The following is a 72,089-nucleotide window of genomic DNA, read 5'->3' as shown; positions in this document are numbered from 1 at the left end:
AGAGGAGACACATGTATGTTTCCTTATCTCCTCTTAATTTTTATAAAATGGTATGATATTATATGTACTCTTTAACAGTATGTCCTAGAAATTCCACCACATCAGTTTATAGAATTTCCTCATTCTTCTCAGTAATCCAGTGTGTGGATGTTTTACAGTTTATTCCATCATACTCCTATGTATGAATGGTTAGGTTGCTTTTGAGTCAAAGTTATTTAGGTTTTCCTTTGGATTTTAAATTTTGTAGTGGATTTCAACATAACAGAAAAATAGATCCTGCCCTTCAAACAAATGTCACAAGCAATTTCATTTTTGTTCTAATCTTACTTTGCTAAAAGTTCCATCATAGAAGAATTGTTATATTTCTCTCATTTTTTATGAGCTGCTCTGACTTCTCTGGCTGTTAATTTGCTACTATCTGCAGACTGAAGAAGAAGGAGCCAGAGAAGGAGAAGAAGAAGAAGGAGGTCTTGCTGATTGACATGAAAATCTATACAGCCTAAATTTATTCGATATTATGTTTATAAAACAACATCCAATTGGTTACCTGGAGTTTTAATGGACTGTTTTCATTTAAGGTACTTTTCACTTATGAGAAATGTAACTTTCTTTTAGTCTGAAAAAATGTTAGGCTTTCGTATGGGACTATTTCTAGCAAATTATTTGAGAACCTTTAGGGATGAACCAGAATGGAGTAGATATTTCACTGTAACTCACCTTATGAAATAGTTAACTTACTAGAAGGGCCATCATTAAGTGCAGCTACCAATTGTAATATGGCCCTACTCATTAATTGAGTCTTCAGATAAAATGGTGGTGCTATATTAATTAAAATTTTCATGAAAATATCTAAAATAGAAAAATGTGCATTAATATTTAAGTATAATTAAGTCATGCCACAGAAGGAAACCAATATACAATATAGGCAATGAAAAAGAAATTGTAAATTTGAGAATTTTAATGCATTAGAAAGTATGTTCAACAAGAGTGCTGTCAAGATGAATGCAAATAGCAGGGAAGAAATCCGAATGAGGTATAGACAATGCATCAGGGATTCTTCATTGTTGACCTAGCAGACTGACTATGTGTGGGCTGTGAAGGTCTGTTTTCTACAAACACTGACTAGGGAGAAGAAACAATTCATGAGGATTACAGTACATATGACTTATTATGAAAAGTTTTGCTGTAATATGCATTCTAATTTTACCAGTTAGCTTCCATGAAGCCTGAAATCCAGTAAAAAGGGGATCCTTGATTGCATTTTTGAGTATTTAGTCCCTGGAAAAGTATAAACATTGCTATATTTTGGTGAGCTGGTGAGGCAGAGTTCTTGACTTGGAAACTGAGGGCCAGTTCCTGATGACACTATAATTACAACTACCTCCCTCCCAGCCCCCCTCCCACAAAGCCAAGCTAGTTTGCATATTTTTGTTACCAATGCATAATACATTGAAGTTCAAATCTGAAGCCCTCCAATGAGTTTAAGTCACCAACTTATTTTCTTTAGACTTCAGTTTTTTTGGTCTCTCCAAACAAAGTGCTTTTCATTTATTTTTATTATTTTTAATTTTTATTATAAAAATTTTCAACCACATATAAAAGTAGAATTGTATGATGAAATGGATCTCAATGGCCCATTCATTATTTAGTTTCAATAATTATACAATATTTTGCAATCTTTTTTCACCTATTTCCCCAAGCCCCGTGGCCCACACGTTATGTTTGGTTGTGGTATTTTAAAACAAATTCCAGATACTATATTATTCAATGTGTAAACACTTCAGTGTCACTTATAGGTAAGACTCCCTCCTTACAAAATAGCCATTATCTAATACCAAACCTGTATTTAACTTTTACCAGTTGTCTCAAAAAGTTCGTTATTGTTGCTTTGTTTGAATTAAGATCCAAAAAATGGCTCACACATTGCATTTGGTCAATAAGTCTTTTAAGTCTCTATTCTATACTCCAGAAACCCCACCTTAAATGTCATTTATTTGCTGATGAAACTGGGTTTTTCAGTTGTTTTGAAAAAATACTTGAATGCTGTGTGTTTTATTTTTCATCATATCGAGAGGCCCCATTGTAGATAATGAGATTGATTAGTGGGTTCCAGTAGTGTTAGCCTAATATAGCCATTTTAAAATTTTTCATCAACTATACACCTAAATAGTGAATGAAGAACACAGCCTAGTTCCATTGACTGTAAAATGTTTCATTTAAAAATTCTATCATTTCTTTTGTTTTTACTATTCAGCATTCTTTTATAATAAAGAGTATAAATAATATATCCTTATTAACTGTTTGGTTATCTTTTATACATTGATGTGTTCTAATCTACTGTAGTTCTTGTTCTTTTAGGTTCTCAAAATTTCTCATCCTTGGCCAATGGTATTCCCTTCAAATTGGTTCCTGTGTCCTTTTGCTATGACCCCAAGATTCCGTGATAACTTCCTTGCTTCCTAGATCAAAATGTTCCAAGATCATTTGTACATTTTCTCTCCCAGAACTGGAATCGGCCATCTTTCCAAGAAGTCCTGGTTCCTTTTAGATGAAAGTGGTATTTAGAGACCACAAGCTGGAGATTAGGGATGCTTATCACTTCTAGGTTGTCACTGCTTCTGGGCCCTCTCAGTACACAAGAATAAGTATTCTTTTTAGAAATAAAAATTTGAAGATGACTGTATTTCTGCTCATTTATTTTGATTTTATGTTGCTATTTATTTCATTTCATTTTTTATTTCTTTATTTGATTTCTATTTAATATGCTTTCTTATTTTAAAACATTTTTTGCTATTCTTTTGTTCTTATGATATATCCCTTTAGCAAGATATAGTAAAAACAGTGATTTTTGTTTTAAAATTACTTGAAGTAATTATTCTCTGTGAGCTTATGATACTAGCTTAATTAAAAGTTAGCTTCAATTCCAGCAATTCCACTCCTGGATATATACTTAAAAAAAATTGAAAACAGAGATTAAATAGATATTTGTATACTCATATTCATAGATTATTGTTCTAACCACCAAAAGGGAGAAACAACCCAAGAGTCCATTGATGGATGAATAGAGAAAAACAAAATGTGGCATACACGTATAGTGGAATGTTATTTAATCTTGAAAGGAAGGGAATTCGGACAGAGGCTATAACATGAACAAACCTTGAGGACATTATGCTAATTGAAATAAGTTAGCTACAAAAGGAAAATAGTATATGATTCCATTTACAGGAGGTACCTAGAATAGTCAAATTCACAGAGACAGAAAATAGAATGGTTACCAGTGGCTGGGGGACGTGGAATGGGGAGTTATTGTTTAGTGAGTAGGAGTTTCACTTTGGATAATGAAAAAAAAGTTCTAGAGATAGATAATGGTGATAGTTGCAAAACAGCATGGATGTCTTAAAGCCACTAAAATGTACACTTAGAAATGATAAAAATGAAAAAAAAAAGAAATGATAAAAATGATTATGTTTATGTCATATATTTTATCACAATAAAAATTTAGCTTTATTATTTTTCAGTTTCCAGTGTTAGAGATTTCATTTTCTCCTTTTTGATTAATTTTTTAAAAAATTTATTTATTTTTAAATTTACATCTAAGTTAGTTAGCATATAGTGCAACAATGATTTCAGGAGTACATTCCTGACTGCCCTTTACCCATTTAGACCATCTCCCCTCCCACAACCCCTCCAGCATATATTTGTTCTCCATATTTAAGAGTCTCTTATGTTTTGTCCTCCTCCCTGTTTTTATATTATTTTTGCTTCCCTTATGTTCATCTGTTTAGTAGTTGATTATTTTTTATTGTATAACAATTGCATATTACAAAGTAAAAGTTATCACGTAAATTTCTTTCATATACACACGTCTTGCTTTCATGCCTATCTCCACCCTGTTCCTGAGGTTCCTATAGAAATAATAATTACATTAATATTACTAGTTTTTGATTTATTTTACTATTGTTTCTTTTTGAAAATATGTAGAAATATTTACCTATATGGATGTTTACAACTTTTTTATTATAAAAATAACAATACTCTGCAAACACTGCTCTGTATTTTGTGTTTTTCACTTGACCATGTATCTTTGAGATCCTATCTATGGCAATTTATACAGATTTTAATCAGTCTTTTTTTATTGTTTCATAGTATCCCATTGTACAGAGACAGAAAATGAGGGGAAAGCAAGGGAAGTTATGTATAGAGTGCTAACTGTAAGTTAGCTGTTGTTCTGTATGTATTCACATGTTCATTTTGTGTAACTCTTAGAATATGCCTTTGATGTAGTATTATTCCCATTTCAGAGATGAAGAAACAGACTTGGAGAGATTAAGAAACTTGCTGAAATTCCCATAGTAAGAAAATAGAGTGGGAACCTGAACTTGGGTCTGAATTAACTTCATAATCTATTCTCTACCCCTTCTATAACTAGAGCCAGGCAATTCCATGATTAGAATGGAAGCAAGTTGAAGTCCAGCAACTCAGTTGGCATCCATGGAGACCTGCACAGGGAAAGAATACAGCAACCAGGAAATCACAGCAATAGGAAGCTACACTCCAGGATCTTGGAGGATTTTGTCAACAGAGAAGTCTGTCAACAGGTAGCAGAGACTATTGTTCTGTGCTTAGACTCGTGGCATTGTTTACGGTGCTGGGAAGGAGATTGGTAAGAACAAGAGGGTCCAGACTGGAGCTCAGTCTGGGTACTTTTGTTAGAACCAAGATCATCTCAGAATGCAGTGGCCATGAAGACAGAAAGTTGAATCCTACCCACTGGACTGGATTTGAGTTGCCCACATCACTTCTATGTTGGGTCAGTGCCAGTCTGGGAGACTGGTGGACAGAGGAGAAATGGATAGGCTGACACCTGGCAACCCCCTTAGTAAAGTTCCTGCTGAACTCTGACAGGTACCCAGCACCAGTTTTCTGCAGGTCTTCAAATCTGGAGCCTGAATCTATTCTCCTGGGTTTAAAGTAGAACTATATTGTTCTCCAGGGCTACTGTGAATATACTAGGGTTCTTCAGAGAAACAGAACCAATAGAATGTGTTGATAGATAGGTAGGTAGATAGATGATAGATACTTATTATAAGGAATTGGCTTACACAATTATGGAGGCTGTCAAGTCCAGAATTTGCAGGATGGGCTGCCAGGCTGGAGACCCAGGAGATCTGATGTTTCAGTTTGAATCTGAAGGCAGTCTACTATAAAATCAGGAAAAGATGATTTTGCAGATGAAGTCTAAAGGGAGTCTTCTGGGGAATTCTTTCTTGCTTGAGATTGGCTGGTCTTTTTTGTTTTATTCATCCTTGGTCTGAAAGCAGCCCACCTACATTATGGAGGGCAGTTTGCTTTACTCAGAGTCCACCAGTTTAAATGTTGATTTCATCCAAAACATGCTCAACAGAAACAGCTAGAATAGTGTTTGACCAAATATCTGGGCACCTTGTGGTCTAGCCCAGTTGACACATAAAATTTATCCAACACAAGGGCACCTGGGTGGCTCAGTCAGTTAAGTGTCCAATTCTGGTATCGGCTTAGGTTGTGATCTCTTGGCCATGAGATCCAGTTCTATGTCAGGCTCTGTGCTCAACGTGGAGCCTCTCTCCCTCCCTCTCTATGCCCCTCCCCCGCTCATGCTCTCTCTCAAAATAAAGAAATAAACATTTAAAAAATTAATCATCACAGTGATCTTGGTAGTTAAATGCATTCTATCAGGCAGAATAAAATGAAAAAAGGCTTTAAAATCCATGAGAGGATGTTGATCCCCAAATCGTAAACCCAGAATGTTAGTACTGAAGGGACATTGGAGATGATTTATTTTAGCTGTTTATTTTGCAAACGAGAAAACCAAGGCAAATGAGAAAATGATTAGGTGAATTACCCAAGATCCTATTCATTAAATTAAATAAAGAAATATTAATTGAGTTTTTTCTATATGTCAGGTGCTGTGCTAGGCATTGGCATTACAGTGGTGACCAAGACAGACGTTGTCCTGCCTTTACCAAGCTTTCTTGAGGAAGGGACACTTAAGCTGAGAGATCAAGATAAGTAGGAGTTAATCAGGAGTTGTGGGTCAGGGACAAGCTGAGGGAATCATTTTTCATGCATAAGGATCTAAGCGTGGGCAGGCGCTGAGGTGGGAAGGAGTTGAATAACTTTGAAGAGCTGAGAGAAGTTCAGAATAAATTGAAAGAGGCAGTTAAAAGACTTGAAGATGCTGTTTACATTGCACCTTCCCCTAAAGATGAAAATTTTTTTCCCACAGCTATTTCCTTTTCAAAGTGCTTAGCAGTCTTTGAGCAATCAGTCTCACAGCCCAAGGAGAGCAGGTATCATTATCACTATCTAGTGACTAGAAGAATTAAGGCATTGAACACGCCAATGCCTTGCCCAAGGCCACTGAAAAATTAAGATTAGAGAAACTAGAATTAACAGTCACAAGGGAAGGCTTGGCTTCTCTGAGACAATCGTGGGAAAGGAACTTATTTCTTCTGGAAATTTAAATAGCCATCTTAAAGGCTTCAGTGAAATCAGAGTGCAAAAATAGGCCTTCTCCCTGTCCCTCAGCACAACAATAATTTAGCAGTAATTATGATAATGATCGCTAAATGATTTGTGTGCTCATCAGACTAAGGTTCCCAGGGCCGGGTTCCTAGGTCACCTTCCTCAGCTCCCCCTCTGTGATTTGCTCAGGGCCAGACCATGCCTGCATTTCTGTGGCTCTGCAGCCAGGAACTCTGACTGTCCTGGGCCAACCAGCCTCACGCGATGTCGGTGTGAACAGACCGGAAGTGACCTGATGAAACTACCTCATTGGGAAATGTCTGAAAATGGCGTCCTTGGTGATTTATTGTTGGATGGAAGTTTCCATTAACCAACTGTCCCTTTCCCTGCCTATCTCTCTGATTTACGTTTACCTGTGGTTTCTCTGAATGTATTGAAAACATTTAACTTTTATCATTCTTTAATTTTTAATAGTCTTATGATTGTCACTTAATTAAGCTTTAATAGAGTCTATTGAAAAAGAGAAACCAATGCTTACTGGTAAGCTGTTCTGCTTTCATTATGTCTAACAAGTCAGAGAAATAAAGAAGCAGGAAAATGTTAATGTCTTTTGGAAGATGTATGACATGTAATGGGCTTGGACTTTGCTCGTCCTGGGAAAAGGGATAATTTTTCAAAACCACAAGATGTTCAGATGTCATTCAAATGTGCCTGTTGCAGCTAATGTATGTCAGTGATTACTCTGAGTCACTTTTCAGTTTTCACCCATTCATTTTCAGATGGGATGGGTACTTCTGCCTACCCGGGTGGGTATAAATAGAAAGAGGGTGGGCCTTGGTGAAGGAGAGACCTGGATTCAAGTCTTGGTGTCTTGGAGTCTCCTGGTCATAGGATTGTTCACATGTCACTTGACCTTTGATCTCCATTCCTTTATAAGTTAAATGGGGATAATATTATCCTCCCTGGGGTTTTCTTGTGGATTAAATGTAATGCGAAAGCCCCTGACACTACCATGGCTCTCCTCGCCAATTCTTCTAACACTTTCCCTGGAAGTTTGCCACTCAAGTCTCAAGCCTGAAAGTAGGTAAAATTTATAAAAATGTGGTGATTTGTTCACTCATTATAATTATATTTAAACATCACATTTTATTTTTTTAGGACTTAGAAAAGTACACAAGAGTTATTAAGCAAGGCATCTATATAACCTTTTCAGTGTTTTGAAATGATTTCATTTTTCGTATGAAAGGCAATTTGGAGAGCAGCAGATGTGCCACAATTAAAGAAAATTGAAATGGATCATAACTTATTTAATATTTCTTTTTAGGCTAAGAGTCAAGTACAAGTGAGTTCTCTTGTATTTTTATCCAAACCACATTCAGAACTTGATTCATATCTCTCTGTTGACTTCTATTATCTGTCTGTACTTGATATTCACATCCATAAACCCTTCTCTTGCTCTTTTTCCAAGTGAAACTAATTCAGAATCTTAAAGGTTGTCCTTGTTGAAACTGCATAGAAATTATTTTCAATGTGAAGTGAATAGTTCAGATGGCTTACTGACATATGTAAGAGAAGAACTGAAATGCAATGGTAATGATGAGAGAATGATTCCTTATATGCTTCAGAACTTCGTGTTACTCAAGATGTACTCATATATTATTTAATTGCTCCTTACAATGACTCTGTGAGATTCTTCCACAGCACAAAAAGCATTTGAAGGGTGAAAGCCACCAAGCTTGTTTTCTGAGGCTTGTATAATTGTGATGTCAAAACAAAGCAAGATAACGCAAGAAAAGAAAATCATAGCCCCTTTTACCTATGAACAGAGATGCAAAGATTTTACCTTCTTATCGAAGCATAACTTATAGAGAAGTACACAATCTTAGATGCACAGCTCAATGAATTTATGTGTGTATAGATAGATAGATAGATAGATAGATATAGACATAGATATAGATATATATCACTGTAACCCCAGATCAGGATATGAAACAGTTTTAGAACTACCAGCAGCTTTCCTTGTACTATCTCCCAGTTAATATAAATGGAACCAGGGGCACCTGAGTGGCTCAGTTGGTTAAGCATCCGACTTGGGCTCAGGTCATGATCTCATGGTTTGTGAGTTCAAGCCCTGCATTGGGCTCTGTGCTGACAGCTCAGAGCCTAAAACCTGCCTTGGATTCTGTGTCTCCTTCTCTCTCTCCTTCTCCCACTTGTGTTCTGTCTCTCTCTTTCAAAAATAAATAAACATTATAAAAAAACTAAATGGAACCATATAATTTTTTGGTGTGTTTCTGGCTTTTTTTGCTTAACACCATCTATGAGATTCATTCATGTTATTGTATATACAGTAGTTTTTTTTTTTGCTGTGTATTATTCCATTGTATGGTGAATTGTATACTATTCATTCTACTTTGATGCATATTTGGGTTATTTTAAGTGTTGGGCTCTTATGTACAACGCATCTATGAATATTCTTGTAAATATGTTTTATAAGTACTCATTTCTTTAGGGGTGTGAACCCAGAAATGGAACTGCTGAGGCACAGTGTATATAATTTCCTAAAGTAGTTCAACCAATTTACACTTACAGTATTACATATGAGTGTATACAGTTGCTCTGTATCCTCCCCTCACAATATCTTGGAAGTTTCGGTCCTTTTAGTTTTAGTAATTATGGTAGGGTAATGGTGTCTCATTGTGACTTTACTCTGCATTCACCTAATGATTAATGATAGTTAATAAAGTTGAACTTATCTAATATGCTCATTAGCTGTTTGGATATTCTCTTTTATAAAGTGCTTGTTCAAATCTTTGCATATTTAAAAAAATGAGCTGTCTTTTCTTATTGATTTGTAGGAGTATTTTTAAAAAACATATTGGGGGTACTTATCCTTTGTCGGATATATAGACTGGGAATATATTTTCCCAATCTATGATTTGCCTTTTTACTCTCTTAATGGTGTCTTTTGATGAACAGAAGTTCTTAATTATAATGAAGTCCAATTTAACAATGTTTTCTTTCATGGCTAGTACTTGTGGGTATTGCTGAAGAAATCATTTCCTACTCCAAAGTAATGAAGAAATTCTCTTATGTTGTCTTTCAGAAGTTTTATTGTTTTATATCACACATTTAGGCTCTGTGATCCATCTTAAATTTTTTGCATGTATGAGGTAGAGGTTAGGGTTTACTTTTCCCAAGTGGATATCCAATAATCCCAGAACCATTTACTGAAAGGACTATTCTTTTCTCACTGAAATTCTATTGTGCCTTTTTTTTTTTCTAAGAGAGAGGGCACAAGTGAAAGAAGGGCAGTGAGAGAGAGAGAAAATCCCACAGTGGGGGGTAAAAGAGAGAGAGAGAGAAGAATGGTCTCACCCAAAGTGGGCTCATATTTTTCACAAATTGGAACTCATGTTCACCCAATGTGGGGCTCAAACTCACAACCGTTAGATGACTTGAGCCAAAGTCAGATGCTTAACGACTGAGCCATCCAGGTGCCCTGCCTCTTTTTGTAAGAGGTAATTGTTTTTGTAAGAGGTTATTGTATATGTGTAGGTTTGTTTCTGGACCCCTTTCTGTTTTGGCCAATATGTTCATCCTTGAACACAGTTTTTCACTTTCTTAATTTTTGTAACTTTACAATAAGTCATGATACACAACAGTGTATCTAGCTTTAGCTTCTTAAAGATTGCTTGGTTATTTTAGGCCTTTTTTTTTATATAAATAATTTATTATTTTAGGCCTTTTGTATTTTCACGTAACATTTAGAGGCAGCTTGTCAATTTCTTTAAAAAAGTCTTCCTGGTATCTTGATTGAGATTGCATTTCATCTGTATAACAATTTAGGGAGAATTGATATCTCACAATTTTCTTTTTTTTTCTTTAGTTTATTCTTATTGGTTTTTAGTAATCTCTGCACCCAATGTGGGGCTTAAGCTCACAACCCTGAGATCAAGAGACAAATGCTCTTCTGACTGAGCCAGCCAGGTGCCCCTCATGATTTTCTTTAAGTAGAAAAATGTTTTGATAAAGTCTAATTCCTATTTATGATAACATTTTATTAAATAAAGAAGAGAAACGTATATGGAAGCATAAATGTCTATGCCCATTAACCTTAAAAAAAAAAACTATGGAGGAGATTTTTCCAGCCAGATGTTAAAACATAGTACAAAGTCATAATAATACACAAAGCATGGTATTGATACAAGATTAGATAGATAAACCAATGGAACAAAAGAGAGAGCTCAAAGACCAAATCCAACAGAAAAACAGATAAAAGATATGAGTGGAAAATTTATGGGAAAGGAAACCCAAAAGGCTTACAGGTATTACAGCTGATACTCAAATTGATTGGAAATCAGGGAAATGAAAAGAAACAAACAGTGAAAGATCTGATAGCTTTTAGTCAAATTAAGTATATGCATAGCCTGTGGTCCAGTAATTCGGTTCCTGCATATCTAGCACAAAGAAGTTCTCACAGAATAGTAAGGGAACACTGCATTATTATTTTTGTGGCAGGGAGTTGGAAGTAGCCTGGTGTTCTGCGAAGTAGAGAAGTTAAATGGGGTTGAATACACACCATAAAGGATTACACATCATTTAAAAACAGTTTAACTGTGCACATAGCAAAGTGGATACAGCTCAAAAAGACACTGTTTAGTAATAAAAATTAGGTTCAGAATGAAAGAAAACAATATTGGTAATAATATCAGTTATAGGCATTAAACATTCTGCACACAGAACAGGAATCTATTTTATAAGAACATACAGAGAAGAAGATGCACTTTAGATACATTAAAGTGGTTGCTTACGAAGGAGGGGAATGGGAGTGGGATGTGGGGCGTAAAGGGACAAATTATACAAGCTGGGACCTTTCATGCACCTTGATATGGTGTGCACCGAACCAAAGCATTGGATTAACTCAACCAAGTGGACAAGCATCATTATGTACCTGATAGGGAGGAAGGCTCTGTGGATAGAAAACTGAATCAGACAATATCAGCTATTGGAGAAAAACTAAACAAATAGGTTCAATATAATGTGGCAAGTACACTGGATATTAGGAGAGCATCACTGAGGGATGCCTCATCTATCCCGGAAATGCATCTTCTACAAGGTGAGCCGTGAACAGAATCTTGACAGACAAGTGGGAGGGAGTCAAGCTAAGAAAAAAGGAAAGAGTATCTTAAGAAAGAATTGTTATTCACCTTCTCTTTAATTCTGAAAAATCTTAAGAAAAAAATCCCTAAAAACTAAAAAAGATAACCAAACCAATAAAACTCTCAGAAAGTACCAAGAATAGTATGATAAGGATGCTCATACCCATGACCTAAAATTGATAATTGTAGCATATTTGCTTCATCATTAAAATAGTTTTATTATAAAAAATATCAAACATGCACAAAGTAGATGAACCCTTTGATATTCATTCTTTAGATTTTGTCATATTTGCTTCATCTACTACCTTTGCTTTAATGGTTTTGAATAAAGGAGACAATACCATAGAAATTAGAATTTCTTTTGATTCCAGTTCTCATATCTATCCTGATTCCTTGCTCCCTGTTTAGTATAGATCCTTTCCATCTATTTCAAAATGACTTTAAATACACTTATGCTTCTTTATGAGGAATTTATGGCAATACTGTTTACTAGAAATAGAATGCATTTCACATGTATAACTTAAAATTTTTCCAGTGGCCACATTTAACAAGCAAAATACACACTTGTACTACAGGTACTGTATATACATGGCAACACATAGAGTGATATGCAATACCATCAAATGTTAAGGTTGGGTTTAATGGAAAAAACATTTTGCATCGTTTTGTCTTTAAAATTTAAATGAACTAAAAATAAATAAAACAAGATAATTTAGTTTCTTCGTCACAGTGGCACATTTCAAATGTCTGGTAGCCACATGCCCATATGGGGCAGCACAACAACTCTATAGGTGCTGCTTTGTACATCTTCTAAATTTACATTAATGGAATACAATGTTTATCTTTCTGCAATTTGCTTTTTGCATTTAATGTTACGTTTTGAGTTGTATTCATGTAGATATTATGTAGAACTCATCCACTCTTTTTTTTTTAATGTTTTATTTATTTTTGAGAGAGAGAGAGCGTGAACAGAGGAAGGTCAGAGAGAGAGGGAGACACAGAATCTGCAACAGGCTCCAGACTCTGAGCTAGCTGTCAGCACAGAGCCCGATGCAGGGCTCGAACCCACGAACCATGAGATCATGACCTGAGCCAAAGTCGGACGCTTAACCAACTAAGCCCCACAGGTGCCCCTCATCCACTCTTCTTAACAGTTGTATAGTATCCCATCATAGACGGTCTCAATCAAATACTACATTTTACTATATATATAATCATCAAATACTGTATTTTATTTATCCAATCCCATTTTATGCATTAGATAGTTACAGGTTTTGCTATTAAAAGTAATGCTGTAATAAACTTCTTGAACACATCTTCTTGGCTGTAACACATTGAATGCCTGGGCCATAAACTATATGAATTTTCAATTTTACCACCCATTTTATACTAGCATGGAAATTCCAATTCCTTCACATTCTTAGGCAACGTATATTGTCACACTTCAAAGCAATTGAGATGATTGTCTCAGTTTCAGTCTTTGTGGCTGGATCATTTAATAAACTAACTCAGAAAGACAACAGGTCTCAATAATTTTGATAAAAAATATAGCAACCAAATTTGAAAATATATGAATATATCAATCAAATTTGAAAAATATGCTATTTAAATTTTTCATTAAAATATTTTATTAGTAGTTAATAATATTTAATATTTCATTATATTTATAATTGTACTTTTTAAATAAAAATAAATGTTTATTTTTGAGAGAGAGAGAGAGAGAGTGTGGCGTACCAGTGGGGGGAAGGGCAGAGAGAGACGGGAACACAGAATCTGAAACAGGCTCCAGGCTCTGAGCTGTCAGCACATAGCATGACGCGGGACTCTAACTCATGAGCCACAAATTCATGACCTGAGCCGAAGTCGGATGCTTAGCCAACTGGGCCACCCAAGTACCCTGAAAAATATGCTATTTTAAATGATTCCAAGAGAAACACAGAGATGGATGACAATTAATCACAGAAATTCTTATGTTTATTTTTTAAAGTTTATTTATTTATTTTGAGAGAAAAAGAGTGCTAGTAGGGGAGGGGCAGATTGAGAGAGAGAGAGAGAGAGAGAGAGAGAGAGAGAGAGAATCCCAAGCAGGCCCTGTGACATCCATCAGTGTGGAGACCCATGTGGGCTTGGTTTCGTGATCATGACTTGAGCCAAAATCAAGAGTTGGACATCTAACCAAGTGAGTCACCCAGGCACCCCAGAAATTCTTATTTAATACCCAGGGTAAGTGCATTAAAGGTGCCTTATTCATTTATAAGATTATTTGGTAGCATGTCACTAGAAGGGAAAGGCAATGATTTTACCTTCTAATTATAGGTCCAACAACTAATTTATGGTGAATAAATAAATGTAGAAGAGAAGGGAAAAGATACATATGCCTTGAAAAAGTTATAATCTAATCACAACGAATTCATACCTATTAGCATTTTGGTGTTTAGCTTCCAATCCTTCTTGTTCTGCAATACGATATATATTGAATCATCAGAATAATAAAGCCACTTTCTTTGCCCCTCCTTCCTAAGCTTTAAGCTTGCCCTTATATTTACTATTTTTCTCACCTTGCTATAAAGTTATCTGTGAGCACAAGGAAAATCATAGGCTTGCCATCTTACACTGCTCATCTCTCTATGAAATTTCTGTGGAATTTCGCTTTGGTAATCATAACAGTCCGCAAGGACTTCTAATTACTTAGGCAGGTGTCTCTTGTCCTCATTTAGACCTTAAGGCAGAGGCTGCCCTTCAGTTTTGCCCTCCTCTCCCTGTAGCCCCAACATGTACAGACTTTCACTTAACACACACTCTTTTCTTAAAGGCATATACTCTTTAAATATTTGTTATGAATGAATGAGTATCACCAATGAGGAAAGGACCAACTTTCATTGTACTTAATATCCCAGTGTTGGCTTTGTTATATACTGTAGTTTATTACAGAAAATTTTGGTAACTCTTCTATAAATTGTTCAAGTTCTCAAGGGCAGGGACTATATGCATCTTTGTATGCATTTATCAAATATGTATTGAACAAATATTTATGTGTAAGGTATTGTGATGGTGTGGGGCGTACTGAGAATATACAAACAGTATCTATGTAAACAAGATATGGTTTTGGCTCTAGTTTACAGATAGGCAGGATTGGGGGAAAATAAGCATATCTTTCATACCATCTAAGGGAATGGGAGGAACTAACAGAGAGCATCTACTATGGCGCTTTTCTAGGGTACATAGTATTATTATGCCCATTTTGCAGCTGAGGAAACTGAGGCTTCCAGAAACTTGTTGAAGACCAACACTTAGGTTTGTCTGACTCCAAAGCCCATCCTTTGGCATTTGGAAATAGGGATTCCAGAAACATATGTAGAATGAGTAAATATTGGAAGCACATAAGCACTGGATTACTCACCATGTACAGTGTAGTACATTGAAGGAAGAACAGGGATTAAACCAGAGACATTTCTTTTTTTCAGTCTGACTCTTAGACTAAGATTTGGCTATTCTTGATTACTGAATGTTTCCTTTAGGCAACATCAGTTTTTTTGCCTGTTCTGTGTTCTCTTTCTTAACTTCGCCTTTGGAGAAAACTTCCTAGAAGAAGTGACATTGAACCAGGTTGAGTAGTTGTCTTTCAGGTAGACAAGGGCCTAGAGGGTGTTCTGGGCAAAGGAAAAGGATCTACCAAGGCCTGAAAGGTGTTGTTGGATCTTGGGTTCAAGGTTGTAATGGTAAGACAGTAAATGGGTTCCCAACATTGTTAGAGTATGAAGCCTGTTAACGAAACCCACCTACCCACCTGGTCCCAGGGCTCAGAATGTGATCATGTAGGTTGTGCACTGCACAAGAGTACTCAGCCAGTGGAGGCTAAATTTTTACTGTCCAGGCTGACAGTCTGAGGCCGAGGTGACTTTAGCTCAGAGGAATATAGAATTCTCCACCTGATCTACCTGGCATGGGGAATTTTTTTTAATATATCTTTTTTTTAATGTTTATTTATTTTTGAGAGAGACAGAGCATGAACATAGGAGGGGCAGAGAGAGAGGGAGACATAGAATCTGAAGCAGACTCCAGGCTCTGAGCTGTCAGCACAGAACCCAATACGGGACTTGAACCCACGAACTGTGAGATCATGACCTGAGCCAAAGTTGGACGGTTAACCAACTGAGCCACCCAGGTACCCCTCTAATTTGTCTCTTAAGAAAAGTTCTCTTTTTGCTATTTATTCCCCAGCAAGGCACACGCTTTCCCACTTTGCACAGAGTCTCAGTTTGGCAGATTTCTGCCCTGCCTGGTATTGTTTAGAAATTCTCTGTTCTCTTAGAAAGGGAAGATTTCCCCACTGATCTCAGTCTGAGTCCTTGGATAGAAAATAAGTATTGAACCCAAGTAGATACATTTTCTTTTTCCTCTAGAAAGAAAGTATTTGCTACTTTACCCACTTGGCCGCCCCTCTTCTTCCTTCCCCTTCCTCTCAAACTATTCACTCAAAAGAATTAGAAAAAATAGAAAATGCAAGCATAATCTGGCTACTATTTTATTTTCTCATCTGTGTAATGGGTATAAGGATAAGACTAGTACTTACCTCATGAGGTTTAGATGCAGTAATTCATATCAAGATACTTGGAATGATATCTGGCAAATTGGACATGCTCAAAAAGCATTAACTGCCTTCCTTCTCCTCCTCCTCCTCCTCTAAATGACCAAATGCCTATTTGGATCCATATGCTCTCATTCCCTCTTGACTGCCGATTGTCCCCTGCTCAAATCACTGTGAAATGAATTGGATAGTCTTTATTACATTTACATAATATTAAATATATATATATTTTAATTTTTATTTATTTCTAGGAGAGAGAGAGAGAGAGACAGCATGAGCAGGGGAGGGTCAGAGAGAGAGGGAGATACAGACTCTGAAATAGGCTCCAGGCTCTGAGCTGGCAGTCAGCACAGAGCCCGACGCGGGGCTCGAACCCACTAACCGCGAGATCATGACCTAAGGGAAAGTCGGACGCTTAACCGACTAAGCCACCCAGGCGCCCCAATATTAAATATATTTTAAGGTATGAGCGTCTTGAGAATTAATAGCATTCTCTTTTCTGATATGAGTTTAATGCATTCACAAAGTCTCATTGATTATTCTATCCTTCAATGTTATTGAAGGTTGGTCTTTATCTTTAAGCTCTGTTTCCATAAGGAAATATGCAAAAACCTTTAGGCACATGAAACTGGCATGAAGTCTTTAACTTTAGTCATTAAATGACTATTAAGAGGGTCTTATAGTAAAAATATTTTTACAATTGTAAGTGAATAAACCAGATTCTACAAATTAAATCTAAAATCAAACATAATTCCTATGAAGGTATTTCAGTTCATTTTAGTATACCCAATTTTTGAAAAAAAAAAAAAAAAAGAAATACATCTCCAAATGTTAATTCCCAATTTTCTACTTAGGGAGGAGAGCTGAAAAATAAATAAGTCAAAGTAAATGTGTATTTTGAAAAAATTTGGCAGAATGCCCTAGACTGTACATAACTGGGGTGCCTGACTGGCTCAGTCAGTAGAGCATATGATTCCTGATCTCAGGGTCATGAGCTCAAGCCTCATGTTCGGCATGGAGCCTATTTAAAAAAATAAATAAAACCCATTAAATAAAGAATGTATTACATAACTGTTTGTCCTGTCAGTGACTTATTTCTTTATATCCTTTAACAAAGAGCAACATAAAAGTTATTTTGTGTTTTGTTGAGAGGACTAGTTGTATGCAAGGTGGGGGGATTACAAACTAACCAATGTAAATACTGCAATCTAGGTCTACTAGTCAGCAGTTGAAAACCGAATATATGTAACCAGTAAGAACGGGTAGAATGAAAGTCCACATCTATCAAATATTCATTTTTTACAGAAGGTTTTTAAGATTTGCTTTAGTGGGAGTAGGCTTTTTGAGGAGTGATTATAAAGCAAATCCTTGATTATTCCATCCCTTTTCCAAAAGAAATATGATTTCATTTTCTTTGTTAGTTTTATTCTTTAAGGGTATTCAACATGTAAAGGCTTACTAACACCAAAGGCTGCAAGAAATGGAGTATTTGACTATTTATATAATAAATTCTGGCAATATTTACTCAGGTATATCATCAAGAAGGTTGTTATTTACTCTTATTTTGGTCTGGGGAGGTAAGAGAGCTCCTCCTAGGATTTTGCAAACAAATACTGATTTTTACATATCTTGGTTTAGAAGTATTTATTTTTCTCCAGTTTTTTTCTGAAGAAATTTGATTCTATGGATGTGCTATATTTCATAGAATGTATTTTCTTATTCCTTGAGAAAAAGAGAAAAGGGCAAATGACATTTCTATGCTGTCTGCAAAGAATTTGCTAACAATTCTGCCTGATAGGTATAAGTCTATTACTCTTAAGTGATAATTGATAATTCTTAAATCAGTTGAACTAGAGGAGAGCTGGTACTGACAGATTGGCCACAGCAGTCACCACATTTTTTCTATGAAAATAATAAATGTCATTACATCATTCCACTTTGATTGCCTTCTGTGGCCCTATTTTTAAGTCAAATATCCATAAGAGACAGAACAGAGACAGAGAGACAGAGAGAGATAAGGAATAGACATAAATAGGGTAGAAGGAATCATCCAATTACCTTCAGTAGTTCATGGTATAGATGAATGAACATATTAGACAAACATAAATGACTCTTTTATTGAATAACATAATTGTCCTGGAATTTTACAGTATTGTGCTTAAGTCACAGGCGATGGACTCAGATAGTCTAAGTTCAAAACCCTGTTCTACCATGTTCTAGTTGTGTGGATTTGGACAACTATTTAACCTAAGCATTAGTTTTCTGATCTGTTAAGTGGGCTAATAACACATGTATTTAATATTTTGTAGTGAGGATTAAATAAGCTAATCCTCATGCAAAGTGTGTAGCACACAGTAAGTGCTCAACTAAGAATAGCTATTTTGTTTAAATAAACACTCAGGGATGACAGAGTCCTTCACTGATAAAGAGGCTGATGGCTGAGCAGTGGTCCCAGTTGGGTGGCATCAAACAGGGGCATTCTATGGGATAGGAAATTTGGCCTCATGTGAACTCATTTTGAAATGCTGATGAATATGTGTGGATGAGGAAGGAGAAGGATTGTTTTAGAACTAAAACTGACATGCAAGTAAAAAAACAAAACAAAAAACCCCAACATGCTTTTGAGGCTAAGTAAATCCTCCTGACTGGAGTTTGAAAATAATTTGCTTGGCCACATGTGGATATTTGTGTAGAGATGTGAAAAAGGATGGGGTTGATCAGATAAATGGTCAGATGAAAAAAATCCATTTGGAAATAGGGAACTTTTGTGTTCTTAAACTAAACAATGAAGATTATACAACATGTATTTGTGAAGGCGATTCCAGCAGTGGTTTCTGGGTTGGATGGGGAGACAATGAAGTCTGTGGAGAGTGTTGATAGTCCAGGTACTGCACAGTTCTGGAAAGTTCTATGGGATTGGAAAGCAAGACAGCAATTCCAAGAGGCAGTTTGGATACGGCACATGTCGGTAAAGGGCAGGAACTAAAATAGTGTAGCTGATAACATCTTCCTTTGTTAGCTTATCTGCTTCCCTATTATGTAAATAGAACCTCCCATCCCACCCATAACACCATATTGGAAATGGAGGGTGAGTTGATCTTTGTCTAAGAACTTAACCAGGGCTTCTACAATGGTTATATCAGAATTCTGGACTTTGGTTACTTCAAGGGAATCCAGGTATTGAGGAATGGAGGAAGGTAAATTATTCTGCACAGAATGCAGAAATATATAAATATTTTTGCTTCTGATTGGGCTACTGTAGGAGGGAAGATGTGAGAAGGGTAGAAGAGACATAAAGAATACCTAAAAACTATTTTGAATGGAGATTTCTATGAGAAAATATGATTTTTTTTGTGTGACCTATTCTTTTTCAGTATTCCCAGACATTCAGGCACAGGTGCGATGTTGCCATGAGTGTTTTAGTGTGTGTGTTTGCGTGTGTATGTGTCTGTGCAAATGATGGAAAGGCACCGAGATCTATGCCTAGGCAGATGTAGTCTGAAAAATAACTTTGACCAGGGAAGGCAAAACGATCCTTAACTGAACTAGCTGAGTAGAGGTGTGAGCTGAGTGCCAGAGGTGTTCATGACAGTAGAATTCTGGGAATTTGCAGAAATCTCAGGGAAGATATAGACTTTCCACAAGTCACTGGATATGGGTTTGGGCTTTCCTTATTGTGACCTTAAGGGATCAGGTGACTGGCTGAAATTTTATGAGGATTAAGTTGACTTTACATATTTATCTTAGTAAGGATAAGAGGAGACTGTGTCTGTTTTGTTTTTTTTTTGTTTTTTTTTTTTTTTTTTAGTATTACGTGCCCTGAAAGTCCCTACCCCACATGCCTAAGCCGCCTTGATGGCTCCTTGATGCTGCTGCCTAGGTAGGAGCCTCAGAGGAGTTAATTTGCCTGCCAGGCTGGTTTGGCTTCTCTCAGCCTTTTCACAGATACTGAGATGTCATATTGTGGGTGCCTGTGTCTTTCTGACTTACTTCCAGGACTGAAAGCCCCCCTCCCCCTCCTTGTCAATAAAGATGACAGCTAGAGATGATCTTTCTAAGGCAGAGTAACATTTTAAATTTTTAAGTACTTAATGTATACTCCCAGAAATGCTGGGAAGAGAATCTGAGGCACTAGATTTTTTTAGATGAATGCTTTTAGGAATCTGGAGTCATCTCTTGGTCTTTGTCTCATTCTGTCTAATTTTATTGTTATGATGCTATTTTAAATTAAATATCACAAAGCACAAACCAAATAAATATGTCATCTGACTTTTTAGCTTCTAATTCTTTTTAGTATTGTATTTAAATAATGTTCCTGCCTTTTAGCAGACTGTTTTGCTCCTTAAATAAATGGGTGACGTGGGTGGGGAGTTAATTGTAAAGAATATATAATTATGTGAGTATGTGGTTGGGGAGAAGGTTAAGGGCAAATTTATTGAGTTTGAATCCTCGTTCTTCTGGTTCCCAGCCCAGTAACATTAAAGATGTTAAAATCACCTGTAAAATGGGGTTAATAACAGTATCTACCTCACAGGGATGTTACAATGATTTGTAAAACCCTCAGAACATTACAGGCATCTAGTGAGTGCTCAATTAGTTATTATTATTATTATAACACTCTTATTTTTATTTATAAGAAAAATTAGTCTACTGTAAAATCAATCTTACCATTTTATTGCTTTCATCTGTTTTTTTAATCCCAAACAACAGTGGGGGAGGGACTGAGAGAGAGGGAGACAGAGGATCTGACATGGGCTCTGTACTGACAGCAGGGAGCCCAATGTGGGGCTTAAACCCACAAACCGTGAGATCATGACCATGAGCCTAAATCAAGAGTCCGACGCTTAACTGACAGAGCCACCCAGGTGCCCCGTCCACGTTTTAATCCCCAGAACTTGTGAGTATGTTATGTTACATTGCAAGGAAGAATTAAGGTTGCTAATCAGCAGATTTGGGGATGAGGAGATTGTCCTGAGTTTTCCAGGTGGCCCAAGGGTTCTTATAGGTGAAAGACAGGACAGGAGTCAGTGTTAGAGTGATTCAGTGTGAGAAAGACTCATCCATTCACTGCTTGCTTTGAAGACGGAAGGGGGCTAGAAGCCAAAACTGCAGGCAGCCTCTAGAAGCTGGAAAATGTAAGGAAATGGATTCTCCTCCGTCTAGAGCCTCCGGAAGGAATGCAGCCCTGCCACCACCTTGATTTTAGCCCAGGGAGACCCATTTCAGATTTCTGACCTCCAGAACACTATGATAATAAGCTTGTGTTGCTTCTGGTATTTGTTATTGCAGCTATAGGAAACTAACACAATACTGTACTTTGTCATGTTTCATGCCATGAGTTAAGTTTAAAATTGTAGTTTCTGTTTATGTGTTTAATACTTTAGGATACTTAGAGGCAGGATAAAGATCACTTTCAGAAAGGAAAACAGTATACCAAAAAATTACCACCAAAGGTATAGATAGTAGTAAAGAAATGTTTGCTGCTATCTAAGAGGAAATGTTATCTCCCATTCTGTTTCACTTGCAGAGATTACTCACAGTTTGAAGTACGTGTTGGAGCTTGGAATGAGAACGGAGATAAATAAGAGTCTTGTGCTGTGGACAGAGTAAATCACGAAGAGAATCTTACCTTGGGCAGAATGGCTGTGTTTGTGGAAATTTTGAAAAGATTAAACTGATGAAGCTCCTATTTATAGAATTATTCTGATTGCTTTTGTTTTCCCCAGGCTACTAGAGGTAAATACATATGCTATTCATTGATGAATCTGTTTGTTTGTTTTTCTTCTTCTGGGGATATATGTAAGTGATAGAGTATCTGCAACTTTTAGGTATATTAAAGCTACAAAATTGAAAAAAGGGAATTTAAAAGCAATAGTGTGTATGCTGGCATGGGGCAAGGATGATTATTTTGTAGTATAATTTTGTGGAAGGGGGCACACAATTTATAGGACATGAAACAGTAAAGCTTAAAGGGAAAAAGGAACATTTACTGGAAATAGATCACAGGGAAAGATTCAAACAAGAGAATCTCGGTAGAATTAGTACAGTCAGAGAAGGTATGGAAAATAAAGAGGCCGAGTGAGCTAATGCTAACTAAAGGAATTAAAAAGAATAAGCAGAGTCATTTACAACTTTATCAGGGAAGAAATACAGGAGAGAGACAATGGTCCATCAATAAATGAGGAGGGAGAAGAAATCAATGTTAGTTGTAAAATGTCTGAGCTATTGAACTGCTGTTTTTAAGTCCATCTTTATAAAGAAATAGAAGGCTGGATAATTAGGAAGTAATTAAGGCCCCACTGACTTTGAGACACTATTGATAGTAAATAAGTAAATAATTACCAGTTGCATTGATAAAATGTGTGCGTGTATAGAAGAAATGCATTCTATCATAAATTTACCTGATCCAACGGTAATTATTACACCACTTGTGAAACTAGCAGTAGACTTGGGGAGTGGGGAGGGGGCGCACCTCCAAACATGCACAATTAATTAGATGCAATGATTTGACCAGAGGAGAAAGACAAAGAGATGAACTCCTCAGGCTGAAATCTAGAGGATCTGACATCAGTTCATTTAAAAAAAAATGCTACCAAACACACACACACACACACACACACACACACACACTACTGTAGTAAAACAATTTAAAGTTTGGAGCACCAGGTGTGGGACTGGGAACTATACAAAGTACAGTTCTTAGCTGCTCATTGACTAGACAACTGGGACCAACCACTCAAGTGACTGACTACATAATTTTTATGAATGCTAGATAATTGTAGGTTTAATAATCTCCAGAACTAAAATATTATAAAAAATTCCAAACTCTCTGTGCTACATAATGTGGACCTACGAATGAGCTCAGTAGAATACGGATTGCATGAACAAATCTCATACACTTTTTATTAATTACTGTAAGATTGGACTTTTTTTTTTTTTTCTGTAATTTAGAGGTGGTGCAGAGTGGTGAAGAACAAAAGATTTGAAGCCAGACAGACCTAGCTTAGAATCCTGCCTCAATTTCATGCAATGAGCATATGGACAAGTTTTTTTAACTTTTTTGAGGAATGGTAATCATATTTACTACATACGGTTTTATGGAGATGAAGTGAAACAGCTGATATACAACTCTTGGCACAAAATAAGTACTCAACAAATAAAATGTATTATCATAATAATGTCGTAGATTTGAGTAAAACATGACGTAAATGCTTGCTTGAAAGCTAGAGAACCCAGAACCTACTTTAATCTTGAGTAACACAGGATCTGGCATATTGGTACTTGATAAATGGTAGCTATTAGTGTGCATTTATTGTTTAGCCCTGTTACCTTGGAAAAATTATAGTTTCAGTTGACTTCAATTTCCACATAAATTAGGATTAACCTGTAGTTTTTTGAGCATTTACTGTGTTCTGAGCATTATTAGAGCACATGGTTTCTGAAAGAGTGGTTAAAACTAATATAGAAGAAATGACTGGAGGTAAAAGCAGGACTAAATGCTCATAAGTGCATCACAGTTCAGGGAACAGAGGGGATAGACCATTGTAGCATGAAGGAGAAAAAATGGTACTTTGAGCCTTGAAGGTTACTTAGGAATTGGATGGACAAGGAGGTGATGGAAAGGCTGGAATGCTTTTTGGGGTAGGTGGTACAGCCTGAGGCAAGGTATGAAGGTAGGAATGGATGCATCTGGGAATTGCATTTCTGAAACAGGGCATATGATCTGTTATGAGGTCTGAGAATTGTGGCAGAGCATTTGAAATTGCGGGACATTGTCTTCAGGTGAGGAGAGGTGAGTGGATGTTGACTGAAAGGGAATATTAATGTTGGAGAAATACTTGGAGGACGGAAGGATGTTGTCATTTGTAATAGCTGTCTTCCTAAGTGGAGTATGGCTTTCGATGAAATGAGATCTTTAAAAAAATTTTTTTTAATGTTTACTTATTTTTAAGAGAGAGAGAGAGAAAGAGAGAGAGAGAGAATGAGAGTGAGCATGAGTGGGGGAGGGGCAGAGAGAGGGAGACACAGAATCTGTAGCAGCCTCCAGGCTCTGAGCTGTCAGCACGGAGCCCGACGCAGAGCTTGAACCCACGAACCCTGAGATCACCACCTAAGCCGAATTTGGATGCTTAACTGCCCAGGCACCCCCAAATGAGACATGTGAATCCCTAAAACTTTTTCCTTCTTGTGAAACTCTGCAGCTGTCCACAGAAATTTCACTTTTCTAGTGTGTTTCCCCAGTAGGCTAGGAGTCCCTTAAAGTGGGAACCAAATTTTGTTCATTTTCATATATGAGCACTTAACACAGAACCTGGCACATAATCATGAAGGCAAAATACTTGTGAGATGAATGAAAGCTGCTGTGGGTTATAAACATAAAGTGATATTTAATATTTGCTCTCCATTGTATTTATTTTAGTTACACATTTTGTCTACTTCTAATAGGTCTTATAGTGGCTTGCACATTGAAACAGAATACCTGCTAAGGAACAGTGGTCATATTTCAGAAGGAGAAAGTTCCCTTCCTTTTAGGCAACAAGGCCAAGCAGATTATGATATTCAGGCAAGAAATTTGGATTTGGTTTCCAGCAGTTGTAATATAAAGAGAATCACACTGTGCTTTCATTTTCTGATAAGCAGCCTACAACATTCAACTGCAGAGAAAGAGTTTTCCCTGGAAACAAACTTGAGGAGGAAGTGATCACATGGGACCTTGTAATATTTCAATTAAATGTTCCCATATAGGGAGGGATATTCAACTGGATATGAGTGAGCATAAAATAGGCTCTAGAGAGAATTGGCACTGAGACCAAACCCATTTCTTCTGGCTCTCCAGATGGTTCAGGGATGAAATTTACCCAGTGTTTTTTGGTTGTTTTTTTTGTTTTGTTTTGTTTTTTCTTGTTTTGTTTTGTTTTTTTTGGAAGTGCTGTGCATCTGGAAAAAATAACCACAGATTCAGTTGTTTAAAAAGTAAAGATATTTAGGTATAGTTAGAGAATGGAGTTCATATTAAATGATTTTGCTTTGAAACATGGTAAATAACTTGGAAATAGCATAAAACACTTTGCGGGGCCATGGCTCATAAATCTATAACATTGCTTTTATTATTTGGAATCTTCATGAGCGGAGATGAAGAAGAGAGTCCTTGAATTGATTTCCACATTATGCTGATTTTGTGATCATCTGTGTACCGAAAAGACCACCCAATTCATCTCTGTTGTAACTAACACCAGATTTTGTCCTGGATTTGAAATCTCTAGCTATGACACACAACATATTTAAAAAATCTGTTTGATTGATAGTTTAATCATTGTTCACTATTACATCAGCAGCCAGGCCTAGTATTCCAATTTTGAAGGATTGTTTTGCCTCTGTCCCTGTGTCACACAAAGTACTTGTGGCTTGCCAATAGTAGGTCTGATTGCAGCTTTATAGATTTCAGACATAGTTGAAAGTTTAAATTTTACGTTATGTTCTTGTGGTTATCTTTTAGATGGCATGTGATTTCTAGTCCTCCTGTTATAAAATAAAGTCAACTTTCTAATCATTTTCATTGTGTGCTCTGTCTCTTCCTTTCCTTCTTCCATATTTATATGAGTGTCAACAATTTTATACTTTTGAAAAGCTAGGGGAAAGCCAGTCACCACTTGCTTTTTTGAACCGAAGCAGGCAAACATGTAATCACGTTTTCATCTGGGTGTAGTTGCAAATCCTTCCCTCTGGTTAGTGTCATCTTTCTAAATTTTCTATGTGATTTAACAATCATGCAAGTCACCAAGTCTTTAAAAGCTGCAAGAATTCAACCAGGCCTAAGAAAATATCACTGTTGCTAAGTACAATATTTAGTTGAACCTGACGTTTGGATTCATCCATTGATGGTGTACCCTGATGCTCAGGCAAAATTGTTAAGTAGATAAAGTCTGCTTGTATGGATCCTGCATCGTAGGCATTTTCTCTGATGTCCTCACTCCCTTTATGACTTTTTTGGGTTTCATCAAACTCCCTCCATCATCACATCTATAGCACCTCACCTGATTTGTCTTTTTGGCTGTATTCCATGTTTTGGCTTTAAATAAGTACCTTAGTTAAAGTATAAATGGTATACACCAAACCGCTCTTATTTATAGAGTATAATTTGATAATCTTTGACATATGTGTACCCCGGTGGTCACTACAACCAAAACAATGAACATATCTACCACCAACCAAGGTTTCCTCATGCTTCTTTCTGATCCCCCTTCCCACCTTTCCTTGCACCCCACTCCATCACTAGACAACATAGATTTATTTTTATTTTCTAATATTTTATATAAATTCAATCATAAAGTATGTGTTCTTTTTCTGGTGTGTAGTTTAGCTTGACTTTTTTCATTTAGGATTATTATTTTGAGATTCATCCATATTGCTTTGCATATTAGTAGTTCATTCTTTTTATTGCTGGTAGTATTCTGCTGGATAGACATACCACAATTTATTTATTTACCTGCTAATGGGTATTTGGGTTGTTTCCAATTATTGGTTAATACAAATAAAGCTAGCATGAACGTTATGCACAAGGGTTTGTTTGGACATATTTTCATGTTTCTTTTTTTTTTTAATGTTTTATTTATTTCTGAGAGAGAGAGAGAGAGAGAGAGAGACAGCGTGAGTAGGGGAGTGTCAGAGAGAGAGGGAGACACAGAAACTGAAACAGGCTCCAGGCTCTGAGCTAGCTGTCAGCACAGAGCCCGATGTGGGGCTCGAACCCACAAGCCATGAGATCATGACCTGAGCCAAAGTTGGACGCTTAACCGACTGAGCCACCCAGGCGCCCCCATATTTTCATATTTCTTGAGCACTTACCTAGTACGTACAAATGGCTGGGGCACATGTTAGTTGTATGTTTAACTTTTTAAGAAACTGCCAAACTTTTCCAAAGTAATTGTACCACTTTATATTCCAGCTGCTCCAAATATTTGTCAACTCTTGGTATTGTCAGTTTTAATTTTATATATTCTAATAGATATTTAGTGTCATCTATTTGTGGTTTTAATGCTTATTTCTCTAACAATGTTAACAATCTTTAATGTGCTCTTTGCCATCTGTGCTCTTTGCCATCTATGCGTCTTTGTTGAAGTGCCCGTTCACATCTTTTGCCTATTAAAAAATTGAGTTGTTTTGGGGTGCCTGAGTGGCTTAGTCAGTTAAGTGTCCGACTTCAGCTCAGGTCATGATCTCGGCATTTCGTGAGTTCCAGCCTGGCACTGGGCTCTGTGCTGACAGCTCAAAGCTGGTAGCCTGCTTCAGATTATGTGTGTCTCTCTCTTTCTCTGCCCCTCCCCTGCTTATCCTTTGTCTCTCTCTCTCTCTCTCTCAAATATAAACATACAAAAATTAAAAAATTGAGTTGTTTTCTTATTATTGAATTTTGAGAATTCTTTATATTTTCTTGATGTAAATTCTTTATCAGATTTGTGAATTGCAAATGCTTTCTTCTGGTTTCTGGCTTGTCTTTTCATTCTCAGTGTCTTTCTCAGAGCAAAAGTTCTTAATTTTAATAAAGTTTAACTTATTAATTTATCTTTTTGTGGATCACATATTTGCTATTGCACTTACGAAATTTGCCTAAACCAAGGTCACAAAGTTTCTCTCCTATAGATTGTTCTAGAACTTTTATAGTTTCAGATTATACATTTATATTTACAAGCCACTTTGAGTTAGTTTTTGTATATTGTGTGAAGTATGAATCCAAGTATCTTTTTTTTTGCATGTGAGAATCCAATTGTTTATTATGCTTTGTTGAAAAGAATATTTGTCTTCCACTGCATTGCTTTTATATCTTTGTCAAAAATTAACTAGTTATACATAAAGCAGAATCAGACCTATAAATACAGAGAACAAACTGATGGTTGCAAGACGTGGGTAAATGGGGAAAATAGGGGAAGGGGTGTGGGAGATACAGACTTCAATCACAGAATGAAGTCACGGGAATAAAATGCACAGCATAGGGAATGTAGTCAGTGATATTATAACAGCATTGTATGGTGACAAATGGTAGCTATGCTTCTGATGAGCATAGCGTTATGTAGAGAGATGCTGAATCATTATGTTATACTCCCGAAACTAATATAATATTGTGTGTCAGCTATACTCAAATAACAAACTTTAAAAAATTAATTGATTATATATGTAGCTCGATTTCTTGACTCTGGAAGTCAGGTTGTGTAAATTCTTCAACTTTGTGCTTGCTTTTCACAGTTTTTTGCTTATAGTAGGCTCTTTCTACTTCTATATACATTTTAGAATAAACTTGGCAATTTCTATGCAAAAACCTATTAGGATTTTGAGCAGAAATACATTGAATCTATAGTTCAGTTTGGGGGAAAATGACAGCTTGAAGATATTGAATCTGCTGATACATAAACATGGAATATCTGTCTATATATTTAAGCCCTCTTTAATTTCTTTAACCAGTGTTTTATGATTTTCAGTGTATATATCTTATACATCTTTTTTTCAGATTTATTCTCAAGTGTTTCATATTTTTGTGCTATTGTACATGATACTGTTTTTTAAAATTTTACTTCCAATTGTTTGCTGTAATAGAAGCATAACAGATTTTTCTAGTAAAATTTTTTAAAATCTTTATTTATTTTTGAGAAAGAGAGAGAGAGAGAGAGAGAGAGAGCACAAGCAGGGGAGCAACAGAGAGAGAGAGAGAAGGAGACACAGAATCCGAAGCAGGCTCTAGCCTCTGAGCTGTCGTCACAGAGTCCAACGTTGGGCTCGAACTCACAGACTGCGAGTTCATGAACTGAGCTCAAGTAGGATGCTGAACTGACTGAGCCACCCAGGGCCCCCCAACAGAGTTTTTATATTGACCTTGTATCCTGCAATTTTGCTAAACTCACCTGACATTCTAATAGATTTTCATAGATTCTGTAGGATTTTCCACATAAATTATCATGTTATCTGCTAGTAAAGACAGTTTTACTTCCTCGCCATATTCTCGATTTTAGAGGGAAAACATTAAGATATTCACCATTAACTATAATCTTCACTATAGGTTCTTTAGTACATGTTCTTCATTAGATTGAGAAAGTTCCTTTCTATCCCAAGTTTCCTGAGAGATTTTATAATGAATGGATGTTGGATTTTGTCAAATGTTTTTTCTGCATCTATTGAGATTATATGGTTTTTGTTTTTATTAAAATTATTTTTAAATGTTTATTTATTTTTGAGAGAGAGAGAGAGAGCATGAGCAGGGAAGTAACAGAGAGAGAGAAGAAGACACAGAATTCGAAGCAAGCTCCAGGCTCTGAGCTGTCAGCACAGAGCCCGATGAAGAGCTTGAACCCATGAACCATGAGATCATGACCTGAGCTGAAGTTGGCCGCTTAACCGACTGAGCCACCCAGAGTCCCTGAGATTGTATGACTTGTAGATTTTTAGTTTTTTAATACGGCCAATTATATTAAATTTTTGGATATTAAACCAAGCTTCCATTCTTAGGATAAAACTCAGTATGATGTATTATACTTTTTCTATGTTTGTAGATTTGATTTGTTAAATTTCATCAAGAATTTAGCAAAATTTTGTCATGAATCTTATGTTAAAGGGTGATTTGGTCTGTAGTTTACTTTCCATGAATTGTGTTTGTATGGTTTTGGTATCATAGTAAAACTGGCCTGATAAAATGAGTTGGGAACTTTTTCTTGACTTCCAAATTTCTTGATAAGTTTATATAAAATTGGTATTATTCCATAAATATTTGACAAAATTAATCATTGAAGCCATGTAGGCCTGAAGTGAGTTTTTTTGAAAATATTTTGAAGTTTATTTATTTTTGAAAGAGAGAGAGAGAGAGAAAGCCTGAGCAGGGAGGGGCAGAGAGAGAAGGAGACACAGAATTTGAAGCAGGCTCCAGGCTCTGAGCTGTCAGGACAGAGCCTGAGGCAGGGTTCGAACTCACAAGCTATGAGATCATGACCTGAGCTGAAGTTGGACACTTAACTGACTGAGCCACACAGGCACCCCATGAAGTGTTTTTTGGTGGCAAGATTTTTCACTACAAATGAAAAATTCTAGATATAGGACTGTCTATTAAAGAAATAGATTATTTCTTCTTGAATGAAGTTTGATACTTTGTATCTTTCAAGAAATTTGATTATTACATTGAAGTTGTCAAATGTATTAATATAAAGTCATTTATTACATTTCCTTACTATCTTTAATGTCTCCAAAATCTGAGTGGCTCAGTCAGTGAGCATCCATATTTGGTTCAGGTAATGATTTCACAGCTCATGAGTTCAAGTCCTAAATCAGGCTCTGTGCTGACAACTCAAAGCCTGGAGCCTGCTCAGATTCTGTGTCTCCCTCTCCCTCTGCCCCTCCCCTACTCATGTTCTCTCTTTCTTTTCCTCTCTCTGTCTCTCAAAAATAATTAAACATTAAAACATTTTATTAAAAAAAATCTGAAATCTGTAGTGATGTCACCTCACTCATTTCTGATATTGGTAATTTGTGTGTGTCTCTCTTTTTTTTCCCCCAGATCAGTATGGATAGAGGTTAATTGATTTTACTGATTTCCTGAAAAAATCAGCTTTTCATTTCATTGATTTTTCTCTTTTATATTTCATTGATTTGTGTTCTAATCACTTTGTGTTTAATTTGCTTTCCTTTTTCTAGTTTCTTATGGTAGAATATAAGATTATTGATTTGAGACTTCTCTTTTCTTCTTATATAGGTATTTAGTGCTCTAAACTTCCCTCCAGATACCGTGTTAGCTGCATGTCAGATTTTGATATGTTGTGATTTCATTTTCATGTACTTCAATATATTTTCTAACTTCTTTTTTTATTGTGTTCTTTTATCTCTTGTTTATTTGATTTATGTAGTTATTTAGTTTCCAATTATTTGGGATTTTCTAGATATTTTTCTGTTTTAATTTTAATTTAATTCTATTTCTTTTTTTAAAAAAAATATTTATTGAGAGAGAGAGAGAGGAAGGGACAGAGATAGAGGGAAAGAAAGAATCCCAACTCAGGGCTTGATCTCACAAACTACAAGATCATGACCTGATTCAAAATCAAGAGTTGAATGCTTAACTCACTAAACCACCCAGGTGCCCCTTTAATTTACTTCTATTTCTAATTTAATTTTATTTTGTTCAGTAAACATACTTTGTATGATTTGGATCCTTTTAAATTAATCGAGACTTGATTTTAAAAATTTTTTAATGTTTATTTATTTAAAAAAAAATTTAATGTTTATTTTTGAGAGAAAGGGAGACAGAATGTTAGTGGGGGAGGGGCAGACAGAGAGGGATACACAGATCCAAAGCAGGCTCCAGGCTCTGAGCTGTCGGCACAGAGCCCAAGGTAGGGTTCGAACTCACAAGCTATGAGATCATGACCTGAGCTGAAGTCGGACATTTAACTGACTGAGCCACCCAGGCGCCCCTTTCCAGACTTGATTTATAGCCCAGATGTAGTCTGTTGGTAAATGTTTTGTTGCACTTGCAAATAATCCTGTTGGTATTGGATACAGTGGTCTATAATTTTCACTTATGTCAAGCTGGTTGATAAACTGTTTCAAGTCTTCCAAATCCTTACTGATTTTCTACTTCTATCAGTTATTGGCAGAAAATGTTGAGATCTCTGCCTATACTTGTTGATTTGTTTAGTTCTTGCAGTTTTATCAGTTTTTGCTTCATACATTCTGAAGCTGGTCATTAGTTACATAAGCAGTTAGGTTTGATGTATCCTGTTGTTGAATTGACACTTTTATTAGTTTGAAATAACCCTTATTTTTCAAAGTATGTGAAGCCTGTAATGATGTTAGAACGGTAGTTGGGTGGGAATAAAGGAATAGTTGTCTCCTGTTCTTCCCTTCCTGGGATGACTGGCTGCAGAGAAAGGTCTCCCCCTGATGCCCACCATAGTGCATCCATGCCACTCACAGCACCTCAGGTGTAGAAGATGAGCTCGGAGATCTGCCCATCCTGGACCTCGGTCCCATTGGTGCTGTCTAGGAGCACTGGAATTGGAAGATCACCTTCCCACGCTGCACTTTGTCATGTCTTCCTGCCCAAAGTAGCTGAGTTCACTGGTATGCAGAACACCACTGGCTGTGTAGAAGGTGTCCTGCTCTACCTGAACAAGTGTTCAAACCAGACCAAGAAGATTTTGCTGGAGCCATCTGAGATAAATTCGGTGAACTAACCCTTTTTACAACTGGTAATATTCTTTGCTCTAAACAGAAAAAATATTTACTATGTCTGTTTTTTTAAAAAAAAGTTTTACTGTTTATTTTTGAGGGAGACAGAGAGAAAGACAGAGACAGAATGTGAGCAGGGGAAGGGCAGAGAGAGACACAGAATCCAAAGCAGGCTCAAGGCTCTGAGCTATTAGCTCAGAGCCCAATGCGGGGCTTGAACCCACAAACTCTGAGATCATGACCTGAGCTGAAGTCGGACACTTAACCAACTGAACCATTCAGGTGGCTATGGCTGTTATTAATATAGCCACTCCAACTTTTTAAAATCCAAAATTAGCATAGCATATTTTCCCTCATCCTTTAACTTTTAACCTAGTTGTGCCTTTATATGTGACACTCGTTTTTAATCCAGTCTAACAATTGCTGCTTTTTAATGGTGATATTTAGGCCATTTATGTTTAACCTGATTATTACTATAGTTGGGTTTAAATTTATCATCATGTTTTTGTTTTCTATTTTCTCATCTGTTCTTTATTCTCCTTTATTGTCTTTGTTTGCCTCCATTTGGTTGAAAGTTTTTAACGAATCCCTTTTAACTTTCTTGTGGGTTTATTAACTTAATAACTCTGAATCATTTTAGTGATTGCTTTAGGGCTTATAGTGATAAGCCAGAGACACCACACTTCCCATATTGGATGCCAGATTTTATTTGGAGCATAAGAGCCTCACAACAGCATAGTTACATTTCTTTCATCGTGAACTTTGTGCTGTTTATATCTTACATTTTATTTCTGCATATGTAATAACCTAACAATACATTGTTACCATTTTTGCTTTCAAGAGTCAATTATCTTAAATAGGTTTAGAAATGAGAAAAAAGATTTTTTATGTTAACTCTTGTGAAACTGGTGCTATTCGTTCCTTTGTGCAGACCCATACTTCCATCTGTTATCATTATCCTTCTGCCTGAAAGACTACTGGTGATTAAACCTTTCAGCTTCTGTATATTTGAAAACATCTTTATTTATTTTCTATTTTATTTTATGTATTTATTTTTTAAGTAGGTTCCACGCCCAGAACTCACGACTCTGAGATCGAGACCTAACCTGAGATCAACAGACACTTAACTGACTGAGCCACCCAGGTACCCCTGCTTTCTATTTTTAAAGATATGTTTGCAGTGTATAGAATTCTAGATTGACTTAAAAATACAAAGAAGATATTGTTCCATTGTCTTTCAGTTTGCATGACTTCCAACAAGAAATCTGTTATCTCCCTCATCTTTATTTCCTATGTACATATCTTTTGTTTCTGAATTCTTAAGTTTTTTTTCTTTTTCAATGATTTTAAGCAATTTAAATATGATATGCCTTGGTATAGTTTTCTTCAATTTTCTAGTGCTAGGGTTTGTTAAGCTGCTTTTGAACTACTTGGATCTGAGAATTTATACATTTTATCAAATTTGAAATAATTTGGTCATTATTTGTTCAGATGCTTTTTATTCTGTCTCCCATTCTCTTTTCTTGTTTTTGGGGACTTCAATTACATGTATATTCAGCCACTTAATATTTTCCACAGCCTACTAAGTCTGTGTTCACTTTTTTTTTGCAGTCTTTAATTTTCTCTGAGTTTCATGTTGGATAGTTTCTATTGCTATGTCTTTAAGTTCACTGATATTTCCACCCCCCCCCGAAATGTCTAATATACTCTTTTTTTAAAAAATTTTTTAATGTTGTTTTTTTTTTTAAATTTCTAGGAGAGAGAGAGAGAGAGAGAGAGAGAGACAGCGTGAGCAGGGGAGGGTCAGAGAGAGAGGGAGTCACAGATTGAAACAGGCTCCAGGCTCTGAGCTGGCAGTCAGCACACAGCCTGACTCGGGGCCCGAACCCACGAACCGCGGGATCATGACCTGAGCGAAAGGCGGACGCTTAACCGACTAAGCCACACAGGCGCCCCATGTCTAATATACTCTTAATCCTGCCCTACTTTTATTCTTTCCAGACATTATAGTTTTGATATCTAGAAGTTTGACTTGAGCATTTTCGTATCCTCCACATTTCCATTGAACATGTTCAATCTTTCTTTTAGGTTCTGGAACACACAGAACATAGTTATAATAACTTTTAATATTTTTGTCTACTAATCCTATCATTTGTGTCATTTCTGGTCAGTTTAAATTATTTGGTTTGTTTCCTGATAATAGCTGGGCTCTGAGCAATACTGCAGCTCTACTGACAAAATCGGACACCCCGGCTTGCACTTCAGTTCACCCTGGCCCATGGGACCCAGCGATTTGGAACTGATCATCCACTTTGAGGCCAGTCCTCCAGCTGGGTGGTCTTCCCAACCAGACCCTTCGCACTCCTGGCTTACTTCCCTCTCCTCTGCTCGGCCATTCCTCTTCTAGAATCAGGATGCCTGGTGACCCAGGCTGCACGGGTTATGTCAGTCGGCGAAAAGTACTTTTTTCTTATGCAAGTTACCCCCATTTAATTAGTTTCCACAAATAAGATATATTAGTTTACCACCTCATAAATATAATACATACTCATGTGGACAGCTTGGAAATTTTGGAAGCTATGTATCACAAAATTAAAATCAACCAGCAGTAATATTTTGTATGCTTCTGTCTGTTTTACATAGCTGATCTTATACTGTAGGCACACTTTAAATTCTGCTTCTTTTCAGTTATCTTTCCCTATATCACTTAAAATATTTTAATGATTAATGCTATTTTATCATAGAAGCATGCCATCATTTATGTAACTATATCCCTATAATAGGACACTTTTAGTTTCCTTCCATTTTTTTCCCTGTTATGTCTTTCTACAGAGTTTCTTCCTGAATTTGGGATTTTTTCTTTAGGATAGTTTCCCAGAAATGTAATGATAGGAATGAACATTTTCAGCACTTAAAAAATAATGCCAGATTGCTTTCCAAAGTGGTTGTAACAATGTAATCTTGAACTCAATCAGTATTTGACACAGCTTTCAGTTTCTCTGGAAAAATGTTTTTAAACTTTTAAGTTTGTTTATTAAAATGAGATAATATTTAATGAATTTCATATTTACCTTGAATTAAACAGTCAGTTGAGAGTGTTTTTAGGTAGCTAAAAAATAGGGGAAAGTTTTTCTTCTACTTTCAAATCAGTTTTTAAAAATTCACTTGCATCCATTTTATAACCCAAACCAAGCACTGTACATCCTATTCTTTTCATTTGGAGTCTTACATTTGCATGAATTTGACAAATCGAATCATAGAATGAACATGTTATTCCTTAATTTGGGCAAAAGTTTCCCTTCATAACAAATGTCCAGAATTTTTTGGAGATCTGCTCAAGCTTGGTAGAAGCCCTTAATTCATTATGCTATTTGTTTTATTTACTCAGGATTTATATCTTGCCTCCTACTAAGTTGGATTTGAGGCGACTTGTACGTAACAATATAAAAAGAGTAAGATGAAGAATACCAAGAATAGAGAAAAAATGTTAATGGGAACTTAAGTTAGTTATTACATCTGGATATTGAATTTAAAATCAGACCTTTGTGGCATTTTTAACACATTACTATTGTTATTGTTATTATTATTATTATTATTATTATTTTTGCCCTTGAGCTCTGTAGGCGTCTTATAAGAACTGAGTGGGACGAGAGAGCAAGCCAGAGGCTGGGGAGGTTCCTGGTACTTCAGCATCAACCTCAGAGGTCCTCTGGGGATGCTGGGGTCTCACTTTCTCACCAGAGCACTATCATCTATCACATTCACAGTGTCCCAGGAAACCCCTGAGAGGGTACCCTTGCCTTAGAGGACAACTTTCCAGGAGGCCTTGTGGCATTTGGCGGGCAGCACTTCACAGACTACTGGCTTCTGTGGTGGGATGACAATTTGTTTTTGACTTCATCGAGGGTCCTTTGCACAGCAGTGCAGCAGGAAGTGGAAGACCGCGGCCCTGCTGTTGTGCTAAGAAGTCATTATCGCCAGACAGAGCAGAAGTAGGGACTGCAGATAATGGGCCTCTCTGGCTGTCCAGAAATCATTACATGACTGAGGAAGAAGCAGCAACTGTTTTAAATCCCATTAGTGGGGCTGATGGGCTGTCTGGGACAGGATGCCTATCCCTGAACCAGCAGCTTAGAATAACTTCTCTTTATTAACCCTCGAATGCTGGGAGCTGTCATTTGTCAGGCTGCAGTACCATCACTTTTCTAAAAAGGACAGGAAATTGTGTCAGGTGCCTCATACATTATCTCATTTAATTCTAGCATCCAGCTTCTGAAGTTGATACTAACTCCTGTTTGCAAGTGAAAAGCCTGAACTCCACTCAAAGTCACAAAGCTAGTAAGTTACAGAGGCAAGATTTTAACCCAGACCCTCTGACTCCAAAGCCTATATTCTTTTCATATACGAATTGACTCTAAAATGCTTGTGTGTGTGTGTGTGTGTGTGTGTGTGCACGCGCGTGTGTGTATTTGTAGCTGAAGAAGTGCTGGAGTATTGTGGTTCATGAGTGACCTTCACAGTGGGTGACATTAATGTCTCAGGACCTGAGACTAAGCCTTGACACTCACACATTTTAGCCAACTCGAAATACTTACATTTCTCTGTATAGATTCCATTTTCAGAATTTATCAATACTAATGCCATTTAAAACTCTTCTTTCTCTTTCCAGAAAAAGCTTTCCTTCCTATATTTTGTTCTGTAGAAACTCAGAACTAAGATACAATTAATTTTATAGGCTGATTGCCAAATATGATCTAACAACAGGAAGATGGGGAGGAGCAGCATACATTTCTTTTAGTTGGATTAGCTAAGACTTAAGTTTCTCCAAGTATCCTCTGATTTTTTTCTTAAGCTTAAGAGTTTTAATGTTACAAAGTGAGTAATTCTAAATGTGGCTTTGGGGAATAATTTTTATTTGTTTAAATGACTACAGATTATTATTAAACATTATTATTATTAAACAATTATTTTTATTTAATCATGATGTCTTTTAATAACTTTTTGTTTTACAAACTTATAGGATATTGAAAGTGTCATGGTTATAGGATATACTGAATGTAGGTGTCTTTAAAAAATGTTCACCTTTTTTTCATTATGCTGTTTTGGATATTGAATAATTCATTGCCAAAACATAAAAAAGTTCTCAATAACAAAAACATGGTTTTAGTTAAGGATCACCTCATTTTTTTAAATCAGACTATCTGCAGGCTTGCAAAGCTAGATTGTATAAACAAGTTCGTACAGGAGAATTGCCACAGTGCCAGTTCCAATGTTTCTGCCACTCTGATTCCACTTTCTTTACAAAATAGTCATGAGGCAAATCAGTGGCCAAAACAGAAATAGTATACAGAAACAATCTGACTCTTATGGAGTCTTTTTCCATTGTAATCAATGCTTAATTACGTTTATTCCAGACATCTAAGGCACTGTGCTAGGCACTTGGGATTTTTCTTCAGCTTTTAAATAAAGTCTGTTGTTTTTTGTAAGTAGCCTCCACAGCCAATGTGAGGCTTGAACTCATGACTCTGAGATCTAGAGTCACGTGCTCTACTGACTGAGCCAGCCAGGTGCCCCTTGTTTAATGTTTAAGATGTAATGTTAACAAAAAACTTAACCTTTGTGTTATTTGGAAGTCTTGTGGAGAGTTTGAAACTCAAATCTAGTCTTCAAACCCAGCTATATATTAGGATGAAAGAATGTTTTGGGCATGAGGGCAATAAACTAGGCAGATGCTGGAGTCCACATGATTCTTAACAATCTACAGGTGAGTTATCCACTGTGTGGATGTCTTAGAGCAGATTTTTCATCCTAGGATGCTATTCCTTGCTAAAATGGTATTTCGGAGGGGACGTCCCCTAATACTAGTCAACACACTAATAGTCTACTGACCTTGAGTAAATGTCTCACGTATGAGGCACTTATGACAGTAGTAATAGGTTTATACTGAGAATTCAAGGATGAGGAAAACAGCCCTGACCTTCAGTCTGTGGGCACTTCTGAAAGGTTTTAAATCATGGATAGTATTTTAATAATTAGAATGAGGAAAGTAAACTCCAGGTTGGAGAGGATAGTGTATATTTGACTGGTTTCAGGATGGGTGTGGTAGGAGCAGGAAGGAGGAACTAAGCATTAGAGACTTTGAGGAGAGAGAATATATGGAAGTTGGCAACTGCTTAGATGCAGAGGTGGGGCCAAGGAGGAGAAAAACGGATAAAGCACATTGAATTTGGGGAGTAGGAAGTCATTTTTGATGCCTAAAGGTGCCATGTCAATAAAATAGATGAAGATAGATGCCACATTATAAGGAGTTGGGTGTGCATAAAAGGACAAGAAAGGGAATTCAGTCTATTCCTTAAGAAATTTGTTAGCACAAGGAAGGAGAAAGGAGAGGGACTGACTGATTGAGAATTGAGCAGGTTTGAAGGCAAAAGAGAAGGGGCCAGAGGCTAGGTGGAGAATAAAAGAATAAGCACAATTCACAGAAAGAGGAAATGGAAGAGAATAAAGTGAATTTACAAGTGGAAGGGCTAGCCTTGGACAGGAAGAAAGATGTCTGTTCTCTTGAGAGAGAAAAGAAAAAAAACCCAAGACCAAGCAAATGTAAGAGAAATTTTAAAGTGGCCTCTGGGTAAGACATTGGGTCTCAAATTTGTTGATCCTGGTTATATAAAAATCTATTGGGAGGTGAGGATGATGTGATAGGTCTGGCCAATTTTTCTGGGGCAGAGCCCAGGGATCCATGGTGATGAGGAAGATAACTAATCATAAATGAGTCCTAGCTGATGTTAGAGGGACAGACTGTGAGGTCAAGGGCAGGGCTAGGGTTGAGCAGGTTAGGGATGGGAAACTAGGCTGCCACCAGGGCCGTCTGCTCTGTAAATATTGATTTTCTTATTAGCATAGAGAAAAGCACGTTAAAGTTAATATGGTGTGAAAAATCACGAAAGTTTGAGGTCCACAAGAAATGGTATTTAGGTTCCGCGTGCCTCCATTCTGTGGGTGCAGGTGACTGAGGATGGACTGCGCTGTAGGTCTGACATGATCTAGCTAGGACAGGTCTAAATGCAGTAGCCTCAGTTAAGCGGCCCTCCCACGACTCTCCATCTCAGAGCCTATAGGATCTATGGGATTGGCTCAGAGTGGAGTATGGAGTGGTGGTGTGGGCAGCCTCCTTAGGCTTGTTTTAAGTAACCTGAGATGTCATTGAGAGGAATCAGAAAGCAAAAACTTGTTCTGTGTAGGATTTTACACAAATCAATAAGCACACAGAAAAGAAATGAAATATATATAGTCTTTCCTCTTTAATCCTTTTGTGAGGTAGAATCTATATAAAAATCTGTATTTATATGGAGGCTTAGAGCAACTGTAAGAAAAGTTTAAGTCATAAAATTTAACTGGGAAGAAGTTACAAAGACATGGATGGCTAGAAGTGGTTGACAGTACAGGGATAATGTAAGTTTTATGGGTCAAGTTTTGCATGGCTGTTAATAGTTGAGTATTATAAGGCTAATTTGAGTAGATGAGGTATCTTGTGGGGATATATGTTTAACTGAAAGAATTTTGTAATGACAAAATCACCAGCAGAAAGTCAGGGGAAGCTGAATTGTAATTCTGGTTTTTCTAGAAACTAAGGATGGAAGCTTAATCTCCCCAGGCCTTATTTTCCTCACTTATAAAATGATGGGGCTGGACTCAGAGGTGCCGTCAAGCTATAACATTCTATGATTTCGGACTCAGAATTATGTTGGTCATAATGTTCCTGAGGGGATCATACAGGCATCTTGTCTAGTTAGACTGTTCCAGCACTGTACATCAGAGATGTGGTTAAAAGAGCACAGAACAAGGAGTCAGAGGGACTATATATTAAAACAATTTTTCTAATGTTTTATTTATTTTTGAGAGAGAGAGGGAGATACAGAGCATGAACAGGGGAGGGGCAGAGAGGGATACAGAGAATCCGAAGCAGGCTCCAGGCTCTGAGCTGTCAGCACAGCGCCCAATGCATGGCTCGAACCCATGAACCGTGAGATCGTGACCTGAGTCGAAGTCAGATGCTTAACCCACTGAGTCACCCAGGTGCCCCCAGAAGGACTATATTTTAGTTCCACTTCTGCCACTTGCTAGCTTTGTGACAGAAGTTTCTGTGAGTTTTAGTGGTAGGCAGGATAATGTCCCTGCCTTTGCTCCCACCCAAATGTCTTAATCCCTGGAACAGGTGGTATGTTAATTTACACAGAAGAGGAAATTTGCAAATGGAATTAAGGTTACCAAACTTAAAACAGGGAGATTATTCTGCATTATAGGGTTTTTAAAGGTGGAAGAGGACGGCAGATGGTAGGATAGTCACATCTGACTATGGAAGACGCAAGCAGGAAAGATTTGAAGTATGAGAAAGACTTGATCCCCCATTGCTGGCTTTAAAGGTGATGAAGCTGGCCATAAACTTAAAAGAGGCGGTGGCCCATAGAAGCTGGGAACAGCCTTCAGCTGACAGCCATCAAGGAAATAGGCAACTCAGTCTTATAATTTCAAGAACTGGATTCTGCCAACAACCTGAATGAGCAAGGAAATGAATTCTTTCTTAGAGACTCCAGAAAGAAAGGCAGCCCTGCCGTCACCTTGATATTAGCCTGGTGAGACTCATGTCAGACTTCAGATCTACAGAACTTTAAGGTAATGAACTTGTGTTGTTTTAAGCTGCCAAATTTCTGGTAATTTGTTATGGCAGCAATAGAAAATGTATACACCATCTTTCTTCTTCTGTAAATGAGTGGGACTAATAATAATAGTAGTAGTTAAAGCCTATTTGTCTCTACATGAGGGTAATTGTAAAAGATACAAGTGACATCAACAAGAATGGCAGATAAAGACATTTAAATATCGACTTCTCCTAAATTGAGAACACTGTCAAAAACTATCAAATTCCATTTTTTTCGAAACTCTTGGAATTATCCAAAGGCCTGCAACAGTTCAAAGAGTACTCAAGAAAAATAGCTGAAAGAAAAAGAAAAGAAAACTAGCTGAATCTTGGTAAGAACATTGAGTTATTTTGTATTTTAACTTGCTTTAGTTTCATTTCCCTCTCCTCAGCTCTGCAGTAGCTTTGAAAATCAAACACTTAATACAAAAGAAGGCAGAAATGGATGGGTAGGGGAGCAAGAAAGACAGAAAACATATAGAAAACAAATAGCAAAATGGTAGACATAAACCCTACCTCATCGGTAATTACTTTAAAAGTAAAGGATTAAAAGGCAGAGATTAGAAAAATGAATAAAATACATGATCAACTATATGTTGTCTGCAAGAGACATTCTTCAGATTCAAGGACACAAATAAATTGAGCATAAAAAGATGGAAAAAGATATATATGCCAACAGTAGCCCAAAGAGAGCTGGAGTAGCTATACTAATAGACAAAATAGATTTTAAGATAAAAATTGTTATAGATACAAAGAAAAACACTTTTTAATGATAAAATAGTCAATCTATCAAGAAGACAAATACAATTATAGACATATATGCACTTAACAACAGAGCTCCCAAATAAAGAAAAGGTGATAGAAATTGAAGGAAGAAAGACCATTTAACAATACTCATGTGTAGTAAACTAGAATGAAGATCAACAAGGAAATGTGAGACTTGAACATGAGTATAAATCACATAGATCTAACACCATAGAGCACTCTAGTGTAACGCTAGAATGCACATTCTTCTCAAGTGAATATGGAATATGCTTTAGGATAGGCCATATACTGAGTCATGAAACAAACATCGATAAATTTAAAAGGACTGAAATTACATAAGGTATCTTCTCTGATTACTATGGAATGAAATTAAAAATAATTAACAGAAGGACCTTCGGAAAGTTCACAAATATGTGGCAAACAACACACTCCTAAATAGTTCATGAGTAAAAGGAGAAATCATAAGGAAAATTAGAAAATATTTTACTATTGAGTGCTTGGGTGGCTCAGTCTATTAAGCATCCAGTTCTTGATCTTGGCTCAGGTTATGATCTTGTGGTTCTTGGAATTGAGTCCTACATCAGGCTCTGCATTGTCAGCTCTGAGCCTGCTTAGGATTCTCTCTCTCCTTCTCTCTGCCTATCCCTTGCTCCCACACAAACATACACTCTCTCTCTCAATATAAGGAAATAAAATTAAAAAAGAAAATATTTTGCTATGAACAAAACCAAAAATACAACATAACGGAATGCATGGAGTGTAGCTAAAGCAGTGTTTAGAAAAAATTTGTAACTCAAATCAATATTAACCCAAATCGATAGTGTAATCTTTTACCTTAAAAAACTAGATAAAAAGAAGAGCAAACTAAAGCCAAAACAAGAATAGCATAGGAAAGGAAATAATAAAGATTAGAGTGGAAATAATGACATAAAGAATAGAAAATAGAGAAAATCAACAAAACCTAAAGTTAAAGATCAACAAAATTGACAAATATTAAGCTAGATTGATCAAGAAAAAAAAAGAGAAGTTTCAAATGACTAAAATCAAGAATGAGAGGACATCATTACCAATATTTACAGGAATAAAAGGGTTATAAAGGAATACAGTGAATAATTATATGGCAACATTAAAATAACCAAGATGAAACAGATATGTATACACCCAAGAGAATTGGGTCTATGTACATACCACAAAGAATTGAAAACATGTTCATACAAAAACTTGTACAAGAATGATCATTGCAGTATTATTCATAGTAGCCCTAAAGTGGAAACAACATAAATATCCATCAATTGATGAATAGATAAAATATGATATATCCACAGAAGAATATTATTCAGTCAAAAAAAGAATGATGTAGTGATAATTGCTACAAAATGAATGAACCTTGAAAACATTATGTTAAGTGAAAGAAGCCAAACACAAAAGACCGTATATTGTATTATTCCATTGATGTTAAATATTTAAAATAGGCTGATTCATAGAGAGAGAAAATAGATTAGTGGTTGCTGGCGGGTGGGGATGGGGAAGACTGTTAATGGTTTTTGGGGGGGTTGATTAAAATATTCTGGAATTAGTGGTGAGCATTTGTATTAGGTTTCTAGGGCTATATAGCAGAGCACCACAATTTTGGTGTTTTGAAACAAAAGAAACTTAATTCTCTCACAGTCTGGAGGTCAAAAATCTAAAATCAAGATGTTAGCAGTGTTAGCTCATTCCATGGAGGCTCTGAGGGACAGCCTCTCTCCTAGCTTTTGCTGGCTACTGGCAAGTGTCGCCATTCCTCCGTTTGTGGATACATCCCTCCAATCTCTGCCTCCATCCTCACATCACCTCCTCTGCATTTCCTTTCCTTTATGTCTTCTTAAAAAACACTTGTCATTGGATTTAGGCCCATCCAGATAAGCTAAAATGATTTCATCCTGAGACCCTTAACTATATATGCAATGAACTTAACTATAATCTTAAGGTTAAGATCACAGGCTCCAGGTGGACTTATATTGTGAGGGGTCACCATTCAACCCACCACAGAACTGTGCAACTTTGTAAATACACTAAAACTATTAAATCATATAATTTAAAACAATGAACTTCATGGTATGTGAATTCGTTTTCAATAAAAGAGAGATAAGAGGTAAAATTTTTCTTATAAAGTGCAATGATTAAAGATCTATTTAGACAGATTTTAAAAAGTTTTCTTTTTTATAGTTTCTTCTGAGTGTAGTCAACACCCAATGTTACCTTAGTTTCAGGTGCACAACTTAGTGATTTGACAAGGTATACATTATGCCATGTTCACCACAAGTATAGCTACCATTACATCGCTATTATGATATCCTTGACTATATTCCTTATGCACTGCTTTTTATTCCTCTGACTTATTCATTCCATAACTGGAGGCCTGTATCTCCCTCTCCCCATCACCCATTCTGCCCGCCCTCCACTGCCTCACCACTGACAACCATCAGTTTGTTCTCAGTATTTATAGTTCTGATTCTGCTTTTTGTTTATTTGTTTTTTTAAGATTCCAATTATGAATGGCATCATAAGGTATTCATTTTTCTCATTCTGAGTGATTTCCCTTAGCATAATACCCTCTAGATATATTTATGTTGTCTTAAATGGCATGATCTTATTCTTTTTATGGCTATGTAATATTCTTGTGTGTGTGTGTGTGTGTGTGTGTGCGTGCGTGCGCACGTATGTCTGTGTACCACATTTGCCTTATCCATTCATCTACTGATGGCCAATTAGGTTTCTTCCATGTCTTGGATATTGTAAATAATGCTGCAGTAAACATAGGGCTACATGTATTTTTTTTGAGGTAGTATTTTCATTTTCCCTGGGTAAATACCTAATGGTGGGATTCTTGAATCATATGGTATTTCTATTTTTATAGAAACAATATTTTATTATTATTTTTTATTATTCTATAGAAATAATATTTCCATACTGTTTTCCACAGTGGCTATACCAGTACACATTCCCACCAACTGTGCATGAGGGTTCTTTGTCTCTACATCCTCACCTCACCAACATTTGTTGTTTCTTGTCTTCTTTTTTTTTTTGTTTCTTGTCTTCTTGATTTTAGCTATTCTGGCAAGTGTGAGGTGATATCTCAGTGTGGTTTTGATTTGTATTTCCCTGATGATGAGTGATGTTGAGGATCTTTTCATGTGTCCATTGGCCATCTGTATTTCTTATTTGGAAAAATGTCTATTTAGGTCCTCTGTCAGTTTTTGGTCAGATTGTTTGTCTTTTTGGTGTTGACTTGTATACGTTTTTTACAGAATTTTAAAAATTTAAGTATTATTGATATTAATCGTTATTATACTATTGTAATAAGATGGTAATCTCTGCAAAGGTTACTTAAACAAATTTTTTAAATGTTTACTTATTTTTGAGAGAGAGAGAGACAGAGCATGAGCGGGAGAGGGGCTGAGAGAGAGGAGGACACAGGATCCAAAGCAGGCTCCAGATTCTGAGCTGTCAGCCCAGAGCCCGATGCGAGGCTCGAACTACGGCATCCCTGAAAAGATTCCTTCAGAAAATATTTCCTTCTTGTCAATACCATATTTTACTGCATTTAGTTTGGAAAAATTTTCTGATGGCTATTAATGAAGGTAGATGATTTTTAAGTTTTACTGCTTTTATTATCTTTCATTTTCTTTTTTTGTACACATACTGATATAATGGATATAAACAAAGAAAAGATAATTTTCAGATAGTTATGATGTACCAGTAGTCACCTAAATGCCCACAAACTTCTTTGCTGATATAAGTGTAGCCATCATCACTTACTGTTTGATGGCAGTTATCATGTGAAATTTAAGATGAAAGTAATTACTGACCTGAAAGAACAAAATGGAATGTCAGTACTCATGAATAGTTTCAGAAGTAGCCTAGAGTAGATGAATCAAGCTTTAGCTTTCTTTTTGAGAACCAGACCAGAAATGAGGGCTTTATTCAAAACAAGATTTGGATACTGATTACCTATATGTTCTTTCATTCTTTAAAAAATTTTTTTATTGAGATATGTGACAAATAAATTATGTAAGCTTAAAGTGACAACTTTCACTCTTGTTTTTCCTACACAATTTCAGTCACTTTCTACTGTAAAGACAGTGACATCTGAGGCCAGCTAGGGAAGGAAATTTTATATGTTAAAGTATTGCTTCAGTTTTGGTTGAATGTTAAAACATGACAGATCACTGGTAATTTTTGAACAATTTGATTTTCTTGCTCTACATATAACAAAGATTGGTTCTCATCTGTATGAGCCAAATGCATATTTATCTTTTTGCTATAAAGTCTATGTCAGTGGTTCATTTTTGCCTTATTCTTTGAAAATGGTTGTTTTGGGAGGCTTTATTTATAATGTGTGAGTCATCTTCAGTTTATTTTTTTATTGCAGATAAAATAATTTTATCCTACTTTGCCAACTGCCCATCTAGACCTACAATGATAATATTACATCTCTCACACATCCCTTTCTTCATGCTATTAGGTGTTATTATTTATCTTATTTGTTTATGAATTGAAATCTACATTTTAGTCCATCAAATTGCTCACAAGTATTTACTCAATGCTTTCTCTGTGTCTGATGTTATAGGGAAGAACAAAAATATAAGCCCTTGAGAAACTTCCATTTTTCTTAAGGAGTCAAGACTTATGGCCATGGAAATAGTATTTTTAAAATGAGGGAGCTCTTTGGAGAATACATACTTGAAGATGAAAAAACTGAGGCTCAGAGAGGTTAAGTGCCTTACTGAAGGTCACAGTGCTAGTCTGTGGTCAATCTGGGCTAGAACTCCACTATATCATGCTGCTTCTTAATGTAATAGGTTAAAAAGACTATGTGTTGGTATACGACCAAATGCTAATATATATGGGTCCAGCTAAAAATGATTTAGTAGGTAAAGGCTAAAAGACACTGCTTTGGGCTGGGAGTTGGGAAGCAGGCTCCTAGGGAAGTGAGACCTGAGTTTGAGGGTATATAGGATTGGGATAGGTGGAATGGAGAGAGAGAAGACCTTCCAGATTAGGAATGCTGATTGATTGCAGGATTGATGCTGGTGATGGAGACTGAACAGTCTGGTTCCAGATGAGGCTGCTAGGGTGTCTTAGTCAACCTCTTACTTACACGCATCCATCCAAACAGAAGGCTGGGTAGAGGCTCCTGGGAGGCAGTGCAGGGTAGCAGAAAGAGCACAGCATCCAGAGTAGGGAACACTTGGCTTCAAATCTTGGCATCTTTGCGTAGGAGTTAAATGCCCTTGAACTAGTTTCTTTCTTTCTTTCTTTCTTTCTTTCTTTCTTTCTTTCTTTCTTTCTTTCTTTCTTTCTTTCTTCCTTCCTTCCTTCCTTCCTTCCTTCCTTCCTTCCTTCCTTCCTCTTTCTTTCTTTTTTTCTTTCTTTCTTTCGAGAGAGAATGAGTGGGGGAGGGCAGACAGAGAGGGAGAGAGAGAATCTCAAGCAGGCTCTGTGCTTGAACTCATGACTTGTGAACCGGTGAGATCATGACATGAGCAGAAATAAAGAGTCGGACGCTTAACCAATTGAGCCACCGGGTGCCCTTGAGCCAGTTTTTTAACCTCTGTAGGTCTGTTTCCTCATACTGCAAAGTGGCAGTATTAGTATCTGCTTCATGAGGCTCTTGAGGATTAAATGAGGGAATATGTGTGAAGAGCCTAGTACCATGCTGGGCATGAGGTATGTCCTCAATATACCGTAGGTATGATTACTGTTGTTATGTTCTAAGTGCAGATCACCCCCCAAATTTGGCCAGTGACAAAACACAAGTTTCCTGTGAGATTTGTTTCTTCAAAATTGCTGTTTGATGTACTGCAGTTTGGGGCACCATTGAACATTATATGGATGTAGAACATCGTCAGATGGATGTGGTCTTTGCCTTTGAAGAGCATCCAGTTGAAATGTCAGCAAGCACACATCTTTGCTGACAGATGATTGCACACACAACTAACACTTCCAGCAAGATGGGTCATTTAAGAGTAGATGCTAACAAGCACACAGAAGTCTACATTTTGAGAAACTCATGTCTGAATGTGAGCATTCTTATTTGATGTAGAAACCGTGATGGAAAGCTAGAGTTTTCATTGATTAATTGACTCATACTGTGAGAAACTCTGGCCTTTCCTTCTTCCTATGGTGAACTCATCTTTAATGATCACTCACCTGCCAAAAAACACTTTCCTCTGATTGGTGGAGGCAGCAAGATACAGAGAAGAGATGCCCTAGAGAGCTGAAAGGATGTGAGTTTTGTTGAAAGAACTGATTTGAGTGGCAGCTTCCTTTCCCTTCCTGGTTGAGTGACTGCAGGCAATCCAGTTAAGTCTTGTTCCAAATGGACATCCACATCTGTAAAATGGGGCTAATTCTGCCACAAGGTTGTTATAAGGATTAAATATAATAACATATCTGAGTGTGTTTTGTGAAGGTTAAAACACTATGTGAATGTTAGTATTTGTTTCAGGTGGGTGGAAAGGGGCATTGTATTTCTCAGGAAAGTTTCTTTTAGTGCTGACAAAAAGACTCAAGGAGTATCTTAAACTTGAGGTGAACAGAACAGAATGATTAATGTAGCCAGAAGCTCTGCAGAGAGAATAACAATAACAATGACTGCTACTTATTAAGCATCCATTATTCACTTTATATACATTCTCCCCAAATATTACCCTAGTCCTGCAATGTACTTATTTCCATTTTACAGAAGAGGAAACAAACTAAGAGAGGTCATCTGACTTTCCCAAGGGCACACGTAGAAAGCAGTGAGCTAAGGCTTGAATCCTGGGATGCCTGACTTAAATGGACCACATCCTTTTAATTTAATATAAAGTTCAGTTTTGTGGTAAACATCAACTGGGCAATTCACATGAGAAATAAATCTCCCAAGAATCCTGTAGTTTTTTATTAGTTGCCCTTGAGGCATTTAGGAAATAATAATAACTATACCCACAATATATTGAGGACATAATTTTTGCCCACCATTGTATTGGGCTTATCACATACCTTCCCTCATTTTGTCCTCAAGAGCTTCGTGAAGAAGATATTATAACTGCGACTTTGCAGATAAGGAAACAGACTCACAAAGGTTAGGAAACTTGCTTAAGGCCATTTAAATGCTAGGTAGAGGTGTCAGAAATTGAAGCCAGTTGTATCTTTCTCTGGACACTGCTTTTTCTTTTACCTTACATTGCCCCCATTTAGGCCTCTGTCCAGCTCTCTCATGCTTGGATGGGCGTATGACAGTTTGAGGTGGAGGAACATCCTATAGACTCTCCCAGAATCCAGGCTACCTCAGACTTCATCACGAGCACCCCACCGCATCTAGTCTGGAAGACCTTATCCTTCTCCATTCTTCCTGCCTCAATCCTACAAACATTCAAGACCCTGCTCAGGTCTGTACCCTGAACTCCCTCTTCTGCCCCACACTAGAGTTGGTCAGACACCACTCCTTAACCATCTAATTCGAAGGTTTCTCTAAAATGTTTGCAGTGATAAAGATCTTTAAAAGGAGATTTGTCATGAGATATAAACTGATGTATCTAGAAAACTATTCCAATTATGGCTATTATTTATAGAAGTAAATACCATTGGTAAGTTTTAGCAAAGCACTTACAGTAGAGTGGTTTGGATAGAATCCAGGTTATTCACTTGTTAATATATTATTTATATTAGCAAAATCAAATGTTAGGCTGAGCAACAATTCCCCCCTCCCCCAATACTAGGTATTGGCTATTTCCCTTCATAATAATTATTTGTCAAACATAAATTTCATGATATGCACCATAATTTCTGAGACCCTCGACAACAATTGGAAATGCAGATACAAAGGATGGGCTAATTTGAAGGACAACCCACTCAATCAATTTTGTATCATTACCCATGAAGCTCTTGTCCACTGTTGTTTAGAAAGATTTAAGATGAAACAAGGCCATGGCTTATTGCCGTTTTATGCACTCCCCCCTCTGCACTCTGCTGGGTTGTTTGCCACGGATTACTCATTGTCTCCCAGGTGGCTCTCAGCAGTGGTCAAATATGTAAGAAGTATATATTTCATCAGGACTCTATCACTATACTTCCCTCTCAGTACCTTCCCCCCTCCTAGTCTGAGTCATCACACACTTGATAATATATTAAAGCATTAACTTGCCTCCATTATATTTTTCCTTTTCTTGCAGCGCAAGAATATAAGATATGGAAAACCAGAACACATCTAACTGTGACTCAGGTGGATGAATTAGATCGGGGGAATGAGGGGTGCCGTTCACGTATAGAGTAGTGGATAACCTGTTTCCTTCCCCACACTGCTCCCTCACCTGCTCCTTGTGAGTTCCGGATGGAGACGATGGGTAGAACCTGGCCCTACAGCAAGATTTTGGTGCTGGCTCCAACATTCGGTAGCTGTGCTATTGGGTAAGTGGTCATCTAAATCTTAGTTTCCACATCTGAGCAAGAATCTAATAATATATCTACCTCACAGGGTTGTGAAAATGATATGAGACCACAGATGTGAAAGTACTTTATAAATTCTGTTTATAAGGCTGGCCATTTCATTACTGGTCCTGTAATTATTAAAAATCTCATCATTAATTCAAAACCTGCCTTCCTTTAAATTATGTTCATCACCAGGCACCTGGGTGGCTCAGTCGTTAAGCTTCTGACTTCAGCTCAGGTCATGATCTCACGGTTTGTGAGTTTGAGTCCTGCATCAGGTGACTTTGTTCCCTGCTTGGTGTGAGCATGAACCCCACTTTGGGTGAACACAAGCCCCACTTCGGGTGAACTCGAGCCCCAATTCAGGTGAGCATGAGCCCTGCTTTGGGACTTCTCTCTCTGTGTGTCTCTGTTTCTCTCCCTCTCTCTCTGCCCCTCATGGGTTTCTCTCTCACTCTGTCCCTCACTCACTTGTGCCCCCTCTCTCTCTCTTTCTTTCTCTCAAAAAAATAAATAAATTATGGCAATTGCCTTTCATTCTAACAATAAACATTAGCTTACCAATAACAATGATAATGATACTAATGCCATTTGCATTTATTGAACACTTACTATTAAGTGTTTTACGTGAATTACTCACATAGTTTTCATAGAGTGATTTTGAAATTGGTAGTGTGATGCAAACTGGTGCTTTGGAAGAAGATTCATTTAAAAAATGCTAATGGGGGGCACCTGGGTGGCTCAGTTGGCTAAACATATCTTTTTTTCATTTTATAGCTTGTTTATTTATTTTTAAATTTGCATCCAAGTTAGTTAGCATATAGTGCAACGATGATTTCAGGAGCAGATTCCTTAATGCCCCTTACCCATTTAGCCCATCCCCCCTCCCACAACCCCTCCAGTAACCCTCTGTTTGTTCTCCATATTTTAGTTTCTTTTTTTTTTGTCCTTCTTCCTGTTTTTATATTATTTTTGCTTCTTTTCCCTTATGTTCATCTGTTTTGTATCTTAAAGTCCTCATATGAGTGAAGTCATACAATATTTGTATTTCTCTATTTTGCTTAGTGTAATACCCTCTAGTTCCATCCATGTAGTTGCAAATGGCAAGATTTCATTCTTTTTGATTGCCAAGTAATATTCCATTGTATATATATATATATATATGTGTATGTATCACAACTTCTTTATCCATTCATCCATCGATGGACACTTGGGCTCTTTCCATACTTTGGCTATTGTTGATAGTGCTGTTATAAACATTGGGGTGGATGTACCCCTTTGAAACAGCACACCTGTATCCCTTGGATAAATATCTAGTAGTGCATTGCTACTATTTTTAACTTTTTTAGGCACCCCCACACTGTTTTCCAGAGTTGTATTCCCATCAGCAGTGCAAAAGAGATCCTAAGCAGCTGACTCTTGATTTTGGCTCAGGACATGATCTCATGGTTTGTGAGATCAAGCCCTGCATCAGGCTCTGTGCTGACACTGTGGAGCCTACTTGGGATTCTGTCTCTCCCTCTCTCTCTCTACCCTTTCCCTGCTTGTGCCCTCTTTCTCAAAATAAATAAACATTTTTTTAAAAAAAAGCTAATAAGGATCTGGTAGAAACCATCGTGCTTATAAATCCATGGTGGTGGTTGCATTACTCAAGATCTCAGCAGGAAACAGATGGCTCACTCTGGGGACAGTTTAATGATTGGAACTATGTACAAATGTGTGGGCAAGACAGGGGAATTGCCAAGATATAGAGTGAGGTACCCAGGGACTGAGAATGGGGAAAGCTGTTAGTACTTTTAGACCAGAAAGAATACAAGGGTGCTGTTACCAGGTGTCCATGGGAGCTGTTGTTGTGGGGGGGGGGGGCTGCCTCCCAGGAACTGTGGCTAAAGGTCAAAGAACACAGCTACTGTCAAGCTGACACAGCAGGGAGAGATGGAGGGAGTAACGACTCATACTCCTCATATTTTCGTTCTCCTGCCATCAGCTCCCAGTTGCTGAATTCAGTCAGAAACCAGAGGGCCAGGAAGCCCATGTGGAGCATGGGGGACAGTTACCTGGAGCACAGAGCAGGGTGGCAAGTCCCTCTGATAGGTCAGCCTGGGAACAGCCAGTGTAGGATCATGAGAAATGCCAGCATAAATGATACATGAATGTAGAATAAAAAGTAATGAATGATTAATTATGCAGACTTTGCTTTAAGAATGGGCTATTTCTGGGGGTCTGGGTGGCTCAGTCAGTTAAGCAACTGACTTTGGCTTAGGTCATGATCTCACATGTTGTGAGTTTAAGCCCTGCATCAGGCTCTGTACTGACAGTGCAGAGCCCACCTTGGGTCCTCTTTCTCCCTCTCTTTGCCCCTCCCCCACATGTCCTCTCTTTGTCTCTCTCTCTCTCTCAAAAATAAATAAGTATAAACATTTTTTTTAAACAAAGAATAGGCTATTTCCAAAGCTTTGTTTTTCGGTTGTTTGGTGGTAACTCAGAGTGTAGTTTTCTTAGATTTATTTTACTTTATTTAAATTTTTTTTTTTTTTATTTTTTGAGAGAGAAAGAGAGAGAGAGACAGAGACAGAGCATGAGTAGGGAAGGAGCAGAGAGAGGGAGACACAGAATCTGTGCTGACAGCTTAGAGCCTGACATGGGGCTCAAACTCATGAACTGTGAGATCATGGCCTGAGCTGAAGTTGGGCGCTTGACCGACTGAGCCACCCAGGCGCCCCTCTTAGATTCATTTTAGATGCTGATTCTGGTCTCTACCCACTCCTCCAAAGCTCCGGGCTTCACCTTAACTTGAAATCTTGTAGCAGAAGGACAAGGATGAATTCTAGGTATTGGGAGCAAAAAGTCATCTCTCCCATTTCAGGGCACGGGACTGGCCATAGTCAGCTTTAAACTGGATGGTTTGTTCTGGTCCTGCCCCTACCTTTGCTGGGTACCCTTCTCATTCTGCCCTAAAACAGCTGCCGTGGCAATTGCTCTCCATATGAAATGCTTCATGCTCCCAAATGACTCACTCATCCTTTCTCCGTAATCAAAAGTGGTTAGAGCTTGGGTTTCGGAGTTGACCTTCAGTTTCTCTAGGTTAGACTTTGCAATTTCCTACATGTGCTTAGTTAACCTAAGTTTATGCACTGTGAAACAGACACTACTGTGTTCCTGTGGCAGAAATGAGCTTGTGGGGATTCCTTCTAGCTGGGAGCAGAGAAATCAGAGGAGCAAACCAATGAGGGCTGACTTAGTTTTTCTTCCTGGGTTTGAGACCTTTTTTTTTTTTTTTTTTTACTTGTAACAGTTCTTTAATTGTTATTGAGCGACTTTAATGAGTAGTAATGAACTTCCCATTATTTCAGCAGGATGATATTTCAATAGTATACTCCAGATATTGATAATGCATTGTGAATGTTGTGATACGAAAATATTAGCATAAAAAACACAGGACCAGTGGAAAACTGTGGAATGTGCAATGGCTGATTTTTATTTTTATTTATTTTTAATTAATTAATTAATTAATTTATTTTTACAAATAGTTTGTCAAATTAGTTTCCACATAACACTCAGTGCTCATCCCCACAAGTGCCCTCCTCCATGCCCATCCCCCCCTCCCCCCCACATCCATCAGTCCTCAGTTTTTGTCAGCATTCAAGAGTCTCTCAAGGTTTGCCTCTCTCCCTTTCCCCCACCATTTCCCCCCATCTTCTCCCCCTTGTTCCTCAGTTAAGTTCCTCCTAATCCTCCTATACGTGCAAACATATGGTATTTGTCCTTCTCTGCCTGACTTATTTCACTCAGCATAACACCCTCAAGGTCCATCCATGTTGCTACACATGGCCAGATTTCATTGTTTCTCATTGCCATGTAGTATTCCATGGTATAGATAAACCACATCTTTTTGATCCATTCATCTGATGATGGACACTTAGGCTCTTTCCATGTTTTAGCTATTGTTGAGAGTGCTGCTATGAACTTTGGGGTACATGTGCTCCTATGCATGGCTGATTTTTATTTTGAAAAACAGGGTAGAAAATATTTTCCTTGCAAGTTTAATTAAGTGTTTCTTTTTTTTATTTGAGAGAGAGAGAGAGAAAGAGAGAGAGAAGCATGAGAAGGGAGAGGGGCAGAGGGAGAGAGAGAGAGAATCTTGAACAGGGATCCATGATCCATGATCAGCACGGAGCACAACACAGAGCCTGAGGTGGAGCCCTATGTATGGCTCAATCCCACAACCCTGAATCATGACCTGAGCCAAAATCAAGAGTTGGAAGGGGCGCCTGGGTGGCTTAGTCGGTTGAGCGTCCAACTTTCGCTTAGGTCATGATCTCGCGGTTTGTGGGTTCGAGCCCCGCGTCGGGCTCTGTGCTGACTGCCAGCTCAGAGCCTGGAGCCTGTTTCTGAGTCTGTGTCTCCCTCTCTCTCTGACCCTCCCCTGCTCACGCTGTCTCTCTCTCTCCTAGAAATAAATAAAAATATTTAAAAAAAAAAAAAAAGAGTTGGAAGCTTAACAGACTGAGCCATCCAGGCGCCCCTTCCCTGCAATTTTTAGAACTTAACTCTTTTACAGAGAGAATGTGGTCTTTAGGTTTATTCTAAGAATTAGGAAAGGCCAGCTATCAGCCACCAATTCTCTTATTAATAGGGAGAGTTCCTCGGAAGGAGTGGGCTATGGTGCAGCACAAAGTTAACTCCTTGGATCTGACTTGCAAGGACCCCATCAATCACTGTTAGGGATCCTTGCTGGGGCCTGCGAAGCAACTGTGAGATGTGCAGTCTGCCCCTGCTCTTTGGAACCAATAATTTCTGCTTAAATTCAGTCTTTTTTCATAAGTAGGTTGGAAACTCTAGTTTTGTACCTGTGTACGTGTCTGCGTGTGTATGTACAAGTGTATATGTATGTTTGCACGCTGCATATGTGTGTTTGAGTGTGACCTTTCTCTACAAATTTATATAGCCCGGTGGTTCTCAAACTTTAGCAAGCGTCTGAATTTCCTGCAGTTTCTGTCACCACACAGGCTGCTGGCTTCAACCCAAGTTTCTGAGTCAGTAGGTCTGTGGTGGAGCCTGAGAATTTGCATTTATAACAAATTCCCAGGTACTGCTGATGCTGTTGGTTCAGGGACCATATTTTGAGAACCACTACTTCCCTGCCCTGAAATGCTTTCCCAGGATTTCTGAGAGTGGGAAATGAGGCAATCCACATAGGGGTGTGGGCACAGGGCTTCGCACGGAGTTAACACTTGCTACTGCTGCCACACACCGTCACGACAGCTGTTCCCTCTGCTACTGCTACTGGTCAGCTGCTATTACTGCCTGGTAATCCTTCATCCTCAATAATGTTAGTTGGTATTAGGAGCAATGCAATCTGTCGTAATTAATTAAAGAATATAAAAAAAAAATATAATCACCTCCCTGGGAATCATTTGCATTTTAAAGAAGCTTGTTAATTCAAAGAGATTTGTAATTTGAAGAATATTGGACACTGTGATAAGGAGATGTAGAAAACTTGTGCCATCGTATGGGGGAAGATAATGGTGGGTCATCTCTGTGTGCCTGTTGTATAGCATTCCACATTTTTTCTAAAAGTTCTGAGCTTTTCATAATGGCTTCCATATCAGGACAGCACATGGCCTGGGGGTGGGGTAGGGCAGCTGTGGCCATTTAGATCTGTGGATTCTTTGCAAATCTGGTGTTTATAAACTGGATGATGCTTGCATTGTTTTTATTTATTCAATGATGTAATAGAGGATACACATAAGATTTATTTGAAAAGTATGCTTTTCAATTTCATGCTGAGAATAATGCAGGAAGTTCAGTGTAATGCAATTATAATAAAATAGTAGCAGAACAATATTTTGTTTTAAATTGAGGAATTAGCAAGTAGAAAACTAGCTGGAAGCCAACCTTCTGAAAGTCCTTTGAATGTAATTTTGATTTGGAGAACATGGCTTGATGGCTATATGGACCTAATCTTCTGACCCAAACCCAGAATATATATATAAAAAACAAAAATAGTATAATGAACAACAGTTTCAAGCACAAGTTTACCAGCCATCTTGATCAAATGAGTATTGACATATATTGGAATGTCAATGTTGTGTTTTCCAATTCAGAAATATGTTATGCCGTACAACAGCAGCAGTTAAAAAAATTTAGGGTTAGTTAAAAACTGTAGAAATCCTTAAATTTTTCCTGCTTAAAAAAATCCAGAAAGGATCAAACTTTTTCTAGAAGTTGAAGTAAAGAAATTAATGTCAGTGACAGAAATACAGCGAATCTAATTAGAAGTCCCTGGGCAGCAGCTCATTAGTGTGGTTAGTTAGTAAATGAAATTTCAGCTGAAGTGAATTAGACTATGTGTCTTCGGTTATTTTTTCTAAGAAGAATTACAAAACGTCTACAAGTGGTTTTTGTTAGGAGAGTATTTTTCTTACCCTGCAAACAAAAAATATTTAGGATCTTTTGTCATGAGGAAAGAAATGGCCATTTGGGGACATATTTCCTTAAATGTCTGTGTGTTAAGTGTGGGTGAGTAAAGCAAAAGCCATTTTCTTTGGCAACAGGGAGGCTTTCATTTGTCTGGTAAGCTGTTCAGTTTCATGTGTTTCTTTTGTCAAATCTTTTAGGGTGTTCATTTCTTTGTTCGTTTGTTTCGCCCGTTTGTACATTTCACCCATTTGTAGATTTTGGGTTTCTCCAAAAAAAAAAATCTCATCTAGATTGAACAATACATTTCTAGTATCAGGTATTTAGGGCAGATTGGAAAATTTGTTAATTACTACAATGTGACACTTGTTTCCTTTTTTATGTCATTACCATGGATGTTTACATTTTTGCTGTTTGAGTGTTCATGGGTAATTTGGTGACCCAAGAGCTTAAATTCCAGTATTTCACAAGTATTCATAAGTAAGATATGATAACCTGCTAACCGCTGCAGGGTATGATGTCCTGTCCTCTCCAAGTTGTTTAAGTATTTTTAGATTATATTAGAAGTTTAGCTCTGGGTTCATACCTTTCTTTAGAGAGCCTGTAATGCACTGACTGGATCCTCCATGCCGCAGTTTAGCCATGATTCCAGTGTTTGGGGGTCTGTTGGTCCAGACTGGGGATAGCATCTAGTAGTTTTTCAACTGGAGGTGACTTTGCCCAACAGGGAATAGTTGGCGATACGTGGAAACAATTTTAGTTGCCAAACTCACAGGTGCGGATATGGGGAGAGGGAGTGACTTCTGATATCTACTGGTGGTTAGTGAGCAGGGAGGGTTGCTGCTAAACATCAGACACGACAAAGAATAATCTGACCCAGGGGCCCTGGCTGGCTCCGTTGGTAGAGCACGTGAGTCTTAATCTTCAGAGTTGTGAGTTCCAGCCCCAGTTTGGGTGTGGAGATTACTTAAAAATAAGATCTTAAAAAAAAAATCTGACCCAAAATGTCAGTGCTGAGGTTGAGAAATGCTGGCCTTTGTCATAAAGCACTTGTTGAATGACAAGACACACATGTCACGGATGGTACACTTTTCAGCTGCCTGAATTCCTGCAGAATGCAAGATGGAGTGTGCACTGGAATGTAGCCAAACATTCCAAAGACCTCTTAGCCTTGTGGTTGAAAAGACTTTTGAAATAACTGTTTATTCTTCTATTATCCTTTAAAAAATTTACATTTCCAATTTATTTCTCTGTGGAAGTCCTTAGGTCAGAGGCACATAGAATATAGTGTTACACTGTCAGCAACTGACAAATACATTTTCCAATATGACTGGTCCCAAATAGCAGTTGCCAAAATATTCTTCAATCTGGCTTAGATATATATTTTTTAAGTGGAAAGAATCATGTGAGGTCTTGAGTGAGAAATTTAAAACATCATGTTTCCTTTGCTATGCATCGCTTGATAACAAGAGTGCATGTATATTACAAGAAATGTAAAGCATAGGACATGGAGGGAAGGTAATTCATAGGCTGGCTTGCCAGGCAGGGACATGGCAGGTGAGTTACAGTGGAGACCAAAGCACAGGAAGAGGAAAGCGATGGGGAGAAGGAGTTGTGTCTCTTTCTTTCCCCAACTTGTTTTGATGGGGTTGCTATTGTCCTCATTTTCACGAAGTCAAGGAGGAAAACTTTTGTTTGTTAACATACAGTATCATTCTTTGTTATTTACATTCTCTTCTCTGCTTTCTAAAACATTTCCCACTGACGGCAGAAAGGAGAGGAGATACGGGCATAAGGAAATATCAACACACAAAGTGGCAAGAAAGGAAGATATTTTCAAGTCATGAGAAATGGTACTCAGCAATGTTAAGAAACAGCAACTTGACTTCACAGGTACTGCAAGCTGCAGAAAATGGTGTCAAACTTGGGTATAATTCACTTGGTGCAAAGGCAATATCATTTGTATGACTTAAACCTGGAAACGAAATGCTTGGGGAAATGTAAGCAGTGACACATATATATGTGATCCTCTACCTCACTTATTTTCCTTCACTGTTAGAGCATTTGAAATTATGTTGTTTATACCAAATATTCCTAAAATTCTTTAAAGTCTTGGGTGTACAATTTGAGTTAAAAAATATAAGCACAAAGAATAAAACACAGAAAGCAAGGAAGCACTGTGTCTGCTTTCATAATCTATGTTGCTATGGCTTCTTAGTGAATTTGTGTATGTCTTTTCTCCTATTCCGTGAATGCTCCTACCCCCTCCATACTTCTTATTCACTTCTCTTACCTTTCTCTCTCTCCATATATATACATATATATACGTATGTGTATATATGTATATATACATATATACACATACGTATATATACACATATATATGTATATATACGTATGTATATATAAAACTTTTAATAAAATAAAAATATATATATAAGGGGCACCTGGGTGGCTCAGTCGTTTGAGCGTCCGACTTCAGCTCAGGCCGTGATCTCACGGTTCGTGAGTTTGAGCCCCACGTTGAGCTCTGTGCTGACAGCTCAGAGCCTGGAGCCTGCTTCAGAATCTGTGTCTCCCTCTCTCTCTCTGACCCTCCCTGCTCACATTCTGTCTCTCTATCTCTCTCTCAAAAATAAATAAAACATTAAAATATATATATATATATAAAACTTTTAATAGCTTTATTGAGGTATAATTTAGATACTATATAATTCACCTATTATAAATGTATAATTCAGCAATTTTCAGTAGATTTATGAAATTGTGCTGCCATCATCAACACCCAAGTTTAAAATACTTCTATCACTCAAAAAGTACCTTTGTGTTTATTTGTAGTCAATTTCTGCTCCTACTCCTAGCCTTAAGCAAATTCTGACCTGCTTTCTGTCTATAGTTTTGACTTTCCTAAACATTTCATGTGAATGGAATGAAACAAAATGTAGTCTTTTGTAAATGGCCTTTTTCACTTGACATAATGCTTCTGAGATTCATCTATGCATGTGTTTCAGTTGTCTATTCCTATATATTGCTTAGTAGTATTCCATTATATGGATGTAGCACGTTGTCATAGTCTGTTAGGGCTACTATCCCAAAATACCACAGGCGACACAAATTAGAAACAGAAATTTATTTCTCAGAGTTCTGGAGGCTAGGAAGTCTAAGATTAAGATGTTGATGGGGGCGCCTGGGTGGCTCAGTCGGTTAAGCGTCAGACTTCGACTCAGGTCATGATCTCACAGTTCGTGGGTTTGAGCCCCGCATCAGGCTCTGTGCTGACTGCCAGCTCAGAGCCTGGAGCCTGTTTCAGATTCTGTACCTCCCTCTCTCTCTGACCCTCCCCTGCTCACACTGTCTCTCTCTGTCTCAGAAATAAATAAAACATTAAAAAAAAAAAAAGATGTTGATGGATTCAGTGTCTGGTGAGAGCCTGCTTCCTGGTTCTTAGATGGCTGCTTTTTGTTTTGTTTTGTTGTGTTGTGTCTTAACATGTCAGAACGGGTGAGGGATCTCTGTGGGGTTTCTTTTAAAAAGTCACTAATACCATTCTTGAGGGCTCCACCCTCATGACCTGATCACCTCCCAAAGGCCCCACCTCCAAACACCATTGCACTGGAGATTAGGTTTCAACACAGGAACTTGGAGGACTGCAAACGTTCAGTCCATAGTGTATATTTTGCTTACCATTTATCACGTGCTAGGCATTTGAAATGCTTCCGTATTTTGGCTCTTATGAATAGTTCTGCTATGAATAATTTGCTTTTAAGGCTTTCTGCTGATGCGTTTTCATTTCTTTTGGCTATATACCTAGGAATTGTGGGGTCATACTGTACGTGCACGTTTAGCTTTTTAAAAAACTGTCAAACTGTGTTTTAAAGTGGCTGCACCATTTCACATTTTCACCAACAATTTTTGAGGGTTTCAATTTTCCTGCATCCTCAACAACATTTGGTAAGTCTACCTGTTTGGTGATAGCCATCTCAGTGCCCACTTCCTTTTACTCTCATTCTTTTCTTCCCACCTTGTGCCTCTAGTTTTTTGAGTTAGTACCGCAGATATACAGATCTTTCATGATTGAAAGATTGGGGTTCCATCCCAATAGTATAATATTAGGAAAATACCATGAACTCAAAACTGCATTTAATATGCCTAACCTACCAAACAGCTTAGCTTAGCCTGGCCTACCTTAAACATGCTAGACCACTGTCATTAGCCTACAGTTGGACAAAATCATCCAACACAGAGCCCATTTTATAATAAAGTGTTGAATACATAATATATTGAATCCTGTCCTGAAAATGAAAAAAAAGAATTACTATAGGGAGACAGAATGGTTGTCAGGGTGTGGGTTGTTTGACCCCCTTGATCACATGATGGAGCTGTGAGTTGCTGTCACTGTCCCGAATCAGGAGAGTGTCATGGCATGAATTGTACCACATATTGCTAGCCTGGAAAAGATCAAAATTCAGTATTCCAAGTATAGTTTCTACTGAATATCACTTTTGCACCATTGTAAAGTTGAAAAATCATAAGTTTGAACCATCATAAGTCAGGATCATGTGTATTCATTTTTTTTTTCAAATCTCATCGTTGACCAATTCTTAGTAGACAAATAGTCAGGAAATGACGCTGGTGTGGATTCAAAGACTAATTCCTTTTGGCAATCCATTCTATTTTTTTTATAGATGTTCATGTTTTTCTTCCAAATGCTCTAGTTTCACATGTAGCAGAGTAGTATAAGCAGCTTTGAGGGCCATGAAGTATATCTGTTTGGAAATAATTTAACAGTGAGGGTTCAATGACATGGTCACACCTGTAAGCATCCTCCTCCTCCCCACCCCCGCCCCAGCAGGGAGGAATGCTGTGTTTCCTGCACTCCCTCTGTATATGGTAGAGTTGGAAGATTTCTGTTGCTCCCTCAGATGAGAGGGCAGATTTACTTATTCTTTTTTGTTCTTCTACCCTGAGTATTTTGCCCTCTTGGCCTGAGGGGCAAGCCTGTGAAACTGAGTTTCTCTATGTTCTGTGTAGTGCCTGAGCCTAACTTGATTTGGCTTGGCAGTTTATATTTCAGCAAGCCACTAGCAGCCAGGCTTCATCCTGGATGCCCATTAGAAATGCTTACTGAGCTTCACAGCATTACCCTTGTCCCAGTCTTGCCCCAGACCATTTAAATCAGAACCTCAAGTGATTTTGGAAATGCAAAATGGCCAAGGCCCTTCCTTTCTGTCTCCAAAAATAGATATTTCAAAATTCAGTACTTGAAGTTTTAAAGGTATGGGAAGAAGCAGGCAAAATAATCATAATAAGAAGTATAAAAGCATCCCCTGAAAGCCATGCTTTAAAGGTGGCTGGACAGTTGTGGAATTAGATGTGGATTTGGACTCAGAAGAGCAAGGTGATAATTCAGGCCCTGACCATGACAATTATTCATAGGTCAGTCTGCTCTTAGTTGGGCCCTTCCTGGCTATCACATGGGACTCACATTTGCCTGTGGTTGTGTTAGTAACAAAGGGATGAGCTACCTCGAAGTACTTTAAAATGATGTGTTTTTAGAGCATTCCACATCTACTAATTATTTTAATAATATTTTATTAAAGTTGTCTGGTCTCACTCTATCACACATAATTTGGGTTTGTTTTTGTCTTGCATTTCCTCTGTTGATTGGGCCAATAAAATGGGTTCTAGAACCAGACTGCTCAGGGGCAAATCCCAACCCAGTCACTGATTCAATGTGGGACCTTCCATTGTTAATGTCCTTCAACTTTAGTTTTCTTCTCTGTAATTACAAATTCTCATGGTTTAATGAGAATTAAGAGACAATGATTGCAAAGCATTTAGCACATCCCTTACATACTGGAGACAGAGGAAGTGTTAGTTTATCTCATTATTATTAGATAGAATGAGTGTTTAAAACAATCCCGTGAGAGTAGGCATTTTGTGGTAATGGTTGAAAGGACAATTTCACCCCGAGTGGCCTTCCCTTTTTTTAAAGTAGGCTTCATGCCAGCACAGAGCCCAATGTGGGACTCAATCTCATGACCCTGAGATCAAGACCTGAGCTGAGATCAAACGTTGGATCCTCAACTGACTGAGACATTCAGATGCCCCCTAAGTGGCCCACTTTCTTTTAAGTTTAGTTATTTATTTTGAGAGAGAGAGCAAGAGGGAGAGAGGCAGGCAGAGGGAGAATCTTGAGCAGGCTCCCCACTGTTAGTGCAGAGCCTGATGCTGGGCTTGATCTTGTGAACGGCGAGATCATGACCCAAACCAAAATCAAGACTCAGATGCTCAACTGACTGAGCAACATAGGCATCCCCTAAGTGGCCCATTTTAAGAGATTTTCATGTCTTGGGTGGTAATGCAATCAGTCTGGGGTTATTTTTTCAGACTAATTTTTCAAATTAATGTCAATGTTTGTAAAAAAAAAAACTTTATTTGGAATTTCTTTGCCATTATTGCACTGTTGATTTTTCCTTCCATATAGGTCATGTGAAAGGAAGCATTTCATGAAAGCATCCATTTTCTAATATAAAGTATAAGGAATTGTGATGATAAACTTCTACAGATTGTAGAAAACCTATTTCCCTAGAACTGCATATTTGAAATGATACACTTAAAAAACTTTTTTATCATAAATATTGCCAAATAATCCACAACCTATCAAGTCAGAGAGAACAGTATAATGAATCCATATGTACCCATCATGCACCTTCAACAATTAACAATGCTTAGGAATGACTGACACTTGAAAGTGTCAGGTAATAGAGAGGTAAAGGACTTCCAATCAAACTGAGTTGATATATTATTGTCAAAAAAAATCTGAATAATACAAAAGTGTATGAAGTAGAAACAGAATACCTATATTTCCAATCATTTGTTAACAAACCCTTTAATCAGGATGCTGTATCAGTCAGGGCTTATAAAGTCACACAGTGTCATAATTTAATGAGTAATGGATAAAAATTCTGGTCATATCCTCACTGGGGATGGTTCTGACATATCAGTTACTTAGAAAATCTGATCTTTTCAGACTAAAGCACTTTGGCTGCCACTCTGTTTTAGATCATCATAATTCACTTGTTTCTTCATAGATACGGATTACAAAATTTACAAGTTTCTGTAATTGTTTTCATGGCCACAGAGGGAAATGAATACATGCATAAATAGCAAAATAAATGACTACAACTGTATTATGGGATGGTTGTATTCTAATGAAGCTTTGGGTGAGGGATTACAAATGTGAGAAAAAGAAAGCTCATTATCTCCTGGTTAGGTTCAAGGACACCATCTTCCTGGATGAAAGGTGATTCTGGTATTCACATTTAGTACAGATTCTGAGCTGTGCATTGAAGGTTATAGTTTGAATTTTTCCCAAATTAGGTGTATAGCCATTTCTGTCTGTGAGAGAAAATGGAAATTCAGGTCACATTTCAACGTGAGTTCATTTTTTAAATTGCACCTTCAGAAGCAGTGTCTACACAACCAACTGGCAGAGTTAGCCTTCCAGAAAGCTCTTTCCTGTTGTCTCACTTTCCAGTGAAGATCTCAGTTGTTTACCTTAGGCCTGGGGTGCACCATGACATTTTATTTTAGATTTTGTAAAAGTCTTGAGACATCTCATATGTTTTTTTTTTCAAAGAAGTGGTTATTTCATGGTTCTTGATTTGATTCTACTAATTAATTTTAATGCTTTCTATTAGACTCTGTTTGCAATTTTCCAGAGATATTTGATGAAACATCTTTTGTACCATCCACAACATTTTTAGTGAATTTTAAAGAAATATCCTAAAGAGGTATTATTAAAAAATATTATACAAATTAAATTTAGGTCCTATATATATACAGTATGTTCTAAAATATTACTGACTAGATTAGTTCAACAATTGGGCCACACAGGATGTTTCATAAAGTTTAGACACTAGAATAACATCTTAAGGCAATAGTAATTTGATTTTTTTTCCTAAAAGTGTTGCCATAGATTTTCCTAAATGTTTCACAAACAGTTATTAAAAGCACATTGAGAATCTGAATTCCCTTTGGGCAAAATGTTTTAGTACTTAACTTTCATTTAATTCAAAATTGCATATGGTTAGAGTTGCAGAAAAACATCAGAAAATCATAACCAGCTATCACAACACCACATATTTAAATCAACACAATGCAGCCTCATCAGAGGCACCTCATGGTGCCTAATAATAAAAATAAATAAAAGCAATCAGTATTACTCTTCCTTATACTAGGGGGAAAAGGGGGCATTTTAATTTTAAGTTCATTCCTAACAATTCAAAAACTTTTCTGAGATGTTATAGAGAGATTTCCAGTGATTGGTGAATTTTTGAGATGGGCTCACTGCCAGAGGGAGAACAGGAGGGTTCCTTGAAGGAATTCTTAAGGATTGGGGAATGTGAAGATCTATCTGGAGAAAACACTAATTAAGAATGCCATCTATAATCCCAGCTCACAGTCACACACACACACACACACACACACACGTACGCATGCAGGCACTCATGCATACAAAACTTTGTTTATAAAATGAAAACATTTAGGATTACCTGAATTGAAACTTGGACAATAAAATTTTATAATTTGAAGGATATGCAAATAGGTAATGGAGTAACTACTAATGTATTTGGAACTCACTGAAGAGGGAGTCTATGAAATGAGCCAGCTGGTGGATGAAAAGAGCTGGAGAATTATGTTTTATTTCTATTTAATGTTTCCATTTTAATTGTGCCTCTAGGTAACAGGCTTATAAATGGAAAGCCTGTCTTTTGTATGGAAGGTAGAATTACTCATCTAAAAAAAATTTAAATTGTAAGAGTTGAAAAATACCTTCAAGAGAATAATTTATCAAAGAAGAATACAGAGAAAATTTGCCAATGCAAAATTATGCTATTTCTGTACCCAATACTATTTGTATAAAAATGCAAATTAAAGCTAGCATGTGTTTTAGTTGGCTTAAAGCAAAGGCAAGCTTTAAAATTTTCTTTTAGGCCCTATTTCAATAGAACAATCTCTGATCTGGAGTGCAATTAGACATTTCTCTCTAAATCTATTTATCTTCCTTGCAATCAGCACTTTTCCAGGGAATTAGAAAAAATTTTTGATGGGTGCTAGTTGAATTGGTACAATACTTTGGGCTTGGGTTTTTTAATCTAACTCATACTCTGTCACAATTCTAGGCTTGTCCACGAACACTTTACTTCCAAGATTCATACCTTGTTTCTCTCTAAGGGGGTTTAAACTTAATGTGCCATTTGATTTACTTGGTGCCCGTGGTTTACCATCACAACTGAATAAAAACATTTAAATTATAGTAAAAAATTATCCCTTTTACCCCAATGTTGATAGCAGCACTCTCAACAATAGCCAAACATGGAAAGAGCCTAAGTATCCATCAACTGACGAATAGGTCAAGAAGATGTGGTTTATCTATATGGAATACTACATGGCAATGAGAAAGAATGAAATCTGGCCATTTGTAGCAACCTGGATGGAACTTGAGGGTGTTATGCTGAGCGAAATAAGTCAGGCAGAGAAGGACAGATACCATATGTTTGCACATATAGGTGGATTAGGAGGAACTTAATGGAGGGCCATGGGGGAGAAGAAGGGGAAAAATAGTTGGGGAGAGGGAGGGAGGCAAACCATGACAGACTCTTGAATGCTGAGAACAAACTGAGGGCTGATGGGGGGGGGGGGGGGGAGAGGGAAAGGGAGGGATGGGCATGGAGGAGGGCACATGTGGGGATGAGCACTGGGTGTTATATGGAAACCAACTTAGATAAACTATTTAAGAAAAAAAATTATCCCTTTTAGGGAAATCAAAGAAACAGAAATTCTGGGATCCAATAGTTTTGATTTCTTTACACAAGAAAGTGTTACAAAAGGGTGCAAGTGGCAAGTAACGACTTCCTAACTGTGTTATTAGGATTTTAAAGTCTTTGCACTGGAATAAAGCAAATTTTCTCAAATATTTCAAGGATTTAAAAGCATATTTTATAAGAGATTATAACTTTATAAGATTTGCCAATCTGTTTATGTGGGTTTGTATAAAAGGAAACTCAATCATGCTGATGAATGAAGACAAAGAATAACGTGTATTTTTCAAAGCCATGACAACAAGATGGCCATCTTTAGACAACAGAAACATTTCAGTGGCGACCCACCTCTTAGCAGTTTCCTCTAATTAGAGGACCACTATGGGTAAAAGAACTCCAATCCAACCAGTTGATTTTCAGAATGTGAAAATCCTAACAAAAAAATCCTGCATTGCTTGATATCACAGACAATAAATAAATAAATAAATAAATAAATAAATAAGTAGGTAAGTATGTCCATCTTGGTAAGTATAGGTGTTAAATCTAGATACTCATGAAATCGGGAAAGAATTTAAGAAATTCTCTCTTGTGAAGTAGAGAAAGTCTGAGACCTACTTCCGCCTCCTGAATTTCCTCTCCCAAAGGTTGCCAGGTCTGGGTGACATGGTGGCTCCATGTTGTATTCTTGTTATGGGTCCTCTTCAGAATCCCCACATTTACTCCATCACCAGATACTGCCCTTTTACATGCTAAGTCTTTTTCCATTCTTGCTCTCTTCCTCTCCCATTGCTGTTGACTTGGTTCCTGCTCTTGTCTTCTCTTTCACAGATTATCACTGCCACTCCCTTGACTTTGTGCTTTTAATCTCACCTACTTCCAGTTCACCCTCCATTCAGCCCTCAGAGTGATATTTCTATCACAAAGATCTCCTTGGGTCATTTTCAGGCTCAACATTCTGCAGTGGCTCCTATCTTCTGCCTGAGAAAATGGAAATTTCCTACATGGCCTGTCAAACACCTTTCTAATTGAACCCATAACCATATGCCCAACAGCATCACTGCCATCATGTTCAAGCAAGGCAGACCGACTTGGAGTGCCTGCCATTGGGTCTTTTGCATGTTCTTTTTCTTCTCTGTTTTGCTCTTCCAACCATTCTCATGCCCAGCATCTGTTCATCCTCCAAGCATCATTCTTTCACTTGAAATGCTGAATTGACTCCTTTCGTCACTCCACTCTTGCCTCCTTCAAAAGTTCAGGCCATTGTTTCTGCTCCCATGGTACCTGGTTCCCCCTCTGTAGTGATGCCGGATGTTATAATTGTTTGCTTATCTATTTCTACTATAAGCATAAGCTGATTAAGGTCAGGGAAGGTGTCATCCCCTTTAAGTATCCACAACGCATAGCACAATAATTCCTGAATATTGTTGCTCAGTAAATCTTTTTAAGTGGATGAATGTGTGAATAAGTTGCATGAATGGAACGAGATGAAACAGAGAGTCTAAAAATGTCACATATCATTGAGAATGCACTGACCTGGTGATTTTCTGTATTTAGAATTCAGATTTTGACCTTAGCTCTCTGTAAAGAAAATGCCGCAGATATTAAGAGCAGTTGTTTTCCAAAGGAGATTTAATGGCTTAGATTTTGGAGAATCATGAAGGGATAAAACCATGAACACTCTTTGCTACCATAGAAAAAACTTCAAATCAAAAACACCAACAACAACATTCACTGTGCTTACCCTTTCCTGTAGACAAAATAAAATGATGAGAGAAAGCTCAGCATGCTGTTTACAGATGTCTGAAAGATTTAGGGCTGTATGTCAAGGCTGATACTGGAACCATCTTGGATTGGCACATCAGGTGACTTCAGAAGGAGGCCCACCGGGGAGACCCCAGAGTCTGGAGAGGACTGGAGGCTAGAAATGGAGCAAGGCTGGATCCATGAAAGATGGGACAGATATCAGTCCAAAGTGGAATCATATGGCAGCAAAGGCATAACATGTCTGCAGGAGAGTCCAAACAATACTTTACAGTTCTAAAGTTCTTTTTATCCTACGGGCTTAAAGCATTTTGCTCTAGCTTTCTGTGAGCAAGAAACCTTGGGTCTAAGGCAAGGAGACTAATCTGTAAACGGAAAGTTTCAAAAGTTGTGAGTGACCTTTCATGATCTGGCACTTTTCCTGATTGCGAGTCCCAAGAAATCGCTAAAATGTCTTAAATTTTTTTACATGTTTGTTTATTTTTGAGAGATAGAGCACGAGTAGGGAAGGGGCAGAGACAGGGGGGAGACACAGAATCTGAAGCAGGCTCCAGGCTCATTGCTGTCAGCACAGAGCCCAAAGTGGGGCTTGAACTCACAGACCATGAGATCATAACCTGAGCCAAAGTCTGATGCTTAACCGACTGAGCCACCCAGACTCCCCTAAAATGTCTTTTTTGAACCTCATGTGACATTAACTGTCACATTTAGAAGGAAATGTGTACCCTATTTCCTAGGCTTTGTTTATTTGTGTCAATTTAGAGTAAGTTATAGGTGAATGTTACAATCAGATTTTTACCTTTCAACATGGAATAAATGCTTCCTACCTGTTTCGTAAAGAATGACTGATAGAAGTAGCACCTCATATGGAGGAAGTGGTGGTAAACTCATACCAAATAATACACTTAAAATTGGGTATCAAATTCCTTACTCTAGTACTCTATAAAATACTGGTTAAACCAGAGGACCACATCTATTAAATATATGCCAGATACTGGGCTAGGCCAGATCCTATATTTCCAAGTCAAGTGAAATAATTCCTGTCTTCAAAGAGCTTATAATTACATGAAAGATAAGAATAGGTCAACACTTATGGGACACTGTGGTAGGTACACTAAACAAGCATACAGGAAGTATTGTGGGAACTCACTAAGAAGAGGGACCCAAACCATATGTGTATGTCTGTGTGTGTGTGTGTGTGTGTGTGTGTGTGAGAGAGAGAGAGAGAGAGAGAGGGACTTGGAATTGAGTTTCAAGGTGTTTTTTTGTTTTTGTTTTTGTTTTTGAAAGAGATAGAGCATACGAGCATGAGCAGAGCAAGGGCAGAGGGAAAGGGAGAGAGACTCTTAAGCAGGCTCCATACCCAGCACAGAGCCTGCCACAGGGCTCCATCCCGCAACCATGAGAGCAGTACCTGAGCCGAAATCAAGAGTCAGATTCTTAACTGCCCAAGCCCCTCAGGCGCCCCAGGGAATTGAGTTTCAAAAACAAGCAGGAATTAATATTCTTTGTAGAGGGCAGCAAGTGTGGAGGATGGAGGCCTACCAACACTGTGCTGCTTTCTGCAGTTCACATGACAAAAGGGAAAAGAGCCCGGGGTGGGGGTGGGTGGAGGGAGATGAGTGATGAACAGCAGGTGGTGTCACATAGGGCTTTGGTGTTAGGGTGAAGAATTTTAGCTTTCTCTGAAAGCTTTGGACCCACTTAGGGTTTTAAGGAGAGGAAGGACAGGATCATATTTACATTTGATTAAGATTCTGTTGGAAGCAGCATGGCTTCTCATGGAGTGGAACCAGAGGTAGAGAGCTGGGGAATATGCTTGCACAACCATCCTGTGGAGACAGCGGTGGGGTCCAGTCCTAAGGCAGAACATGTGAAGTGGTTATGAGAGAGGACTTGGTGACAGGTGTGTGTGTGTGTGTGTGTGTGTGTGTGTGTGTGTGTGCACGCGCACGCTCACACAACAGGGGCGATGTCAATTTGGTTTAAAATATTGCCAGCTTTTGCAGTATTTTTTTTAATTAAAACTTTTTAAATGTTTTATTTATTTCTGAGAGAGAGAGAGAGAGGCAGCATGAGCAGGGGAGGGTCAGAGAGAGGGGGAGATACAGAATCGGAAGCAGGCTCCGGGCTCTGAGCTAGCTGTCAGCACAGAGCCTGATGCAGGGCTGGAACCCACGAACCATGAGATCATGTCCTGAGTCGAAGTCGGATGCTTAGCCGACTGAGCCACACAGGCGCCCATGAATTTTTTTCTTAAAAGAAGTACCTTTTCACATGTTTCTTCAAAATTTACTTTTGGTTGTAGTCTTCAGTAATAAAATTAATCTATCTCACTGTATATATAAGGTTCCTCATGGATTCCTCAATTCACTCAGAGGAGGCCAAATCCTTCTTTATAGACAGAACCTGTGAGCAGCTGACAGGCAACGCTATACGGATCATAAGTGCTCCGGAGAGCCAGGATACCATTTCTTGATTCTGAGCCTAGAGTGTGGTTGACCAAGTATGCTTTCTCTAGGGGAAGGCTGGCATGTCTGCCCTTTCCCGGGATGTGAGGGTTGGGTTTGGCTATCTTATCCCTTTGATGTAGATTTTACAGCCTGTATTCTTAGAGAGAAAGAATTCCTTAGTGGTCCAAAGAAATTACTTTCTGGTTGGGGCTGTGGCTGTGGCTGCTTGCTTTGGCCTGGGAAACTCTTGCTGAGCCTGACCCACAGCTACCAAGAGAAAGAAGGGGTCTGCTAGTAAGTTCTATGACTCACATGGATGGTGTAAACTTAATTCCTGGGTTCCTTATCCATACCCTGCACTCCTGCCTGCTTATAAAGTTATGCCTTATTGCTAGGAGAGTTTATGACTTGGATGTAATGGGTTCAGAATTTCCTCCAGGCCCTGCTGTCCCAATTTCTCTCACTGTCTTTCCTGCCGTCATCTTCACCGGCAGCTATTTCCTATGGAATGTTTTTATTAGAAGACTGGAACCATAACGTCAAGGTTGGCCAAGCCTGTCTTTTCACAGGCCAGGGTGTCTGCAGGCTGCTGTGTGAGGTTCTGCCACCGACTCCAGCACTTTGAGCCATGGTGCTCTCTGCATGCGAAGTCAACCAGGCAACGGTGGTGCTGGCTTCACAATGTAATGGTTGTTTTGGTTTTGTTCTCCTTTGTTTGCGAAGTCAACTAGGCAACTGTTAGGCTGCTTTCGCAGTGTGCTGGGTGTTGTGTTTTTTCCATCTCAGCCAGACAGAGAGTAGAAAATGTTACTTGAAAAGAATGGAAAAAAACTAACTATGGATATAAATATGGTGTTGAGATTAGAGAGTCCTGGCATAGAAATCTGAAGACTGAACTCAGAACATAAGCCTTCAGCAGTGATATAAGTTGGATGATATTTGTGGTTGGAGAAACAGTTGAAAATTTTCATAGTTATATATTTATTTTAAATAAGAAACAGCTGTTACACCTGTATTTTACAGATATTAAGGCTTAGAACGGAGTAATGTTTTTTAAAGGAGAGGTTTTTTTATTTGTTATTATTATTATTATTATTTAGAGAGAGAGAGAGAATTTTAGACAGGCTCCACACTCAGCACAGAGCCCAATGCAGGGCTTGATTCCACAGCCCTGACCTGAGCCAAAGTTAAGAGTCAGATAATTAACTGGCTAAGCCACTCAAGAACCCCCAAAAGGGGTTATTTTCTTTTATT

This window comes from Hyaena hyaena, unplaced genomic scaffold (assembly GCF_003009895.1).
Source record: "Hyaena hyaena isolate Hyena2069 unplaced genomic scaffold, ASM300989v1 scaffold_105, whole genome shotgun sequence".
Lineage (NCBI taxonomy): Eukaryota > Metazoa > Chordata > Mammalia > Carnivora > Hyaenidae > Hyaena > Hyaena hyaena.
Note: the sequence above shows the minus strand (reverse complement) of the source record.